The sequence below is a fragment of the Acyrthosiphon pisum genome, chromosome A1 (genome assembly GCF_005508785.2).
Source record: "Acyrthosiphon pisum isolate AL4f chromosome A1, pea_aphid_22Mar2018_4r6ur, whole genome shotgun sequence".
Classification (NCBI taxonomy): Eukaryota; Metazoa; Arthropoda; class Insecta; order Hemiptera; family Aphididae; genus Acyrthosiphon; species Acyrthosiphon pisum.
The window spans coordinates 26,012,144-26,073,672 of record NC_042494.1 but is presented as its reverse complement, the minus strand read 5'-3'; the positions used below and the strand labels follow the sequence as shown (position 1 = coordinate 26,073,672).

At 29.8% G+C, this 61,529-nt stretch overlaps 1 protein-coding gene across 3 annotated transcripts; it reads right to left on the bottom strand.

Moving 5' to 3' along the window:
• Positions 1-1,946: 1,946 nt before the first annotated feature.
• On the bottom strand, positions 1,947-34,203 carry LOC100162053 (BTB/POZ domain-containing protein 6). Of its 3 annotated transcripts, none has more exons than XM_016808148.2 (5): positions 33,452-34,203; positions 4,744-5,010; positions 4,528-4,675; positions 4,243-4,459; positions 1,947-4,170 (listed from the first exon to the last, which is right to left on the bottom strand). In XM_016808148.2, exons 1-5 carry the CDS (start codon positions 34,185-34,187, stop codon positions 3,337-3,339), a joined length of 2,202 nt encoding a protein of 733 aa, XP_016663637.1. In that variant the 5' UTR covers positions 34,188-34,203; the 3' UTR covers positions 1,947-3,336. The 3 variants fall into 3 exon arrangements, with proteins under 3 accessions (XP_016663637.1, XP_008187685.1, XP_001947196.2); XM_008189463.3 differs by lacking the exon at positions 33,452-34,203 and adding an exon at positions 5,212-5,603; XM_001947161.5 differs by lacking the exon at positions 33,452-34,203 and adding an exon at positions 5,224-5,603.
• Between the last annotated feature and the right edge of the window lie 27,326 nt (positions 34,204-61,529).

Here is a 61,529-nt window from a genome sequence, read left to right as displayed (position 1 = left end):
TTAAGTTGGTTTCAAATAACTACTTTAAAAATTAGTGAACCAGCAACCTAACCTAAACAGTGCTAACAAAAGTGAGTAAAAAAATTGAATTATGACAGGAATTGTAATTATTATCATAGTTTTCTATATTTTATTGACAACAACAATTATTTTTATAAATATTATTACGTATTCATTTATACATTTTAGTATTTTATACAACTTATATATTTTTTAACATAAAGACTTATATTATGTAATTATTATCATTATTTATTTGTAACCTACTACTATATTTAAAAATAACTAACAAAAATAATTTTTTCTACATAAAGGCTTATAATTATTTTTTAATAATAACTTTTTGGTCGAAAAATGAATCGGCCGAAAAGGGAAGGGTACGTTTTTGGTCGAAAAATGTCTCGCTCATCTTAATATTGTCATTATCTCGACCGACTCGATCGGACAACGGAGAAAAAACCGATTACGTTATAATCGTTCAATTTCGCGTGAACGACAATATACGGTGAAAAAGATTCTATTTTTATAGCAGTATCGTAAATGACCATGTTAAACATTTTCATAATATTATGAAATTTTCATTCATTCTGTTCTATTCTGCCCAGGGGTGGATAGGCATACGGGGAAAAAGGGATTTTCCCCGTCTATGTTTATGTTGGGGGGGCCAACTCGGGTATATTAATTATTATTTCTGTTATTTTTAACAATATAATAATACCACAAGTCAAGAATTTGCTTACGGATCTTTAACATAGTATTTAAAATTTTATCGTTAATCTAAGACCGAAATATCCTCGTATGTTTCCCTAACAAATATTGAGTTTTTGCAAATTTTTTTTGGCCGATATTTAGTACGGAATTTATACAAATTTGTACAAATTCAGAAGCGCACTCAGGAATTCTTTTTTTTTTGGCGCAACGGGGGTTGTGTATATAACAATCGCCAATTGGTAGGTATAAAAAAAATGTAAGACTTGGTTAAAATCATTTTTTTTGAAGAAATTGCAGGGAGGTGGTTATAGTACAGCATTATGTGATAACAGCGAACTACTTAATGACCTACACTCCAAACCTACTAAGTACAATAGTAAGATCCCAACTATTTTTATTTGTAAAATTATAGTTTTTTATCTCACAAAAATTATAAGTTCACAAAGTGGCCAAACATATTAAACAATATTATAGGTACATGATTATATGAATAAATACACAACCAGAAATATGTTTACAAAATTTGTTTTATTTAAAAATATGAAATACACAAAATAAAAATAAACCCCTATCACAGCCTACCAAAAAAATATACTATAAATACCTAGACAAGTTAAAATAAAAAAAACTAATTAGCTGTGGAAATAAAATACTAAACAAAATGATCAATTGGTGTTCAAGGAATATAATATATAAGTACATTTATAATTTTTAACTTAAAAATAAAGTTATTTAACTATACAATGATTTTTTCATTTTAAAGCGATTCTTAAAGACAATTGGTTTTGAAAACACTAGAATGAATTGAGAAAATAAAAATTTGTTCAAAAATATGTTGCATCAAAAAAAAGGGTATAAGAATAAAAACCATTAAATTACATGAGAAAGTTGCATATTAACTTAAACAATCATAATATTATTTTAATATCATTGCTAAAGCTCAAAATACAGTCAATTAATGGTAACCTAGTATCAAGTTTGAAGTAATTAAGAGATTAATATAATACATTTTTAAATTATTAAGTAGTTTACGTCCACAAAGTTATGTATAGAGAAAATAATTATCATTTTGTGTAATCAATTATCAATCAACTATTAGAAACACACTAACAAAACAAAATGAAAACAATCCATACTGAAGTATGGTATATATATGTACCATTGATTTAATATATATATAAAATATATTATTTAATCAATTTAATCTATATAATATATTTATTATTAAACAATAATTATATGCAGAAACATATTGAGCATGTTAAGAATATATTTAAAATAATACAAGATAAGGCGACAAAGTTATGTTAGTAAAATTTGATCAAATAGTAACTTGTTTGATCTCAATTCATAATAATATGTTAAACATAACACTTCCATCACTTAATAAAACACAAAATAGAAAAAAAAAATAAAGCACTATAGCAAGGAATTTAAAACATGTAAATTAATACAGTTGGTAAACAATTTAGAAGATATGCCCTATTTTAATCATTAGCCTTAACAATGTTATAAAATAAAAATAATAATATCTAATAAGTCGAGCATGTCTGTTCTGTCATAAAAAATTTAGATTTAACAAATAATATCAGTTCATAATTCTATACTCTATTTCAAAAGAGAATAACGGCTGATGGCTGGGGCATTGCCGAGGTCAAATGTCCCCACCTTGCTAACCGTTGTTTCCCAAAGACCACCAAAAAACCTTTACTATTATCGAAAATGTGAACCACCCATTAGCAAAGGTTGTTGGTGCACATTGACATGAAAAAATAAGTTGGCTGAATTCATTATTTTCTATTGCAATAGAGTATAGGTCAAAATATCCAAACCAAAATAAGTAATAACTAATTAAAAAAAAATAGAAAAATCCTTTAAGTATAATTTAATTTGATAGTATATAAACAATAATTCAAATGAGAAACAGACATTTTGAAATATTTATAAAGTCAATATAGACTAAACTTTTCTAATAAAATTGAAACATGTGATGAAGCAAAAATAGCGGCTAGCAGAAGTATTAATGAAACATTGCATTTTAAATAATATATTAACTGGGATGTTACAGTTAAGTAGTTTTAATAAAATGTAATGATAGGGCTTGGACTATCAATACAAACACATTTTTATCGAACTAGATTTTAAATATACTAATATCTTATAAATAAGGATTACATAAAGTTCCAAGCCCTAGACTAGTACTATTACATACATAATGCATAGTATACACTGTGAACCGAGTTTGGTGAGAGATTTTATTATATTATAATTTATAATAAACTTATAAAACAATAACGAAAAAAAATATTTTAGTTTGAATAATTTGACCAAATACCGTTTATAATTACCAACATAAAAAAAAAAAAAAATATAACATACATATTATTAATTATTATATTATATTACATCTAAAAATACATATAATTTACTTGGCGAGAATATGTAATCATACTCTAATGATTTAGTTGAGTTATCATAATATGAGATGTGGTTTAGTGATTGGGTATAATAGAGATCCAAAATATCATACAGGAGCAACATTTTTTGAACAAAATATTTTCAATTGAGTTTAGTAGTTTTATATACTTGGGTATTTAATTCGGATTGGAAATGATTTAAAATGTATTAATGGTTTTCACTAATTGGACCATAAAATATAAGTTCTGGAATTTGCCCCCCTTGAACTCCAGTACCATTAGTACTTTCTGAAGAACACTGGAATTGAAACGTCACACAACCAGCATTTATTTCACTAAGTCCTTCTTGGCCAAAATAACTTAATTCTGCACCATCTAATATAGCTGAAGCAGTATAAAACAATTCGGGATCTACTTGTACAGGATGTGCAAAATAAACATGAAAAGTGTTACTTGAACCATCTGAAAAGAATTTTGTATTGTTTTCAGCTAAAATACGGCCTAGACGTTTGAGTTCAATTTTAACAGTGTAATCGGAAGCTCCAGTTGACGAACCATACAAGCCGAAACCTACTATGAACACACGGCGATCAACACTAAACTGAATGCTATCGCAACGACCTCGATACCGCCACTGATTGCTACGATAAGCACAGGACTGAAATCGATGGCACGTCTGAGGTTTTAGTCCTATACGTGGCTTAGTTGGATAAGTTAAGCGAGGTTTGTTGGATGCGGTGTAGTGGAGAAATAAATCGACAGTTTCTTCTAATGTTAACATGCCCATTTGAGCAGGTCCATTAGCGAATTCTTCTAGGGACATTGCTGGCAACCTGAGTAAATACAGAGCAGAATCTAATACTTGTCGTTTATTAGATGGGGTTGGTTCTATTTCACGTCTGCTACATTCAGCTGAGGCCCAATTCATGGCTGCTTCCCATAGTATGGTTTCTTTGCAATTAATGGTTTCACGTCCTAATACACTCTGCAACGTATCAGCATCAATGTCAACAAATCCATCTGAATGTAATGCAATTTCTGCCTGTATTACAAAATAAAAAGGATAATATTATAATTTAATATTGAAAATTTGGTTGGCGAAAAAAATAGTTACTTGTGCATCAATCACTTCCCAACATCTCTGCATCAATTCTGGCTCCTCGAATAACCGTGATTGGCTGAGGAGCAGACACGCGTTTTTTGCAGTTAGGCTAGTCTCCAAGTAATTAACGCAAGCCCTGGCCAAATGTGGTACGATATATTTTTTAGCCACATACAATGTAGCTAGAACTGTATCTGGCTCCAATTGGATTTCATCACAATATAAATACCTAGAAAAACGGAATTTTAGAATAACAATACAAACAAATAAGCGAGAGCCGAGAATAGTTGAACAAACCTTAGTAAAGTGAGAAATGCTGTTGGCTCAACATCGGGCACCTCAATTTCTTCTTTAGTGTCCGCTAATCCACCATAGAACATGGCATAGAAAACAGAACTTCCAGTCGCTAAAATATACTTATGTGATGGTATACGTTGGGTGTGTCCTGAAACAATAACAATAATAGATATATAACGCGGTTATTTGAACGTATGTCGTTGATGAGACGCTAACCTGGATTGCCCACGACAAAGTATATATCAGCCATGAGGTCGTTATTGAACATGGCAGCATTACGTTCACGTACAGTAGACTTGATGGCCTGCCAGTTGGGATCTAGAGTGATGTTGGAGAGATCAGATAACAGCTGCGAGACTGGAGAACCGACTGGCGATGTTGGAGCACTGGCCGGCTGAGTGACAGGCAAGAAGCTGGAATTCTCTCTCTGGGACACAGTGGAACCAGACTGAGGCATTCCATACGAGTTGACGCTCAGCGTATCTGCAACGAGGAATACAACAATATAATACTGTACAGACAGTGGTGGTTTTTAACAGCCATAGAGACGACCGTAAACAGTACGAGTCGGACATGGGAAAAGCACCGAATGGACCAGAGCACCGCGTTCATTCAATAGAATATACACACTACCTATAGGTACATTATAATATTTTATTAGCCGTTGTCGTTGTCGATCATTACCATTAATCTCACCATTAATCCACTGGCTGGCTTGGGATATCTCTTGCAATGTCATGCGTTTGTTCATGGGTTTGGTGTAAGCTAAGCTTACTTTATTGTAGAAATTCGACATCGTACAACCCCCAGGCACGAATAATAATGATAGAACGTCAATGGGGCGAGGGCGGACGAGCAGCTCACTCGCACGATTCGAACGGGGAGAAACGACGCGATTCGTTACTCGAGTGATCTACATCATAAATCGTATTTCTCCGGACCCGGTGACGAAGATATTATTATTATTGTAACGACGGCGGCCGTCAATCGTTACGACAGACACACCACACACGGACCGCACCGCGCAGAGTACACGTACGGCGGCGACGAAAACAACAACAACACTGGTCGTCGGGTGGGCGGCGGCGGCTGACTTGGCCATGGTCGACTGGAGGAGCGGTGGCGGCGGCGCCGTCGGTCGGCGGGCAGTAGGTAACGCGAACCGCCGTCATCGAACGGGCACGACGACGGCGCCGGTTCTGTGACGTCACGACAGACCATCCGCCCGCCGGAGTAGTCGGTCGGCGCGACGCGCGATGACGTCGTCGCGGCCGGCCGCGCGAGTCGCGCGCTCACCCGTCTCATTTCAACCGAAATGTCGTTATCCTCGTAGCCCAGTTTTGAAATAAGACATCTTTTTCGCGTTTGGTGTTTCCCAATCCCGCCGCCGCCCGTCTACTCGAAACCCGTCGTCGGGTGTTCTATTATAATTATTATTATTGCTACATCGTCGGTGCTCACAGTATTATATTTTGTTTGTATAATAGTAAATATTATTATGTAGCATTATTGTTATTATTATAATCCGAATGGGGGTTTTATCGAAAGAACACTCGTTATTTCAATAACTATTAAAATGTTTGTACATTTATATTTAAAATTATTTTTTAATTTCGGTGTATGAAAATTAAATTTCGGATCAGTAGTCAACTATCTAAGTAGAGTGTAGACAGCAGTAGTTATAAATATGTAAAATTTTTATGAGCGTACCAACATAATACCAAAATATAGTTTTTGAAACAATGAATATTTTAGTGTCTTACTTTAAATGGATCACCTGGTGGTATGAATATGATGCGCGTGTAAAAAACAGCCGATGTGCCGTCCACTGTCCTCGTTTCGACGAGAGACCCAAACCACCGACTAAATTTTATTCTGTGCCCGTATCGCGTGAAACCTGATATTATGTAAACTTATATTGTACCTATTTTAATTTTAGATTCTGTACGGAGCGATGAAATATTGATTTCACAATAATATGTGTTTTTTTGTGTCTGAAGAGAATTTTTTTAGTAGAAACAATGCTAAGGTAACTTTGAGAGTGCTCTCTGTAAGCAAATTCGATTTTGTTGGTCCTCATTTTGGGTATCAAAAGTAAAACATTCACAGTATTTTTCAAAATAATCGGGAAAAATAGAAAAAATTAAGGAAAATCTGGAATTTTTACGCAAAACTAGTTTTCAAGCAAATCTTGTTTTTTGGTTTAACTTAAAAATAACCGCAGAAATGTTCACGAAATATTAATAATATAATTTTATATCCGCATGCAGGTATAACTTTGGATCTAATATAGACATTTGACATTTCTGATTAAAAAATATTCACTCAATTAAAAACATTGAAAATGTAATACAAGGTTTCTCCTAAGTTGTATTTATGTGTTTTTAAAAATATTAAAGGTATATGGCCAGAATTTTTTTTGTATACATTTGAAGTTTAAAGTCTTACAGAATCACGAAAATTTACAAACTACTTACTTTGGGGTCAAAAATGTATAAAAGTTTTATATTAGTTAAGACTTACAAATTCGATACAAAGTTCCTAATAAATAGTTCATACTGAAATCAAAAAATCTCAGCGTTATATCAATTATAATTTAGGTAAAGGTTATTCACAGTTGTCGCTGTCAGAATTATGTTCTACAAATGAAGTATCTACAGGTGAGATAATTATCCTCCAAAAAAAGGAAGGTACCTAGGTACTTTCTATTTTCTCCCGCAATTTATATGGACCAGAATCATGTCTATTAACTATTTTATAAATATTATTTTCTATTACAATATTCTAAGCCAGGAAATGATAGATAGGTACCTATTCAAATTAATACGTGAGAGACAATTTCATATTTTAATATTGGAGGAACGTGGTCAATATTTGTTTTGGAAGAATATGCAGGTATCTCATTTTAAGAGGAAAATGACCATAATAATATTATCACATTTTTTGATTCTTTGACTAAGCTGATGATTGCTTACAACTATATGTTCGATCCGCACCGTTCGCATTTTTGGTTCGTAAACTATATTTGCTGTTTACACGATACGGATATCAGTTATTATTATTTCGTTTTTTTCCATCCTCAGAAACAAATTCTCGTAAAAAACAAAATATCTAAAAATATAGGTAGGTACCTAGATGACAAATTAGAGATATTTACCTTAATTTAGAGCAATTTATAGTAATATTTTGCTATATTTGTACCATCTATAGACTATATTTCTTGTAACTAGAATAAATAAATATTATATAAATATAATTTAAAAAAAATAGGTATGTTATATTACTTATTACACATATAAAACAAGTACTAGTATACCGTATACGTATTTGATATGTTGTATACATATTTTATAAAATGTCAAAACAAATATATTAACTGAATAAATTTAAATAAGAAATAAGAATTGAAACACAGAGTCAATCGCGTTTATTATAATATGGTCTGTCCAGCGAGAGAACGCGCCGCGCACCGACCAAAACTGGTTCCCCACCCAACATCCTGCCATAGGGGAACCAGTTTCAATAGAAAGGTGACGCGGGAAAATGCGCAGAATTGGCGCGTTCTCTCGCTGGACAGAGTATAGATATACTTATTAATCCTTTTTAATATATATATTAATTTATACTTTTCGTGAAAATGAAAGTTGTCAGGAAAATTATACGATCTTGAACCATGCGACTTATTGTCATTATGCAATGTGACTGTTAATAATGTGCTCATGTGCACTGCCCATATAATACATCATATTATATTGTTGGCCGGCGTTCCTATACTATATACCTACATACACTCTAAGGTATATGAGTAAATTATGTACTTTATATATATACGATTGATGCAAAAAACTATCAACGTTCCAATACTATTCCAATGCCATTCAGGATAATGACGCCGAATCAAGATTCAAGACAAAGTTTTATTTAATTTTTTCCCAATATGTTTTGTAACACAAATATCAATCTAGGTGCCTACTTTATATAAGGAACTCTTCATAATACTTTAAACGGACAATATTGGGAAAATTATTCACATTCGTAGGTACTTGGTCTTCTACGAAAGCGTTGTGCACTAAGCATTTATTAATTGATATAGCTGCGATATATTAAATTGGCCGTATGTTCTATATTGAAATATTATACATATATCGTTAGTTCGTTAATACCCGTGTTCGATAATAATTTGGACAATTTACGATATAGGTACTGCATAGATTATGACACAACTAGGTGAACTACATAAACTATTCATTTTTTCTTTATAATTTTGATGGTACGCAATAACAGATATTTTTTAATTTTGCATATTATATCTCTTAGAAAAGATTAACGCTGTTTAAGGATGTGAAGGATGATGACATTAAAATTCGTTCTTTCTATCATAAACATTGTTGTAAAATCGTATAAATTAACATTAGGTATCTTACTGAATAAATTATGCAATTATATTACGTTTTAGGTACGCGTATTAGACATTTGGATCCGACTACATCTAAGTATGGTACCACGTTTTTAGGGTAGTTAAATAAGTAATAATATAGCTTATAATATCTCGTGTCTGGTCTAATATTATGTGACAGAAGTTTTTTACTAAAAAAATTTTATTTGAAATTTGTGAATTTATTGTCAAGAGATGAATATTATGATGGCAATTAGTTTTTTTTAACTAGGTATAAATCTTATCCAAAAAACAAACAATATAGTGTCATGGGATTTTCTAAAAAACACGAAACGCATACGTTGAATATCGAATATTATTGTAGTAATAAATTACATCGTATAATATATACATATATAGGTATAGTGCCAATGTGCTTTATTAGTTATTTGTTTATGGCTTTTAGCCATAACTCTTAAATGTTTAACACGTCCGATATATATCGAGTATTTAAACGTGTTTTATAGTCGCATGATTTATTGCCTGTAAATTTTTTGAAATTCGTCGCATTATGAATTAAAACAATACATATTATACATGTATTTTTATCATCCGTTTTTATTCGTTAATTTAAATGATAGTAGTTTGGCGAACGGAGTTGAAGAAATGTGAGTACCTATATGCAGGTATACTGAATAGAACTATTTTGTACTTAAAAGTGTCATGATTAATTAATAACACGATTAATTTAGGGAGGTAGGGAAGAACAACGGGTAAGAAAGTAAGAAAATAAATTGTTTTATTGTATATAGTGTTACGCGTGTATACCATTTAAATGGTCAACTATAATTAGTCAACTACGCTACCTATACTTAAGTGTGCCTACCTATAATTATTAATTACATAATATATATTTTTTATTGAGATTTTAACATAAACATTATTATATATTGATGCTTAACTTATATAACATTTTAACATTTTGGTACAGACAGTAAAAAACATTTGTAAAGCTCACACCTCTAAATTTTTAAACCCTATTCTAGTATAAACTTACGTTTACCTTTGATAGTGATTATATTGTTAGCTGAAAATGCATTAGTAGAGAAAAGTTAATACCAAGAGTTTAAAAAAGTATCTTTAATTGTTTACTTTGCTGATAGAGTGATGGACGATTAACAGTAGTAGATGTTGAAAATCGCAGTAAGATCCACTACAGTAGGGAAGGGAGCAATACGTACTATTTTTAAGTCCCAATTTGAACGAACGGTGTGGTAAGATATTGCAGTGCGCAGTGCTTAATCTGGTATGTATTTGATTATGACAACATGACTAATTTTTAGTGATTGAAACCATGGTCGGGTAGGGATGATTGTTGATATAGCTCTATATCCAGATGTGTTATGTAGGTAGCACTCTGGAAGGTTATCCCATTTCTGCTTCCACATTTTCTAGATAAATTTGTGGTGTTGAGGGACTAAGTCCGTACAAGGGTACAGTTGAAGACCAGTATGAGTGTGGTTGACAGTGAAGTCAGCTATATGCCTATATGGTCGGCGTGCTCGTTGCCATTGATACCTATGGGTCTGGGAGCCCATGAGAAAGATATGGCGTAAGACTGAGGTTGAGAGACAACAGATAGGCGTAAACGCTTAAGATGGCGGGAGAGCACTTGGCAAGGAAGGGGTTATTAGAAAATGCTTGAGAATCCGAGACAATTAATTATATATTCTATGGTAAATTAATAATTTAAATAAATAATTATCTTGCAATAATTCGTTGTTCGTTTCGTATAGGTAATTATGTGTATACTGTATTTATTGTGTACTGATATCTGGTAACGGTATGGTGAACGCATTGTTTCACAAAAAATACATTTTTCTAAAACCGAATCTTAATGTTTTTTTTTTTTGTAAATAATTCCGTTTGTGGGCTAAAATAAAACTTTGGTTATAGAAATTAGTCAGGTATAACTGATATGAAGTAATATATTATATAATATATAATATATTGATATGTATATTTTATTAGTTTTTGTAATTAGTATATATATTGTAATTTGCAGATTTAGGTAGAAGTGCATAAATACATAATAATGAACTATAGTATTTTGCATTTAGGTCTCAAATTCAGTCCAAATTGTTTATTTCAAAAATGTAAAATCAGAAATTACTTATTGAATATGCTATAAGTTAGAAATATATCAAAATGTTATAACACAATAAACCCATGTCGATTAAACCCATAACGTATAACTTCCATATTTCATCATTGAGAGGGCACCAGACCATCGCATATTATTACACTATATACACTGGCATATTATGGTATTATATTACAGTGTAAACGTTAGACTTCAGTTTGGTAATAAGTTGACGATAGAGTTAACGTATTTTTTTTAATCCGTACGCATAATAGTTATGATAATATTATTGTATACATTATAATATTTAATTATAACATAATTACATAATTGTGCTTTTAAAATTAAATATAAAAATAAGAAGGATTTTTTATTGCAATAACATTTATTTGTATATCCATTCATTTATTTTGATTTCTGAACTCATACCCGTAATTTCAGAGAATGCAGAGTATGTTGTGGTGTACAATATATACCATTATTACGGGACTTTAAAATAACTAGTTTATCTATACTTTTTTACTGGCATAAAAAAAAATTGAATAACTTTTAAAATAAATTAGAACAATACATTCAATATAGCTGGTACAATGTCAGGACTTTGGGAAAATAAATCACTTTCAGTTGAAATTAAAACTTATAAAGTTAATTCATGTTATAAATGTTTAGTCGCAATAGATATATATTTTATGTTTAAAAATTTAAAATATAAAATGTACAAAAATATTTCTCTTGAGGTTAATGTACCTACGTCAAATGAAGATAAAACTGATAGCCGATAGGTTAGATATAAATATATAATAATATTAAAATAACATTTAGTCGCGGTAAACAACAACTATTTAAACTGCAATGATGATAAATGACTCCAATGATGGACACATCATGTACCTACAACACAGAAATACATAATCGAGTACCTATATTATATTATTGTCCTACTTATACTTACAATAATCACTTTTTGTACAATTAAATTTATGAGATATGACTATATTTAGGATTGGTTTTATTAAAATATACACATATACTTATTAATAATTTACTAGGTAAAATATACTACCTAACCTAAGCGCTACCTAGATTTGGGGCGTGTTCATATTTCTTATACAAGTTTTCTTATTTATTACCTAAGTGATTATATGAGTTCATATTAAAATGTGTTTATTGAATTGTGCAGTGACAATACAACTGTTAAGTTTAATTACTTAATTTAAGATTCTGAGTAGAGAGATGTCGGATGAACGTGGTTTTACATTCCACAATTACTAAATTATTATTTTATATAGGTACTCAATGACATTTTCAAATTTAATCGAAAAAGTGTTGATAAATATTTTAGGTTTGGTAGAAAGTTTTTAAAATGCAATATAATATCCCGCGAATATATTTGCGAATTACTTTGTAATAAAATGTACATTTTTATTTTTAGATTCTGAGTGGAATGATTAATGTATTGATTTTACAATGATGTGTGTTTTATTATTTTTTTATTTTTGTGTCTGTCATCACGGTTTGGGGCAGTAAAAATGCTTCAATTTTCTTCAACAGTATCTTGTTTGATGGGAAAGTGAATCTAGTTGGTGCATTCGGGAGGTCAAAATTTGAAATTTCCAATTCGTAAAAATTTTTCTTTTTAAATCTAAGATTTGAAAATGTAATACAAGATTCCTCATAATATTGTCTACCTTTATCAACAAAAAAAAATGTCTACAAGAAAGTCAAATTAAATTTTTATGAGCGTTTGAAATTCATATTTTTACAACATTTGATATTCGCTCGATTTCTCATGCGACAATATTCTTATTTTATTGTTATTCAAAAACAAATGACTGTAGATATTTGAAAATTTCACTGAATGTTTATAATAGCAATTTCTATACATGATAACATTTTGAAAATAGGTTGACTCTTTTTGAGCTGTTTACGGACATTCTCAGTTATATATTCAATTTTTTTAGTTTTTTTTCTATAAATATCAATTAAGTTTTATCTGTTGGGTCAAAAAATGTAAAAATTTAATGCAAGGCTCCTGATATATTTTTACAATAGCAGTTGAAAAATATTAAAAATACATAGGCACAATTTTTTTTTATAAGCATTTGAAGTTCAAATTTTGACAAAATTTATCAAATTTAAAATTGAATAATTATTTTGTAATTAAAAATTCATAAAATGTTCAACTTTTATATCTAAGGATTGAAAATTTAAATCAAGATTCCACGTAAGTAGTTAATTCTGTTACCAAAGAATCTAAAAAATACATAAGCACAGTTTATTTTTACACTAATTTTAAGTTGAAATTTGGACGAAAATACATATAAAAAAACCTAGAATAACTATTTTAGTTATTTTGTTGTGATTATATAATATTATTCGTGGGTACTTGAAACTTCTAAAGTATACTATCATATATCTATGATAGTATCATGGTTTGTTGATGATGTATAACGCGTTATAAGTACCTAATATAGATATTGTGATATGATTAATTTGGAATTTATTATAGGTACCTAATATAATATTATGTCTTATACCTAGACTAACATACCGTCTCCGCTCAGAATCGTTTTTCTTATACAATGATATTATATCATTGAATTAAAATTTAATACCATCCATTATACAGTGACCCACTTGTAATTTACTGTACAGTAGAGCGACATCCACTTACCCACCCTTTTTTAGCTTAGGCTTTAAAATTTAATACAAGATTCCTCAAAATAGTAATATTAACTAAAACTTAAAAATTTAAAAAAAATATCTAAACACCATTTTTTAAATTGATATTTAAGCTCAAATGTTGATTTGAAAATTGGAATTTTATAAAAATGTATATTGAAAAAAAAAAACAAATGATTATTTAACAGTGCTAGTATCTTCTGTAGGTACTTCGGATAACATAGCGAAATCTATTGTTATGTAAAGTGCGAAGGTGGTTAGTTTTGACATTTAGGTGTTGGTCGAGAACTCTCAAATGTCATTAGGGTCCTTGTAGGTCAAAAAGCACACTATTATATTGTTAATTTGATGCTGTGATTATTCGAGACAACATGTAGGTGGGCACTACCAACTACATGGACCACTTAATAGTACCTATATATTATATTTTCTTTCAGTGGGCGATGGTTAAGTTAGTAATTATTTGTTAGTTGTTACACATTTTTAATCTGTGAGCAGCTGAAAGTAATAACTGATAAATATTAGATCCTATTTGAAATTAAATATGTGTAAAATAGTCAACACTTGACACATTTTGTTCATATAAGTTATGACTAGGAGTTAAACGATATAACAGGGAATTTTTCAATCAATTTTCACAACACTGCCAGGGCACAATTCAATACTACATTTTCACTTTTAAGTTGTAACACTAAAATACTATATGCCATTAACTATTGAAACTCTCAGACAATGACGACGGTCGGTGAAGTCATCATAAAGAATATTTATGTTTAGATTAGTTCTAGAATTATCAATATATTGTGTACCTATATCACACTATGAAATAAATTAATAAGGTCACTCAGTAAGTATCTACCAAGTACTACACAATTCGTTATAATAATAATATCGTCATACCGAGTAGGCGACATACATAATATATTATATATATACTTATAAAACTTCACATGCCTAACAAATTTAACATATACCTACGGTGATGTACCTACTACCCACCTATGTAAGTTTTTTTGTTATGTAAATGATGAACTTAGACAACTGGTTGACATTGAGAGAGAAGAAAGTAAAATTACCTAAATAATGAAAAAATAACTAATGAAAATAATAATTAAGGTAGGGCAGTGAATTTAATATAGCTGTTTTAAATTTTTTGTTTATGTTATATTACATGATTTGACGGGGATATTATGGATTTGGTCAAATTCGATAGCTATCTACTTAATAATTAAATATGATATTTTATTTTGTATAAACCTACAAAGGTGTCGATGGTAAACATTTTAACATTTATAGATATTTTTATCACACATAGATACATAATTGAAGTTTATCAGTAGATTCACTTTGAATTTACAATGGATAAAAAATATATTTAATATTGTCAATCAATATTTCATACAAATTACATATAAAAAAAGCTTTAAATGTGATTTATTTGATGTTTAAAAATTAATGATTCGAACAATAGGACTTTAAGGATTTGACTATATTATGAAAAGTTATATATTAAACCTTGTACCCATATTTATTTCACCCAAACAATTTATTATAAATTTACAAGTTCTGGTCATTATTATGGATTTTTTTTTTAAGAATTATTTATTTTTAAATCAGTCACACCTATTATTTTCTATTGACTTTGTTAATTGAAACTCGTAACTATATATGCATATTATTACTATATTTAATATAAGATACTTGTGCTTTAAACAAAATGGAAGTTATTCAATTATATGCAATTTATTAATATTAATAACTATTAACTAGGTGCCTACTTTAAAAATTGTATAAAAATTTATGAATAGTATGCAGTTTTCTATATTTTAATGTACCAGCTATAAATAGTTTTTAACCATGTTTTTACAGATAGACAAGTACAACATTATAGTACACTATTTTTTTTTATATGCTCAAAGTTTATTCGCAATCGATTCAGAGAAGGTCAATTAATATTATTATCTATGTAAGCATTTAGGTACCTATTTATAATTATACTTTTTATTGTAATATTTAAGAATGAGTGTTAGTGTGTTACCGCTTATTTTTGACAATTATATACTATTAAGTATTAATTATAGTAATATATCATCTCTATAAATTATAAATTGTAATATAGCACACTATAAGTACCTGTGTTGGAAGATGTGTAATTTTTTATAATTTTTTATTTTAAATAAAATTACTACCTACTCATATACTTACTATAATTTCCCAGCTTGCTATTTATATTTAAATATCATAGTTCATAAATTAAATAATTTTTAATATTTATATATTACCCAATTATAGTATTATAATAAATAATTTATTTGTATTTATTTAAATTTGTGATCGATCCCAATTAGTTCAGAGCGAAGGTCGCCGAAAACGAAAAAAAATATCAAGATAAATTATCGTGATATTATAGTCACTAATAATACTCTATTGGTATATAGATTTCGAATGTGTGCGCTCTTTTTATCAGAGGTTCGAAAATCATAAAATAAAATTGATAAATATATAATATTATGTACGCGTTATTATCACGTATTTTATTATATTTTAATAATTTAAAATAATATTTTTCGGTATATTATTGTATAATTGTTTTTATCATGGTCGTATTTTACCCATACCTGGCTATGGTTAATGAGGGTTATTTAAATTTTCTGGACATAACCCAATTCCCGTGCAATTTGCATTCATAAAGAAAATACAGCAATAGGTAGGTATAATTTTATTTAATTAATTATCCAAATAGAGTATGAAATATATGCGCATACAATATAATATATTATGCATGTTAGGACCACGGATCATATATTAAAAAAAGATAATTTAATTACGATATTAACACTATTATAGGCCCATGGACGAATAAACATGTTACGATTTATGGTGTAAGTATCTACTACTATACTGTGTACCAGGTTCCTATTATTACAGATTCTAGTATTATTTTCATGCATTTATTTGCTGGTGCGTTCGTTTTGCCAGTGGCGTATTGAGGCTGGGACCCTCAAGGCATGTCCAACTCGGGGGAGCCACAGAATCTTTATCATTAGGTACATTAAAAAAAAATACTGAACATTTTTTTTTTATTTAAATTATACTTATGTTGAATATAATTTGTTTGAAACACGAAAAAAAGTGTAGATCGGTGGAGCTTAGTATCTAGTACCTATATATTATTTAATTATATACATCACTGGTTTTTCAATTATAAAAATAAATTAGGTTCCTATATTAAAAAATCAATGCTTGTACGTAGTAATTGTAGCACAGCTCCAAGAATATTATTTCTAAGGCAGCCAGTCATGTAGGCTTCCAAGGGCCACCAAGTTTTTTGCAAAGCCACTGCGTTTTGTCAATGGTTATAACAATGTAATATAATATATAATATTATAATGTACTTGTATTATATTATTATCATAAGTATTTTGTTTAGAAAAATTTTCCTTGTCTACAAATAAAGGATGCGATCTTCAGCATTTATCTGATATATTATATAATTTCACGTCACGTATATAAACAGTCATCGAAAACAAACACGCACGTCAACAGTTATAGATGATATTATTATGTTGTAATACATTTTAAATCGGATATATCTCAAGGGTTTACTTGACAATGTACGCATTTTTTGGGATTCTGGAAACGATATTACGTGAACATTTTTTATAAGTATTTTCTTCTCTAAGGTCAATATCGTATATTTTTTACAAACGTAATTTTGATCGTATTTTATTTTATTTTAATTTATTTAATTTGTTGTATCGAATTTCGACATTTTGGTTTACAGATTAAGCTACATGAAACAAACTTATATATATCGCAATTCGTACTATGTCGTATTCGTATACGAATACAGTAGCGCGCGTACTTACGGAAAACACTGCGCTGCTAAAATGTTGGTTAACCTCATACTACTACTATTACTATTACTACAACTAGTTAGTAACTATACTACTACTACTATTACTATAACTGTACTACTACTACTATAATAATAATAATAATAATAATAACAATAATAATAAATGTTTAATAATATTATAAAGTTTTACTGTGACCTGGTTACTGCGATTTACTAGTTTGGCGTGGAGTTTATTTCATATTTATAAACGAATGCAATTTTTCCTTGATTTATCATTACTTATAATTACTTATACATCGTATAGGCACCTACCTATATTGAATTATTTATATTAGCGTCTAATATTTTAATTTGTAGTATAACTATAACATTGAGTAAAATATATATATTAATATGTAGATGGCAAACTATATTCATTTCTTGGATATACATACCTAATATAGGTTTCATGAGCGTTTTATATAAATATAAAATAAATTAATTTGAATAATTTACCGAAACAGTTTATATATTATATTATTATGTAACATACCTCAACGCAATAGTGGGTACCTATTATTATTGTCATTATGTACAATTACCTACTTTTTTTTTTTATCAGTTTCTGGCTTCGAGAGACAATTTTTTTATCACGCGCCGTAGGTAGTTCAATTTTTTTTCTTGACAAAGTGATATTTTGAGTTGGGCCTATTCGTACAGACTTGCTGGCACGTACTTGTAATATTATATAAATACCTAGTGTTTGCGAAATACGTCGATAATATAGCGTATTGTTATTATATTATACAACATACCCTACTGTCCTATTATGAGGATAATAATATAATTTCGTCGGTCGCGTCGAATATTTCGGAGGAAGCGTGTCGGATCGTAACACAATGCGAGCGGAAGAAAATTTTTAGCCGATTATGCCGCGTATCGAACACGGCCAGTGTGGCGATTGCGGAATGTGTTCCGTCCCGATCCAACGCACAGGCGCCTATGGCCTATATTATGTCGACTAAACGGTCGGGCTGCGATTTATTAAAAATCACATAATCTCGATGTCGATGGTTTTGATTTACAAATCTGAAGGCGCTGTTCCGAGATTAAATAACATATTATTTACCCTGATTTTCAGGTGCACACGCAAAGTTAGGTAACTACATAGGCTATAATAGTGTAATATAACATCATCATCATACCCCTATCTATAATGCGATTTCGATATAAATTGCGATATGAGTTATTTTGATATGGGCATGCGGTACACCGCACCGACGTACAACAATAATATTATATTACCTATAAATCATTTTTATTAATCGAAAAGTTCGACCCGTTTCATTTTCTATATCGAAATATATTTAATACATCATCATATTATAAGTTATTATTTTTCCTTACACCGTCGTCGGTCGGTGTATATATATCGGCGGGCCCCGTGGAAATGTCCTATCTGCAGCCAGTGCGTAAACAAACATCGGCCCGCAGCTTCCTATCGTATTTATTTATCCGAGAATTCCGCATAGGTATACGCATGTCCGTGTGTATATATATATTTATATACACGAAATGTGCGTTGTTGGAAATAATGTTTGTTCATATTTTTGTTTATGTACCATACTCAAATACCTATACCGACTTTCAATCACCGCTGTCGAGCTGAAAAGAAATCACGAGCGCTGAGAGCACGCCCACACGCATAAATATTATAATATTTTCTGGCTTAGCCGCGATGTAGGAGTAATATGCTGCAATGTTGCCATAGCAATATACCTATTAATGGTAATATTAGATATTATATATTATATATATTATATTTTTTTTATCGTATAACAGTCAATAAAAGTTATATTTCATGTTCACGCGATTAAATAATATCTACAGAATGTCTGCGGGAGATGAAACCAAAGTGATACTAAAACATCCCTGTGCACATCCACTACTGCAGCAGTGCTTATACCATACTCCGCGAATCGGCAATCGCAAAAGCGGATAACTATGTAATAATAATCTGATTATGATACACAAAATCAAAGGTGTAAACGTCTCCTTTACGTGTGGGACGTATTTAATTTAAAAAAAATAATTAACACAGTTTAATTTTAATGGCTTTTTTAAGATTCAATTTTCAGCGAATTTAATCCAAATAGTGTGTAACTTTTTACGATTTTCCACTCTATAGCAATTCACAGTATCTAAACGCGTTCCTGTATCTTCCATTCCGTTCACAAGGCGTAAAGTTGTATTTTTACTATTTTTTAGTCTGGTATTGCTACATGTATTTGATATTGGAACTACATCGAGATGCTATAACTGCTTATATTTTACTGTATAATATATACCTATATAATATATATATACTTATCCATTTTCATATTACTCATTACTACATATTATATTGCACCCTATATGGCTATATTACGCCTTTAGAGTCGACTTTTGACGACTCCTCGTATGATAGAGAGAAATGGAGAGGTTTTGCGATGGCAGCAATGGCACTTAATGGACCGCGATAAGCTGAAGAAGAAGAAGAAGATATTATGCCTTTAATTTATTTATTTTCGATAAGTCTTTAGAAAAACCGTTTCACATATTAAAAAAAGATTGCACTGCATAAAGTAATAAATGTAATACACATCATCAATCTAACACATTGAGAAATATTTGTTCAGGTAAACAAATTGCATATAAATTGATATAATTATATAATATAGTAATTATAATAATGCACATACAGAAAATTATAAATACTAATTGCATATTCACAATTACGTTACAAACTTAATTTGAATGTATAATTTAGTCTTTGTTAGCTACAAATAGAAATAATGACGGTAAGCCAATAAATTAATAATGATATTAATATTTTGGTATTAGGGATAAAATATAGGGGTTGACTAATTTTCATAGATCAATGGCAAATAATAATGGTTTTCTACTAAAATTTAAGTTATTACATTACTATTTGTAAATGTGTATAATATAACCAACTACAGTATAGACATATGGCTATGAATATTATGATACTTATTGTAGTCTTATAAATGTATAAGCAACATTGTGTAAATGTAAGCAGTGACAAACATTAATAACTTCATCATTAAGTATTTTAGCACTAAATAGTTATATAAGCTTTAAACTTTAAGTAACGTGCAATACTTCTCTCTCGTAAACTCTAATATCAATTAATAATAATTAAGGAAATAACTGAACGAATTTGATGAAATGCCAAATTATATATTTTTTTTACTGAAAATGGCTGAAGCCTGGAGGAAACTTATCGTGACGCATACCAATAAATATATATTAATGTTGACTTATCTAATTATAAGTATTTTAGAAGTTTAATGGTTCTTATATTTTAATGTACCACATTTAAAATCAAGTAATCAAGTTTATTTTTCAAATATAGGTAGGATCCATCTATCGTGCGGTGTATCCAACAGTATAATTATTTTTAATAGTACAAATATAAATATATTTTTGATGATTTTGCCCGCCCGAAAGAGTTATATATTTTTATAATCAGATCTGTATCTGCTTACATAGTATACGTCATAATGTACAACCTTCGAGAACTACGATAAATTATATGGGAAATCGATTCTAAAATGGGACGTACACAATTATAGGTGGCAAAAAAAACAACACTATGGGTTATTTTAATATCGCAAAATTTATATTGGTGTTTGCATTGTAATTTGTTGTGCACACGACACATTAGGCATATTATAATAGTATAACATAATGATTATCGTCAGGTACTTATAGGTATACAACGCGCTATGACGTCAGCATCCCGCAGACATTTACTATTTATATACTCTAACCTACATTTTTTTTAAACATTTTTTATCTGTTCATAATTTTATTATTATTACTGAGACATAAATCCCAGGTCAATGTTTGCGAACGCCATGCTTATTGCTACCACTTACCGGCAATGAGTGGGTAGGTACGAGTGCATAAAATTGCGTAATGTTTGCAATTGTAGCACGCGATTCGGGTATACCATGTGTATACATATATAAATTACCTATACAACTATTGCTTCACATATCTCTGTAAATACTTGTAATATGTGGGTACAGCATATTATTTATTTGATTTTTATTCAGACATTTGTCCCGAAAGAAAGGAGTTATCCTCTATAGTCTGAAAGTCGGTATGAAACACGCGCGCGTTGGCCGATTTGACCACGAAAACGTAGGAACAGGTTTGGTATAATAATGGTATCGTGTGAGGAGGGTAAGCGGTGTAACCTAATTACGGCATCGATTTGACAAGCGTATGGTTAACGGCAACCAGCCATCGTTTTTTATTCCGATAATCGCGACTCTGCGCACTGTCAGTTTTGCACGTCTACACGTATTTTACGCGGTCTGCGGGTATATATTTTATATTAAATTACGCATACGTATATACTGTACCTATATAGGTACGATGACCAACAGGCACGTGAAAATGTTGTGTGAAGGGTGGGAGGTTGAAGTCTCCGCGATTTTAGCTCAACGCAATAGTTAATAAATATACGTTATACCTACACTTAGAGTTTCAACGAAATTGCGAAATTTCCTGACGATTTTCATCGAATTTAGTCATGTTTCACAGTCATAGGCATGTGTTTTATTGAGACGTTATTGCAACGTGTGCAACAAACGTAGGTATATACAAAATAATATTATAATAAGTATATTATTGCGTCTGCGGTATATACGTTGCATGCCATATAATACCATATAATATATATTATGTACCGCAATGCTAATCGAAGACAATAATGCCACCGAAAAAAAATGAGATCGAAATCACCGAATTCCTACATAGACTGTGGACGGTGACATAATGCCAGACGAGACTTCGATAGTTTTTATGTGAATACGTTTAATTCGATTTCATCACCGGTCAGTTATTGACCAACGCGCTCAACGTCCATTTTTATAATACTTTGTCCTTGTAAATAGGTACCTACCTCTACCTAATGACGACGAGCTGATTTTCTAGTGGAATGTTATTTTAAGTGGACACCGAACGCGGTCCTAAAATCGCAGCAAATTTGCGCTCAGCAGCACCAATTATATAATATGTTATTGCCAGTTGGTTTTTATGTGAGAATTAATTCACCTATTATCAGACTTCGAGGTATAGGAATATATTATCTTGGACACCTCATAGGATCTTATCGATATTTAGTTTTTAACCTAATGAGTTACAACTCCTTTTAAGAGTTATGACTATTTATAAATATTTACATTTTATTAGGTACTACAGGTATGTAAAATTATTACAAGCTTAAAATTCTCATAACTGGATTTAAAATTCAAATAATATAAATAAAAGCATACAAGATATTGTCATAGACAATATTCTTATCTTTAAATTTGAACATTTAAAGCTTACAATACAGATGCCGAACTTATATTTGCAACTATTATATTTTGTAATGTGATTTGTATAATGTGCTTCACGAATTCATACATTGATGATTGATACATATACGTCTCTACATTCTACATGTTTAAAATAGTATGTATAAAATGTAAGTACGTGTGAGCACCTACAGAACCAATATTATATTGATAATATTGATTGAATTTTTTAAAATGTTTTTACAATTATAGTTATTAATGATTATACCATAATATATAAAATATTTAAACAAATACCAAATATGAAATAATAATAATAATCTATTGTAACAATGTATGAATATGAAACATGTCAAACTATACAACAGGTTATTATGAAATTAAGAGTTGACTGAAGAATGTTGTTTATTTGTATAACTCGTATAATTGCACACAATGTTAACCAATTAATAATTCATGCTAAAAAATTAAACAGACAAGATTTATCGAATGGACCGTTCAAAATGTCGAGTCCACTGTATGGCCTTCGCATATAACAATGACGATAGCGGTAATAAATACTTTTGCTCTCATTTTTGAGAGTTCACTATAACTGTCACAGCAATAATTAATTTTATAACCTACTTATGCTCTAAAAGTTTATAATATAGTGCATTCGAGTTTTAGATTTCGGGAGATCAGAGTAAATTCGAGTAATCATTGTACGTAAAAAACGAATTTGACTGTTCAAAACAGTGTTAGTATTTGCGTATATTATGTTCACATATACTATACTACACATATATGAAATAGACTGTTAACAATAATATAAAATAAAGTGTTTAAAAATATAACAATAAAATATAGACACACAATATTTGCAAATAACAATCATATTACGAAAACAAAAAAAAAAAACAACCTAACTGAATAATACAGCTGAACACTAACTCTCATTTCGACCATAAGTATATACATATATATAGTAGCGTAAAGTATATTTTTTATTATATACATTTGAACTATTCATCATTATCGTATTAAAAAAACGATTTTGATGCAGTTTAAAGTTTAAATTCAGTGAAATGCTGTTAACCTATTTAGTATTTTTCATAGTTTGTCTTTATACTTTTTCCTTACGCTCAGACTCGATGTATAATATATTATATCGACAGGGTTGGACAAATGTATTTTACTAACAGAAAAAAGTAAAAAGAAGATCAATGTATGTTTTGTTTATCTATAATATTCTAAAAATGAATTCATCAAAATCAAAACACTGTACTCGCTCCAGCAATTCAACTTGTATAATCGTAGTCAAAATTTCCCAGTTTTCCAAAAAGATGTAATATCCAAAAACTGTATAAACAATATGAACATTTTTATTAATTTATAGTTTTCTACGTTCAGTTTTATAATTCAACCCCACTTAAACGATATTGATATCTCCGTCAAAGATTATTGACACCATATTTAAATATTTATTAAGGTTCAAGGTAGACTGTAGAGTAAGCATGTCGGTCGTTATGTAATGTATAATTTATTTCATAGAGCTCGAAACCACATATCTTTTTCATCATCTCAGCATCGAAATTGCAATTTGCTGTGCAGTTTTATTTTGTTGAATTTCTAATAACTAGAAATCACATATTCATTTTGAAATAACCACTTTATTGAACGAACTATAATCAAAAGTAACAGTGAAAGATTTAATAGCTTATAATGATTTTTGCTCGTAGAATAACAATTTTAAAACGTAGACAATTTTTTAAAATTTACGCTATAAAACGATTATTCAAATTGATTTATAATGTGTGTGATATTTTGAATATATTATAAAGTATATTAGAGGAAAATTGATAACTATATAAATAAAAATATTACGTATTTATATTTATGTTTTATATGTGTATTATATTTCTATACCTATTTACTTTTAAACGTTTACAGTGAAATAATTCTTACGTTTTACTCATCACTATAGTCACTATAGTATACTGAGTGGTGTTGTTTGCGGGGTTGTAGTTGTTCAAGACTGGCAAGGTAACTATTTATTTTAACTGACTGAAGTTAATTTAAAGTTAAAAGTTACCATTTAGCTTTTGTTTACTTCTACAATTTTAAAGTTAATATTACAAAAGAACATTATTTAATTTAAAACGTTATAGTTGACCAATAGGAACAAGTTTAATTAGAAGTGTATTCGGTGAAATCATATTTGAAAGCCTTAAGTTGTGAAGATACAGATAGTATACAATAATAATAACAATACGTTAAAGTAACATCGTAAAAACAAACATTTGTATAAAAGATAAGAATCTTGTGAGAAGAAGGGTTCAAAATAACTTCCTAGGGGTGTCAGTTTATTTTAATGGATAAACGTAGAAACTAAATAGATTAAGCATAACCATTCAAATATTGATCGACACTTATTAGTTATAATAGGATACTAAAATTACCATGCCGGATAATTAAAAATACGGACAAGACGTAGGCACAAAGATAGAATTGTTCGTGCAGTTTAATGCCACATAATTGTTATAAATCAAACTCTTTTAAAAAAAAGTATAAAACGAAATATTTGAAGTTGAATTGTTCTTCTGAAGAGTTAATATTAATTCAACCCGTTAAAATCCAGCTTTTATATTATTGTCATTAGAACCTTGTTTTTAATTACACTGTTTAAGCGAGAGAGAGAGAGAGTCTCAACGATCATTGAAGTTACTGGTTTGCTTTAATGCTGTTTACTCTAATACGATAGCTGGTGACAATGAACTGAATATTATAATATTTTACGATCGGAGAATAACCTGAAAAATATCCAAGTGGGTCAGTGGTTGTATATTCAGGCCCTACCGTATAATAAGGCAGTCAAATCAATATATGATCTGCGTATATTGTTCACTGGTTTTATTCACGAATCATAAATAAGGTTCATAAGCAACCGAGTTTACAATAACAATCAAACAACACATTATATGCGTGAAAATGATAAATTAATGTCATAATATTAAATTGAACAATAATAATACTATTTAATAAAAATAATAATTATGTGATCAAATACCGACGATTGATATTTGCAAACTCAAAAACGTTGGATCTTATTTTCGAATTTATTTCCAAATACTTTCAATATCACATTGGTGAATGACCCAATATGTCAATTGATAATAACTGATTGTACGTATATCGTATTTCTATGCGATTCGTTCTATTGAAACCAACAGCTGACGATCTAAATATTATAGGGAGTAGGTACTTATATTATTATATGCTGTTTATGGTATACAAAATGGAATACATAATAATGCATAGGATTTAAATTTAATGCATACCGAAATTTTACCTCTAGTATTTGAGTGACGTTTAATATTTGACTTGGCGAGTCAATGCATTATTTGCCTTTGGTAAATACGTGTATTGATTGATAATAGGTACCTACAGCATAATATTCTATCCATATTTACGAATGGGTCAACAACGCAAAACTATATAGGTAGTAGACTGCAGTAAATTCATTAAACGAGTTTTTAACGTCTTATTAAATATAACTCGTTCAAGAGTTCTCGAAACGTATATTTATATATGATTTGTATTTGAATAATCGATTCCCGAGAACATCATACGAAAACGAATCAAGTGCTCTGCAATGATGTTGATATATTTGAATACCTACAGAACAACACACAGTATCCAAACGACTGAGATTTTGCCGGAAAATCCATAATATTATGTAACCAACGATTTGTGCAGTTCACTAAACTGAAACTAATTTAATCTTCATATTTGGCTATGCACAATGCGTTGAAATTCAAAAATTAATGGTACTATCCTAATAATAAAAATATATTATAATATTATATTATATAGTTTGTGTTACTTTAATTCGATTTTGCAATATAATAATATTATATTGTGATTTTTTGGATTAATACATTTTTGTCCGTTTTGTGCTGACATATTAAAAAAGGTGGGCAAGTGGATGTCGCTCTGCTGTATAGTAGGTTACAAGTGGGTCACTGTATAATGGATAAACTCAACATAATTAGGTAATTTTCGTGATTTTTCCATATTTTGTCAATTTTTGAACTTTAAATGCTAATAAAAAAAAACTGTGACTAAGGATTTTTAATATTTTTCAAATGCCATTGTTATAATATAGTAGGAGCCTTGTATTAAATTTTCAAGTATTTTTACTCAACAAATAAAGTTTTATTGACTTTTCATAGAAAAAAAAACTAATTAAATTGGAAACTGAAATTGTCCGTAAACAGCTCAAAACAAATAAAAATATTTTGAAAATTTTTTCATGTATAGAAAATGGAAATATAAACAACCATCGAAAATTTCATGTATCTACAGTCATTCGTTTTAAAGTTACACCAAAAACCAAAATCAATTTTCTCGAAAACAGATTTTGCGTAAAAATTCCCGTTTTTCCTTAATTTTTCTTTTGTTTTTCACAGCGCTTTTGAAAACTATTGGAAATTTCAAATTTTGACCTCCCGAATGCACCAACTAGATTCACTTTCCCATCAAACAAGATACTGTTGAAGAAAATTGAAGCAGTTTTACTGCACCAAACCGTGATGACAGACACAAAAATAAAAAAATTAAAAAATTAAAAAATAAATAAAAAATAAAAATAAAAAAACACACATCATTGTAAAATCAATACATTCATCGTTCCACTCAGAATCTAATAATTAATTAAGCTTGAAAGTAATACACGATGCCTAGTTAAAATGACCTAGAGGCTTTGGTGTATTTCATTGAGTTTTAGTTGAATAAATAAGCATTTTTGTATTAATATGAGATGGTGTTTAATTTAACGGCAAATAACAGTAGATCATTTTGAGTTATACTATTATAATAATGTATCGATAGTGATTATGATTTATGACTAATTATTAAATTATGTAAAATAGTGTCGTGGGTTCTTATTTACATTTAGCAAACTGAACTAATTATCAACATGGATTGTATTACCAACTTTCGTAATATTTTGCTGGATAAGAACATTTAAAACTCAAAATAATAATCCTGATTTGGTATGCGTATTCGACAGGGTAAACATCATAAATTGTCAATATATTAAAAATTATGTTACTTAATAACCAAAAATAATTATTGAAAATTGAAATCCATCACTCTTATACATTTATGATAAATTATAGGTATAGGAATTTATTGGTATCAAATATAATATACCCACTTGACTAAACATCGTATTTTTTTTTATTATTTCAACATATTTTATACAGTTCCCCGTTAGGTTAATTAGAAAATGTGATAATTAACAATTGTAATTTTTAGACTTCATGGTAGGTACACTGCAATCATTTTGATGATCACACTATGACATTATCTATAGTGAAATGTTAGCTAACAAATAAGACACTATAAAGGACAAAGAAATCCATGCATCCAAATAATTCATGTAATTATGCTGTTTAAATTTTTTTAAATCAAACAGTCTAAGTAATTAATTCTACACGATAAACTTAACTGCATTTTAAGGTGTTTACCTATGTAAAATGTTAAAATATTGCACTTGATTGACATGATTAAAAAAATTCTCCCGGAGACGGCACTTTGAAATTCAAATGTATCATATTATACTAGGTATGCAGTGTAACGTAAGGTCCTTTTTTTTTTAAATTTAAAAAATGATAAACACTTAATTAAAAATAGATACTTACAAATTATTTAGTGATACATAATGTAACACTGGTGTAGCCAGGATTTTTCTTTGGGGTGGGGAAGAGGCTGATAACGGTAACTATGGGGTCTCCCATAAGTTAAACATATTGATGCCGAGGTTTCATTATAGGTTCCAGTTGGCAGTAACTGTAGGTACTGTAACTTTCATAAACCATAGAAATAATTTTTAATTTTCTTAAACTCTTTTATATCTCCCCCAAGCCACTGTAATATACGGTCTTAATGAATACAATTGTAAAGAATCGGTATAAAATGTTTTTTTTATTCGGAATAATAATATTCTGTTCAATATTTACCACCCACTTGATATTGATACTGGATATAGGATATGTTAATCATAAACGTGAAAATGTTATTAAAACACAAATTAAATATATCTGTTTACGTATATAGAGTATTACTCAATACGTATACAATTACAGGAAATCAAATATTTCTAAAAATATAAATAAAAACAAGTTTAGTAGAAACATCACTACCTATAGGTACAACTAGTAAAGAAGAAATTAAAATGCATATTAAATATAAATATATAAATATACATTATTTTTTGTGCTTCAATCTTTAACTTTGTGTGTGGTTTATGGTAAGAAACTCTAAGTAATTTTTTAAAAAAATTAGAAAAACATACAAAAAACCGCGGTAAAATGGAAATATTTACGCATCACCAGTTTTAGTCCGAATTTATTTTGTTTTTTTTTTTTTGTTGTAAGTAATTCAAAAAATATGATAATTGCATAATATATAATTTTTTTTTAAGCACAATGTTAAAATTTTGACGACTGAATATTTTAAAATAACGTATTTTCCTTATTTAAAATTAATTACTTTGTAAAGATCTTAAAGACCTGACTTTTCGCCATCACGTATATTATTATATCCCATTCATAGTGCAATTTTTAAAATACTTAAAAGTACACAAAATAACCACAGACCTACTCAAACTATTTTGCGGTACAACGGTTTTGACATTATATATTAGACACAACGTATTTGTGAAAAAATTACTACAACCTACCAAGTTAAGAAAATAATAATAATATAAACAGGTATAGTGTAACACTGTAACATAATTTATTCTTAGAAATAGACACTGATTCACCCGTTCCTCACGCACAGAATTGTTTTTCTTACAGATACCAACAATAATTTATTGTTGAATTTAAATTTAACTAGTTCATTACAGCGACGTGACCTATTCAATAACGTCCACAAGATATCTACTATACAGAAATTTGAGCGAGTTCTCTGTTTTCCAAATATGTAGTTGTCATATCTAGTTGTTCATAATTATTAACATTAAATTAAAAAAAGCATAGTAGCTAGTACTTATATTTTTATTAAAACCCAAATCGACTAATCTGTAAATTGATTAAAAATGTATGCTTAATGTGTCTAAAATTGCGTACATCGTCAGTCAACACCAATTAAATTAGTTGGTAGGAACTACCTACCTAAGTAATTATACTTTCCATTAAAACAAAATTATATTTTTATATTTTGCAATGTGTCTACTAATTTATTTATTTTATTGCACTACACTTTATTTAGACTGTGGTTTTGAATATGATTTTCAGTTTTAAATATTTTAGATTTGAATTTTGTACAAAATCAAATACAATATTTTATTTTGTTTTATTAGTACCTACAACTTATGTTTGATTGAAAATGGATTGAATTCTGAATTTGGGTACAAATGGTATGAGTTATCAAGTTAAACTTATATTTTTTTTAACTAGTATAGGATATTATATTTATTTATTCAGTTATTGTTTATTTTTAATTTTCAAAACAGCAAACCTTACATTGGTGTTTTAGAAATTTTTTGTTGACAATTTTTAGGTTGATAAAAAGGTACAAAAAGTTTTAAGTGTTTAGCACTTTTATTATAAATAAAAAAATTATTATTTAGATGGTACCTTTGAATAAGTTATTTTTAACGTATTCAATAGTTTCCTTAACCGTAAAGAAAACTACGAAATGGTGAAAACTGTGATAACTATTGAATAAATCTAAGCAAGCTTAAATTTTCAACTAAGCTTGAATATAATCATTTTATAATTCAGTGGCTTATACATATTTGAATTTATATAATAATTCATAATAATACGCCACTGTAATTGGGCTTCGAAGTGTGCAAACATTCTGATGTCTTGTGCTCTTTTTTAACACCACGCGAATTATTTTATTTTATAACTTATCGTATAAAAACTATAAAGGTTTTAAGTATTTCTTCGTATGCAATATTAAAATATCTATTTTAATAACCTTTGTTTAATATTCTGTGCTTAGTCGTACTATTATTTATTATACTATAATATGCCTTAGAAGTACTCTGACCTTTCTGACTATAATTTTTACGATGAAAATATCATATATTAATAAGAACCACAGTTCACACAACAATATTATGCAAATTAATTTATTAAATAATAATCAATTCGTTTAATCTTTATACCTATTGTATTGATCAAATAATGCATGTTTTTTTTGTTTTACATATAAGTAATTAATGCTTATTTTGTAGCGTATTGACTAAATTACTCCTTGATCAAGATTTTTCTTGAATCTAATGTAAATGAGGTGTCGACTTTTTTAACATTAAAATGATTGTCAATGAATATTTATAATATAAAGTTGCGTACATTCAATTTTTTTATGACGGGTGGGGGAGGGGGGGTAAAATTATATACGTATGCTTATCGAAGTGCTTCACGCAACACAATGAGTTCTTTCATAGTTAAAATATTCAGAGTTTTGTATATATTAATCATAATGATGTTTATATTTTTCATTCTAACCATTTCAGAACTGAGTTTTATTTTATTTTTTGTCCTTGAAGGGGGGGGGGAGATTTATCCCAACCCCATCACCATACATTTGTACGCTACTGATATTATAGGTATATCCTCTATATTCCTTTATTAATGAAATATTTTAATGTAAATATTGGTAAGTTTAGTAAAAAAAATCATTTGTATTATGTAAACATATAGCTTATTATTTATTGTTAATATATGTATACTATTCTTAACTGTTTGCACTTCATAGTAATTTGTTTTTTCACAGTAGACGGTCAAAACGAACCATGACAAATGTCAATAGATAAATAGAAAATGATTCCAATATGCATTTTATATATCGTAACCATGAATGCGTAGTCCGTAGACGAACGATAGACTTAAAAAAATATATAAATCATATACCATATACCAACACGTAGTTTACTATAACTGCACAACGCTTCACAAACAATATTAAACGGTGTAGTCTACTCTGGCAATAATTTAAAATTCGTCATATTATTAGCGCTTACATTATTATTATTATATATACGACAAAAGACGGTCGGAAAAAAATCGTTTAGTTTTTTTTTTACACAATATAATAATAATATTATAATATCGCGTGTGACCTACTGGTCTGTTTTCGGGTCTTTGAAAATATGATGGTCGTCGATAGATTATTGTTTATCGATAGTCGCACACGCGTTACATACGAATATTATGTGTGCGCCGAGAATAATAACATGGCAATAATACTAAAGTATAACGGACCAACTACAATAATAGGGTCGACGATATGGTGGAATTTGTTCGCTTCTATATATTATACCGCAGTGATGTTTTATCGACAGCGGCTCACCAGAGGTAACCAGGTAACCAATTAATATTTTTAGAAGGCCACATAAGGAATCTTTAAATTATTCACTGGCTATCAAAATAGCAGAAGTCTGTTGAAAACAATGAACGAAAATTAAAAATTTATACCTAACTCTAGAACGTATAATATAATCGGATTTTCCTTTTTTTTCCTTGTGCGAGCCAGATGAAATTTATCCGTGGGCTGCCATTTTGTGACAACTTTACCATAATATATTATTATACAATATTGGAGGTCACCAATTAATATTTTTGAAGAGCCACATTAGGAATCTTTAAAATCGTTTAGCGGACCATCAAAATTGCTGACATCAGTAAAAACAAATGAAAAAAAAATGATATATTATTTTAACTCTAGAACGTACTTATAATATTACATATTTAATATTTTTTACATATTTTTCGGTGGGCCGGTATTTGGTGACCCCTGTAGCCCTAATATAATACGCAACGAGAGTAATACTCAATAAACGCTATGGATTCGGAGCTAACGCATATGCCAGGGCGCGTCAAACCTTGTAAAAGGTTAAGTACAGTTTTAGACAAAAAGAATAGCAAGACTACTAACCAAACGGTTTGGTTGTTGCATAATAATATTAATAAGTGAATTTCCGACGACGATTACCTATAATGAGCAGATTTTCCAGTTTCGCAATCTACACAGTACCTACATACACGCCAACCCCGACATAATCAGTTTGGATTTTAATCATCGTTATGCAAAATTCATTGCCAATAGCCAGTGCAATAATTAGTGGTGCTTGATTATTATTTAAACAACATTACATCATCTCAATGATTATAATATAATGGTTTTTTACATAGATAGATGTACTCATTGCGAAAAGATTAAAAAATTAAAAACCAATTAGCAGTTGGAAATTCTGAAGATTATTCGAGAGAATTAATATTTAAGTATATCTACTCGTAATATCGACAGTTTAAAAACCGAAGACTTTTGTCATTAAAAAATGTGTTTAAAATGATCATCAAAACTTAATTGTTTGCGTCGTAAAACGTTTGTCAATAACAAAATATCTACGAAACACAAAGTGCATCGACGGGACGGAGTAAATGCACGTACTGCAGCTTGCACAGTTGCACCCGGAAAACGACGACCTCGCGAGAACTATCGCAACGTACCTCTGCAACTGCCGGTGTCGTCGGCCACTTCGGCGATGTCGGTGCAGCTGTTGCGTCGGCGGCCGGTCACGCTGCTCCAGGGGCTGTTGGCGCCGCTGTTGTAACAGCTACCACCGCTGTTGTAACTGCTACCGCAGCCGGAACTGCTGCGACGGCTCCGTGGTTCGCCGGTGGACGGGGTGCGCGAGAACCGGCGGCCGGTCATGTAGGCGAACGGTTCGTCGTCCGACTCGCTGTACCCGTCGTCCGTGTCGTCCTCGTCCATGCCGCGGAACTGGTCGTTGTCCGGCGACAACGACGACACCGACGCGGGGGACACCGAGTCGGGCGACGCGGACGATGACGAAGACGAAGACGACGACGACGACGCGACACACAGCGCCCGGTTTGACAGTCGGCCGTCGGTCGGCGACCGCGGCGACGACGGCAGAGATCCTATGGTCACTGGTCGGACTGCACGCTCTCGGTCCCGTGGTTCGCGCCGTTCCCGCTGCAGCTGGTCCGGTTCCGGCGGAAATCCCTGCTGCGCCTGGAACAGTTCGTCCAGGATGCCCACGCTGCGCGCCACGGGTTCGTGCAGGTTGACCGCCACCAGCTGACCGCACTTGTACAAGAACAGCAACCAGATGTCCGGCTGGGCCGTCAGACACCGCACAATGTACCGGCCCAGTTTCAACACGTCCCGCGATGAACGTTGCGTCGCCGGCTGCATGTCATCCGGCCGCGCGCACAACATCGACGCGATTGAACGTGCTGGCGAACACCGGCGGCCGCGGCTCACCGGGCCCGCCGCCGCCGCCGCCGCCGTCCGACCGATTTCTCAAGGTAGACCGCCTCGACGCGATATCCCCCCTCAGCCACCCGCGCACGACGGTCCGCCCGCGCCGCCGTCTATTTCGGCGGATATTATGTAAATAACAATAATCACAATAGTAACCTAACCTAACCGTATAGTGTATACCTACTATGAGTTTAATAGTATGCCCGCGCTTGAACAATCACTATTACCGGTTTTTTTTTTGTTTGGGCTGTCATTCAATGATGACGAGAACAGCGTCAATAATAATAATAATAATAATAACAATAGTAGTAGTAATAATAATAATAGTAATAATAGTAATAGTGATAATAGTAATAATAATAGTAATAATAATAATAATAATAATAAAAATAATAATAATAATAATAATAATAATAATAATAATAATAATAGGTAGGTAATACTGCAATAGGTGATAAGTACGTCACCCTGCACCTCAGTTTTGGAATCTACCGATGGTATTATGCAGGGCTCGGGACATTATTATGCGCTAAACAACAACGAAATTGTGCGTAAAAAGCGCAAATGATATGCAGTAGAATATGAAATAATTTTTTTCTAAAATACAATGTATTTATAAGTAATAAGTATAGGAATGAACTTGGAAAAAATCATAATTATTATTCAACGGCGTTAACGGCATTAATCCAGGTACCCCTACGGGTTATGATTTGTTCTGGAGGTAAAGCAGGGTATGCGGTGCGTAATTTTTGAAATTGTGTATAATACGTGAAGATGGTTTTTTAAATGTTTTTTTACATGAGCTACAATTTTATCAACAGTACTAAATCGTATTCGTACTTCCTCCGAAACTCTATGGAGACCCTGAGGTCATGGTAAAAATATATTTTTTTATTGAACAAAATAAATATGTTAAATAAGACCGGGCTAATCAAAACAAATTTACAATTGATACTTCAGGTATAATATTGAATATTTGTTAGTTGTTTGTTTATAATTAATTATAAACATAATAGGGGGGTTTCCGTTTTCCGCCAAAAAGACCTTCGTCCGTTATTACCATGACCGTTTTCCTCCAAAGGTTATATACCCATTTCCGCCAATCAAAATTAATTAATTATGTGAGATAATTTTTGAAAATCTCTGAACCTTAATCTTTTAAATACCTAGTAATGATTACGATGTACGCACCTCACCTTGTATTATAGGCGACACATATTGATCAAATTAAAATATTAAATCCATAATAATAATGTTGAATAAAATTAAATGAATAGTAGGTATAAGCATTATAAATATAAATATTAATAATTAGAAACATCACAAGTTTCTCGTGTAAATAATTGAATAATACATTAAATTAATAATTATAAAAATGTAAGCTTCATATAATAAAAGACAAAAATTCAAACATATTTTAACACATTGAATATTTATTATATGAAAAAGATATTTGTTTAACAAACTCGAACCTAGCTAAATGTCCATGAATGTGTTTTTGAATGTAGGTATATTCACCATTTCTTATTTCATATTTGTCTTGAATTATTTATATAATAATAATAATAATAATAATAATAATATGGCGGGATATAACTTAAGAGTTCACAAAAAATATTTTAAACAATTAAGTAAATTTTTTTGGCTGAAAACGGTTATGGTGATAACAGGTGAGGGTCATTTTGGCGGAAAACGGTTACGCCCATAATAGATACGCATTAATATGCAATGATTTTTTAAATATCCAAAATTGTTGTAGGTATACTTTGATTGTATGTATCATGAAACGAATTTGTATCGAATAATATTTTGAATAATATGCAGCTTCCCAAGATTTATGCAAATACATGAAGTTACCCAGTCCTGGTAATATATCATAAAAATATACGCCGGTCTAGTACGGTATCTTTTATCTACTTGTTATATTATTATCATTCATCAGTCTGAAAATAATTAGTTTAGGTACTTTTACAATAATCTCAGTCCTATTGAGGACGTCACACCCGCATATGTTGTCTGCATCTTAACACACGCCTACACGCGTACGACATATCAAATTTTCGTTCGGTAGTTTCAATAGGGTGCTGTCAGTTATGACATTAGAGTGAATAGACCTTTTATCAAACATTTAAGTTTCAACATTATATTATGTGTTCTGTCGTTGGTGTTTTACGATATTTTTAACTTTTAAGTGAGTTATGAGCATTTTAAAATATTAATATTTTACATACGCATAGTCATAACTCACTTAAAAATTAAATTGTACCTAACAAATAATTTCGTATTCCTCTGTGAATTGTATTATATTCATGATTTATAATATTATCATTATATAGTAGATACATTTAGTTAATAGTAATTCGTTTGTATTCCTATATTATAGAAGTTAATGAAAATGATTTTATTGTTGTGGCAATTAATTTTACTACAGTGCATAAGTGATAAGTAAACTAAGTATCAATATAGGTATTGTAAATTGTTATATTATTTATAACCAACACAATACTGCGAGGAATTTTTAAAACACTAATATTTTTCCCTGGTTCAAACGAGGCGTTCACAAATAAGAAACGAAGAAGTAATATACATAACGGTGAACTCAGTGAATATGCTAAAAAAAATATATATAAGGAAACGTGACTGTTATGGCGAATCGAAAGATATCTATATCTGAAATGTGCCAAATAAATGGCCAAACATATCGTTTTTGAAAAAAAATCATTTTTTTAAGTACGTCAATAAAAGTAATAACAATACAAGTTTTCTTGATTTGTAAAATAGTTGAGTCGATGTATTTTTGGATTAATCTTTTAGAAGCAGCGCAAAGTGCAAACAGTATTATTTACCGGTTGAAGTCTCCCAACAGTAATTGTTGATTGGTATAATTAGTACGAAGTGTAACGATAGCAGAATACGATAAATTGAGTAAAAATTGAAGTAGATGGGGAGGATATCTAAATTAACGAATTCTCATTCCAAGAAAAAAGGAAACACAACAGAAAGTCTTAGAGACGATAAGCCAATAAGCCTTAATTTCCAGGTCTAGCTCCAGAGTAGATGCCAAGTTAGAAACTGTAAGAAATTATGAAAAACGAGTTTAGGACCCTTGGGTTTTCTGATTATACGGAATGATTCACCTAGCAAGCTCAACCCAATATTTTCCTTTAAAAATTAATTTATTCAAATTCTGATTTTTGGAATTTTTAAATACGCTCAAAAACAATTTTTTCAACTTCTTGAAGTTTTTTGGTAATACTTAAGGAGTGTCATGTAACGATACAATCTTCTGTTTTTCAAATGATAACCTCCCTTTTTTACTGTAAATTATTTAGTGGATAATTTTTTTGAAAATGTTGATTTACTCAATTCAAAATTCGAATGAGTAGTTTCTTAGTTATAAATGTATTTACTTAGGATAATAGTCCTTAAAATGGTTAAAATGTTACACAAATATAAAATAGACGTAATATAGAAACTAGGCAATTTTTATAAATTATAAATGTTGATAAACTAATATTAATGAATACAATTTTAAAATCCACTTCATATCTTATAAGCCCATTACCATGAATATGTTATCCTTAGAACACAAAGTTAAATAACTCAAAAGCTATAGTACGAATTTTATTCCGCTACGTCAAATTTATAAGAAAAATTATCTACCGAATTTACGGTTGAAAATGGGGAGGGGTTCTCATCTGATTCATCTGAAAGCCGTGTTGCCCGCGGTTGGTTAGCAAACTATACCAACACAAATTACGGTGGGTAGCATATATTGAACGACAGCCACAATGATGTCATAATATGATTATTATAATTAAGTACGAATCGACCGAGTAATTTAAATGATTTTCAAAAAAAAACTAGGCGTTTAATAAGTGATCCAATAGTTTCGTTCCCTGTGTGGGTTTTTAACTCGTGATGAGGTGGGTTTTCGGAATTGTTCTTCAGTTTTTCCAGAATACTGCAGTAGTTTGTTTTAAAAAAACATTTAAATTATTTTTTCGTAATCGTGATTCCGTAAACATAAAATTGTTTTATCCCATTTCTGGCATTTTCGCTTACTGCACTAAATCTGGAGATTCTTATTATAGTAGTGACTAGTGAGCATAATATGCTTTATTCTTATTATCTATACTTTTAAGAATATTAATAGGGGAAGGTGGGACAGAACGGGGACCATAAGGTATCAGAAGCTATAATTCACTCAAAAATATTGTGTTTTTGATTTAAAACTTAAACTGTGTAATCTTTAGGAAATGGACATATGGTTATTAATATGTTAGCATGTTTTGAACATTCAGTTAAGTCTCATAGTGTTTAAGGTCAAAATAGGGACGTCCCTAAAATATTATTTATTTCACATAAATATTATTTCATTTTACATAAATACAATTACATTAATCAACTTAAGATTGTTGTTATTTAAATAACTTGTATAACTTGCATATACATAATGTAATATGTCATATTATATTTATAGGAATATATTATTTTAATATAATAATTGTACAATAACAAAAAATAATAAGTGCTTGTAAATTTAAACTTTTATATTTATTAAATAGGTACATTTTAATTGAATACTTATCATAGATGTAGTGCTTACCCAAGTAGGTAAATTTAAAAATTAAATAAAAAAATTAACGTCGTATCCTATTATGCCCCAATGACTTAACTTCACCCGTTGTTAAGAAACACAACAATTATTTTTTTAAATAATTAATATCATTAAAGTAATCTTAAGAATATTTGCTATAGAAGCAGCGAGAACAATTTAAGATAGTACAATAAGTAAACCATAAAAATATTTCGAAATAAAATAACAGTTTATTACATCAATCAATTGATATAAGAGGCACGTGTAAAGATTTTAATTTATTACTGATAAGATAATTGATATGTGAACATGAAATTTTTATTACATGATATTGTTAGCCCCAGGAATCTATATATTAAGTTTTTAAATCAGTATGACCATTGTAAAACATAAATATTAGAATGTCCCCATTTTGCCCCATGGCCTCGTTCTGCCCCACCTTCCCCTACATTTCGATGAGATTTACACACAATAGATACGTCATACGATTATAACATTGTATTCTCTTTAATATTTTTTATTACACTTTCAGAGAGAACAATAATTTCATACAAATGTTGACGAATAAATATCAAACGAATAGTTTTTTATACCAATAATTAGAGTGCTTATAGATGATAAGAGTCTGAGTGAAGTGTACCACTTTATAACATTGGTGGTTCATCACTCGCGGCTCATCTAAACATTAAATGCATGTACTGCAATATACACACTATTTTATGTAATCGAATTTTGTTAAATTACTAGACCAAATTTACATTTCACTTCTTACTAATGTTGTACCGATAATGGTCTCTTAATAATCGTATTTATTTACAAGCAGGTACTAAACACTATACAGACCTGTTAACCTCTTCTAGTCTTCTCTCCCAATCAAGTAGGTATACTTAGCCACAATTTCAGGAAAGACAGAGGCCATGATTTATTGTTTCTGTTGAAGCAATAATAAACATGGTGGTTAATTAAGATCTTAATTAACAAGGAAAAACGTAATAATATTTGGTTAAATGTTGGATTCTGCTATACATGTTAACTATATTAGATTGAACAGATACGGTGCAGCAGTATACTTGTATTATTGCAGATATAGAGGTAGATATAGGTAATGGCCAAAGTTCAGCCATAAATTAATAAACGCGGTTACGTTTTGAAATTAAGAAATTGAGACGGTATAACTTAATAATATATATTTTATACAGTGGTTAGCCCATAAGTTTGCACAGGCACAACATATTGATGCATACAGGTAATGTCATTCGATATGTGCTTTTAGTGCTTTTAGTGCTTCTACCAATATGTCAATATTGAAATATTATATATTTACTTTAATAATAAAATATGTACAAAAATAATTGTATTGTTTTAATGTATCGGATACGATTTACCTTGAGAATTTGTTTAAAATAGTCATTACAAAGTTATATAAAGTATAGGCCTTAAAAGAAAATTTGTTATGTTAAAACTTAAAAGCAAAGAAGTGGAAATAATAATTTAAAAAATAAAGTGGTTTTACTTTTAAGTAATGCAATTCACACAGAAATATTGTAATTAAATTATTAAACGTTAATTTCAAGGTACCTCTACCTTATTACACAGCAGTGTATGATATTATCTATACTATATCTGACCACATGCAATCTTTAATATCATGTATTTGCTTGATGTGATTCATTCACAACTAAACCGGAAGAAAAAAATCATTAAATATCAAGGAATGAATCCAATTTTGAAAACATTTAAATAATAATAAAAGTAAAGGAACATTCACTTATTACTGGGCCTTATTTGAAAACTAAATTGATTAAATTGTCTGTATAAAATATATTGAAACAATTAATTAAATAATATTTCAACATTTTAAATCACTGGGATAGTGAGGTTATACTGGTTATAGTCAAATTATATAACATTATAAAATAATATTAGATTCTGAGTGAAGTGATGAATGTACTTATTTAATTTATAATGATGCATTTTAATATTTTTATTTAACTTGTTGACTAGTTGATTAATTTATATTGTGTTGTGTTATCTATACTTAGTCTATATTATATACTTTATCTTAAAAAGTAAAAAATTATCTATTACTCCGATTTGTTAAAAAAAAAAAATAAAGAAGTAATGATGTGTGTGTGTGTGTGTGTATTTTTCGTGTGTGTCTGTCATCAATTGTTGGAAGCATAAAAATACTTCGATTATCTATATTATTATTTGAAATCAAAGGCCGCATATTTTCTGGTTGTAAAGTGAATCTATTTTGTACTTTAGGAGGGGGGAGGGAAGGGGTAAAAAATAAATAAACCACGATAGTTTTCAAAAATGCGAGAAAAATAAAAAAAAATTCTATGCAAAATCAGTTTCAAAATTAATAAGCAAATGAATCAAAAAATAACAAAACAAAATCATGATACTCAGAAACACAACACAAACATAAGAGCTGATTATTTAGCTGATAACTAGGGCTCGGATTTGTAGCAAATGCTTCTTTTGAGGGAATTGTGATAGAAAGATAATTCTTATATATAAATACGTTTTGAATCGTTCTGATTTGAATGAAGTAAACTTTTTTTTGCTTTTTTTTTCTTTTTTTTTTGCTTTTTTCCACAAAATCTGCTTTTTATTGCTTTTCCCCCTATTTGGTTATTTTTTCTTGATTTTTACATATTTTTCTTGAAAACTTAGCTTATCTCTATGTATATTATACGTCTTGGACTATATTATTATTACCAGAAATTATAAAACCAGTGAAAAAACCAGTAATAAATATATGACGTTTTAATACTTTAGTTAGCCGGTAAATATCAATCGACAATCAGTGAGGTATAAACGTATAGTGTTTTAAATAATTTCTCTCATCATCAAAATGCCAAAAGTTAAAAATTTAAATTTAAAATTAAAAAAAATCGTAAGAGGATTCGGTGAAAATGTGTTTATGACTGACGGAAATATTATATTTTGTAAATTGTGTGAAGTCAAAATAAATTCGGATAAAAAATATAACGTTTTATATGTTTAATATGAGTTTTATGAAAGTAACTTGACTAAATATATGGTTGTAAATTCATTTTTTAATATTTAATTTTATGTGTAATTGAAATTTGTGTTTTTAGAATTAAATTAATAAATGCTTTTTTTGGCTACTTAAAATGCTTTTTTAAGGATTTATTTTGCTACAAAATCCGAGCCCTACTGATAACCTAACCTAGTTAGACGAGAATAATTTAAGGGGTCCGTGCAAAAACAAGACAAATATATTTTCATCCAAATCTGGTTTCGGTATTATTTATAAAGAAAAATATTATTAGTATATTTTTGCAAGAACGAGACAAATCAAACAACCCGTTCTTATAGAAAATATAAAACGTACTTGGAGCTATCTGCAGGTTGTTTATTTTCTGGTAAAAAACTAAATAGCTCCAAAAGAGGATCATAGTGAATAAAATAAATTAATAATAAGTTCTGCAGGCATAAATAGAAAATAGCTCCAAAAATTAAAATTGTTTTTTTCTGGAAAGTTTTAAAAAATGGAATCGTCTGGTTTTCGTTCGCACTCCTTCGTTTGTACAATATTATAAATTATAATAAACTAGCTGATCCCGTGCACTTCGTTGCCCGTTAAATGTACCAACTCGGTATGACTCAAACTTTGCTCAATTCGTTGTTTAATATTCGGTGTATGGTGTTCAAAATTTATCTTAACATTTCCGTTGCCCGGAATAAAAATTCTGATTCGCAGTAGTATATTATCAGGTAGGCAATCTACTTGCGGTAGATCGTGGACCCCGTGCTGTTTGTACGTAAGTGTATGATTAAACTCTAAAGTATCAAAGTTATATCAAGTTTGTCGTATTCCACCTATGGTGGATTAATATAATCAATATTAACATACAAAATCCTAACATAACCTAACCGTACTAATATCAGATGAATAAAAAAACCAAATTTGAACATATTTAAATTAGCCTGTCTTCTTCCCAGAGGTCTAACACACAAACATTCATTGACAAAAAATAACAATACAGATTAACAAACATGCCCGATTATCCAATAGCAACCAATATAATATAACATACTGTTGTGCCGTTGTTGTATTTTTACATCCAGATTTGCTACTTTTCCGGTAGAATTTTCTAAAATTTTCTTTCGTAAAACTTTCTCCTGGCTATTAAGAACATCTTAAAAAAAATTTGAGCCAAATCAGACCAGCCGTTCTTGATTGATAAAGTAACGTACGTTTTTCACGTTCCATTTTTATATATATAGATAAACAATTTATCATAAGTTTGAATAAATATTTTTATAGTGATTTTATGGTTCAGGGATAGTTTTAAATACCTATTGACTGTTTTTACTCCATTTTAGTTATTATTCGTATACGCTTAACATTCACATATAGTATCTTAAGCTTAATCAAATATAACTGATCAGACAAACTTTATGGAGTGAGACATGATTTTTCGACGCATTTCCCATTATTATTATACTCATAATGAAGGTTAGTTTTTGTTTGGTTGGATAATACTATATAGTTAATAAATAATAAGTTCAAATTGGTTTGGTATACGCATTATAATTTTAATTTACATATTTTATACAGTACCTAATTTTATCAATTAAATTCAATTAAGTGTTGGCCTTAAACAGTTAACTCTGAATAACGTGAGTGCCATGTATTTATTGTAACTAACCAGTATATTATAATAATATATTGTTTGCATTATTCTCATAAATTAAAAATTATTTTATAAAATCAACAAAATTAAAAATTAATTTTAATTTCTATATTCTTGGTAATCAGGTAATTTAATTAGTATAAAAAAATATTCTTATTAACAGGTAGTTATTACAACAGAATAGTTGATGTAAAATCAGGAATTGTCGAACATTTTAATATAGGTAGTAAATAGGTAGTTGATAACATTATAAGATTATAAACACATTTATTAGAAATAATCTCTTGACACGTCTTCCACTCTGGTTGTTGCGTAGTTATGAAATTAGTTCAAACATGTTTTCGTGTTCACCTTAAAACAATGGTCAATGGTTTCAAACTGTCAATAGGTAGTCGAAGAGCCGAAATGTATTCACTAAAAAAATTAAAAAACTTGCGCTAAATGTCAGCACGTGCAGTCTGCTTTTATTAATATTTTTATAAATTTAAATCCATTTCGATTACACATTTGTTTTAGAAAGCTGCAAAAGAAAATTTTTAGAAAATTTAAAAGTGAATATGAATTGCTAATAACTGTAAGACTATAAGAAATCCATGAAACATTTTTTGACGCACAAATATTTCGTGAATGTTTGTTTTTGTATTTAACCTGAAGTTATAACTTTTATACTTCACCGAGATCCACTGCGAATCGTGGTTTTTGGGAATGCGGTTACGTTGTCACGTCCAAATTTAAATAAATAATAGAGGTTCCACTATAATACATATATTCTACGCCGACGGCCTAGGTGACCGAAGTGTGACTGGTGCCCCACATGGGATGTGGCATGCGGTATTTGGGATGGCTGTCCGCATTTTATATTTTGGTGTTGAAAACTTGGAAAAACATTTATTACTACATTTTATCGAGTGTGCACTGGCATTGTATATTCTCATGTATCCTTCTTATAGCACAAGTTCCAACGCAAGCCCGTCAATGTCCGAATTTCCCTAAGCTAACCTACTGAATTCCTAATATTATTATTATTATTATTATTATTACTGTAACAATAGTAAGGTTACAAACAATTTAAGTATACGATTTTTTTTTCAAGGCACCACGAACATAGTCAAATACCTGATTACGTACCTAACTAATATGCATAAGAAGAAATTAACGGTAATGGAAGGCGGCTTAAACATAAAACCCTCGGACTCTCCCCTGTGTACGGAGTACTAGTAAACTAAAATATCATCACTATTATTTTCTGCTCGTACACTTTCTAAAAATATAATACATCTTTAGTTGATTAAATTAAAACTTTTTTATTTTTTATTTTGAAATGCGGTAATTGAAATGTATTACTAAAATGTATTTGTCTGACAGAGAATATATTTCTAAATTAGTGTACACTATAGAGACAGACAACGATATTATATTTATTTTTCTATTATTATTAATAAAATAATAATAATAACTAATTTTCTTTTTTGACTTTCGAAGTAGCGTTATATAAATACGTTTTATTATTATTGGTAGTTTTCTTTCGTTTCGACTTTATTGGTATCAGTGTATCACAAATAATATTAAAAATGTTTGGACAAATCGTTGTATAGTTGTGATATAAAAAGTAAATTTATTGATGAGATTTCGTCTGCGAGTTAAATGTATTGTTCGAGAAAGGATTTGATAAAAATGATAATGTTTTATTGGTAAAATTATCACAATGCGCATAATATGTATATTATATAAAATAGTATGATTTCTACTGTTAAATTTTTTAAAGATAAAAATTTAGTCTTAGGTTAGACCACATGTAATTATTATTGTTTTTAATGAAATTAAAATGTCATGTTAACACATTGCAAATTATTAATAATTATATTCTTCAGACATCAAAAGACTATGTAGCTAAATATTTCTAATGAATTTGTAAGTATTCAAAGGTAAATAACTTAAGTTCTTCATTTACGTGAACGAACGTATGTTGACGTGTAGAGTACACGGTGAGCTTTATACTGAGATGCTTGAACTCTGAAATATATAAATATTTCTTAAGCCTTTACTATGCACGAAATACACCTTTCTATATATCATATTATCATGTAATGCATATTACTAGTTAATATTTACCTAGTTACTATCACTAGCTACTAACGACTTACCTATACGTCAACTAAAGTATATACCTACTATATAGAGAAAATATAGAAACATACATTTTAGTCATGTGCACAATATTCAAGATGATAAACAAAATATGTTGGTTGTCAATAAACTGAAATGACTATTTTTAAGTATAAAAATATTTATTGAAATTTAAAAATTGTGTTTTTGATTTATTTTTATCTAATTTTACCTTATTATCTGGTTGAGATATGGAACATCTATTTAAATAAGTACATAAGAATTTTATATTTTGAATTACTTTAACTTTTAATTATTTTAACTCGTAAGCCAACACGTTTTACCGTAATACGGCGTAATAGGTTCGTGGTATAAATATTTTAAAATTAATCCAAATGTACCATCCGTAATCAAAGTATCATTGAATTCAAATTTAATGCATCCATTACTTAACCTACCTATACTTAATGACAATTGACGAGGTACACTCGAGTACTCGACACATACCATATAGTAGAGTGACTTCCCCGTTTTTATTTAAACATGCGTAATAAATAATAATATTATATCACAAAAATACATTTTACTTTTAAATAGTTTACATAATTATAGGTAACATCATTATAAAATAAGTGAAATTATATATTATTACATACCTACAATATATTTAATATAAATTATATTATTACATAAAATCAGTGAAATACGTTTGTTTTATTCTTTATCTTCTATATAAAGACTCAAAAACTGTACTATTTCCAATAAAAGTTATATCTTTAGATACTTTCGACTCGAGGAGGGTTAGGTGAGGTCATCGTTTTTAAATCTATATTGATAGGTCGCTATAGGGCGGATAACACATGAGTTGTGTTTCGGCTTACAAAAATTGAATATTTTTGCGTTTAAATTCTAGGGTTGCCATTGGTTACAGATAATAAAAGATTTATTATGATTTCAATCATATCCATGGATATAATTTTCTGTATTTTGTTACTTAGTCTAATCATAAGCTATTCTACGCATATATAATATATATGAATGTAAAATTGAGCAACAGCTATTATATTAAAGACAAAGTATATTAGCTAGTGTATGACTTAGGTTTATGTAATAAAAAATATTCGTTCAATTTTGACAAAATACAATTATTTTGAATATTTTGACTGAAGTAAAACGCGGCTTCGACAAATATATAGATTATAATAGATATAGTTGGTAAATACAGATACCTACACTATTGGTCGGGTTATAATATCTAAATTACGCACATGCAAATCCTAAAGTTTTTGACCGATTCTCTGCACCAAATTTTGCTCACATATTGTGATGGACAATTCATAACAGTATTAGAATATAAAAACCCACGGGCAACAGCTATTACATTATATTATATTGTAAAAGGAAGAGCGGCAAAAGTTTTGCCAAAGCCATTATCTATCATTACTTATGAAAATAAATAAGCTGATGTTCTATAAAATATATTTACATAGGTATCTAGCCACACAAAAAAAAATATAAAAATTATCATTGCAATTGTTAATATTACGCAAATCGCAATAGTATAGTCTGTATTGATAGAATAATACATAGTAAACATGACTCTAAAATATCGGCCCAGAATTATTTAAATGTACGTATAAAAGATAACTGATTAATATGATATAAATACATTTATGAAAATGTTTTTTTTTTTTTTATAAAACCGAAAAATGTATAGGATTAATCTATTTTACTACCTATACCTATTTAATACGTTTTATAGATAGTTGAATGCTTTTTATGAAAAAGAATTTCGTCGGAATTTTCAAAGCAGGGATTGTATATTAGACTGGTGTTAAGCGTATTTCTCGTATTTTTTTTAAATTTTCCATAAATAATGCGATTCTGTTGAAGGAATCCTGTAAAACGTTAATTTAAAAAAAAAAAATAGTTTTTCGGCATTTTTTCTCTTATTGAAACATTGTAGAGCATATAATTGATAGTCTTTACGGTCATAATATGAATAAAAAATGAAAAATGTATAGAATACAGCACATTAATCGAGAAGTGGATTTGATAAAACTTCAAGGATGGGGAGAATTTAGTACCATGGTTCATGACGCAAATAGTTTTCATCCCCTTGCCGAAGTAGGTATACTTTATTCTTGTTATATATTAAAACTTTTGTAATATTTACTGTTGATAATTGTCATAAACTATTATTTTTTTATATTATATATTACAAGGAATTTATCAAGACCTCGAGAGGCTCTATGCGATTTTTGTGGGGTGATTAGTCACCACACTCTCAAAACCACCACCGCAGCTTTGATCATAGAATAATATCAAATTATTATCAAATAATTAGAGGTTTATGGCATAAAAATATACAATAAATTAATACTTAAATATTGCATTAGGTACACATTACATAATAATAGCAAAGGCTTCATGTAAGTATTAATTTTTAATGAATAATAATAATTATTAGTTAATTTTATAATGTAAATTATGCACAATATTTGTACAGGTAAAAAAAATGATTGTCATCCGTAATTTTTCTAATTTAACAATTTTATGCTTTTGTGATTAAATTATTATAATATTAAAATTACATTTTATTGGAATTCAACGACGATAAAAGAATAATAAAATTAAGTGAACGTTATTCAAAACGTACATAGATTTTAACCATTTTTAACAAAAGATTATCGAAGACGAAAAAACGATTTTCTGATGGAATGTTAATAGAAAAATAAATTGTAATTTTATCAAATTTATTTGAAATATTGTGATTTTAAATTAAATTCTACAGCTAGCCTTGTTACGAAGAAGAACATATTAAATTAAAATATAATTAATATTGTTATTTATTATGAAATATTTTATCACTTTATGTAGAATTTTAAAATGGACTATTGCGTGGTTGCGTTTTTCACTTTATTGTAAATCGTTATACTAGGTATTAGATTACCGAATGAAAATTGTTTTAGTATATTATTATATTATATCGTATTATACACATTTTAAGTAGGATCACAAATTCACACAACCATAATATACGCAATATGTTTTAAATAATTTTATTCCCTTTACGTTCCTATGTTTATTTTTTGAAATTACAGATTTACACTCTAATAAAGCCATTTATACATGTGTACAATAGCTAGGGAATATAGAAAACCTAGCTAAAAGTAGTTAAACGTATAATAAAGTTTTGGTTAATATAAATATATAAATTATCAATAAAAAAATTTAGAACCGTAAATATCATTAACCGAAGAACAAACCTGACCAACAGAACTATTCAAATAGTATTTTTTATTTTTTTAATGATCTTAAGCATCGGCAACTATGGCCATTAGCATTTTGTAGGAGAGTTACAGTTAGTTGAGGAACACATGTATGTGGGGTGAGGATTTGTCACTAAAAACCCAGGTGGTCACCTATCCGAGAATTAGCGACGTCGGATAATGCTTGACTTCAGAACACGTTAGTGACCGAGGCCGACCACCGAGCCACACTAGGCCCCCTGATAAGTTATTACAAGGGCTAGGATTTATATGCAATAAAAAATTGTAAAATATACATTTTATATATCAAAATATGCAAAAAAATGCATTTAATTTTTTATAAGATAAACACTAAAATATAATTACAAAAAAAATATTTATTTATTAAAATACATCAATGATAGGCTGTTTGTCTTAAAATAATATAATTTAGAAATAAAATGTATAATTCACATTAACTACGTGCGTGTTACATGAAATAAAATTTATATTTGACAAAAAAACCAAGTTTTACGAAATATACTATAAAACGTGCATTTTTTACATTCTTATAATCGAAATATGCAATAATATTAATTTTTTTCAATATATGCAATAACATGGATTTTATCCAAAATATGCAAAAACATGCAAAATAAAAATACCACCATTTATCTCATCATGAGGTGATTCGTGGACATGACTGACAAAATCAATAATCAGAAGTAACAAAAAAAACATGCTGTTGCATATAAATCCTAGCCCTGGTTATTACTATGATAGCGAGGTATACGGTAGGTATACCTAACAATGAACAATGGTTATGGGAGGGGGGTTATTCTCGAATAAAAAAGATTAATTGAAAAGATTAAGTCAAAAACTAGAAGTCTATAGATTTCAATGGTTTAAGCCGTTCAAAGCTTAGAAAGAAAGTAACTTCGCCACACAAATCAATTGGCTTAATGGCGCATATTAACATAAAAATATAAAATCACAAAAACGCAGGAATCTTATCTGAATGTTTTCAAGCTTATAAATTATAACACAATGTCCGATAAACAAAAACACATTGTACTACGCCGTCATAATATTATATACAACATAATATTTTTTTAACAGCAAAAAATCCAAAATGTGTTAACTTTTAAATTGTTATTGAATACCTTTAATAAAACTAAATATTTTTATTTCCACGATTAAACGGGTCGGCCAGAAATTAAAATTAGGACCAAAAAAAAAAAATACACCAATATTCCAATATATAGGTAGGTATAAATAATATTTGGGAGGCAGGTATGGAAATCCATAATTCTTTCCCTGCCCACGATACCGCATATAAAAAAAGTATAAATAATAATAAACCGTTTCAATATTATATATTTATATAATAATAATACCTATAGTATAATATGCTATAAAATATTTAAATAATAATATTCATCAAACGTGAAAAAATTTCAATTTTTCAGAAACTTCAAAATTGTTTCCACTCCCCTGCAAACTCCATTTATATTCATAGGTTGACTTATATCTAGGTTTTGAATTTTACAGGACTCGTACAATTTTTAAGCATTACCTGTTGGCTGTCGTGAATGTTGACTATATATTGAATTATAAGAGATGTTTAACTAGAAAAAAATCGCTTCACCCAAAGCCGATAAGAATGGCTAATTTAAGTAAGCAGGCTTCGTATCCACACCTTCAACTGGTGTGAACAATGTACAGTAAACGTACATCCACTTGAGCGCATATAACTATATTACAATAAAAGTGAGTTAAGGGCGTCGTAGCCGGCGCGTTTTTTTGGTAACATGTCTTACAGAAAAAACTTTCACGCCCTGTAGAATAGTAGGATTTCATTAATTTCATTTTATTTAAGAGAGGAGAACATTTTGCAGGTTGGACTAAAGCCCGAATTTAAAAATTATAATTATATAGGTAAGCTAAAATATGCATTTGAGTAATGCTCAATATTTGTTCTTTTTCAAACATATTTTTTTACCACTGTTTAAAGTAAAATGAAAATTTAGCCTTTATTGATGCGATCTTATTTTAAATAAAAAAAAAAAATTAACAAAATTTGACCGTTCCACAGGGCGTGAAAGTTTTTTCTGTGAAGTAATTTTCGTTGATATAATACACCGTACCAAGGGGGGCTCTAAATAGATATCGAGCTATAGATTGGTGGGGAACTGGGGAAGTATTATAATTGAGGTAGTAACTAAAATATAAAATATAATTTTCAAGTTTGATAGAATTTCAGATAATTGGAAAAACCAGCATTGACGCACCCAAATCGCGGGATATTATAATATTTTATTGTTTTGCGCACGTATAATATTCAATAATAACCTGCAGAATTATGGAAATATGATCAGTGGCGTGGATGTGATTTTTTCTTGAAAGGGGGAGGGGGAATTAATTCCCATTTAATTCAGAGCTCATAAATATTTGAAAATGTATATTTATAAATAAATATTTTATTAATAAATAAAGATGATTTCTGGATTTTCAATTAGGTATTTGATATTCCCTTGCTCGTTAAACTTATAACACTAACGTACGGCATTCGTATGGCTTATTTATATTATCGACCATGACTTATTAATTTGTTTGATCCTGAGGAGGGGGGTGGTTAAGCCAGGTAACCGTGCTCCCACCGAACATGATGTAACATATAATATTCTAACATATTTTGTGAGTAATATGGATACAATTTAAATATGGTGTACGTTTACCTATATAATTGCGTGCGAGAATCGACGGTGTGCGCTGCAGGCGAGCTGTTGGTCGTGCGACGAATTTAATAAGTTTTGGAAACGAAAAAAAAAAAATTATCAGAACCGCAACTCGGTATAATGTTACAGCTGCGGTGCACGACGAAACGGTCGCGTACGCGTACTAAAATTTCGTTGCGATTCCATTGCAATAATTATTGTGATATTATTTTGATGCTGTATAATATCACATAAAATAATGCGACGGCGGTATCACATAGGCGTAACCAACACATCGACTGACGCGCGACACAGGCCTTGGGTGATATTTTAATATTCTAAACTCCGTCGTCGTCGTCGTCGTCATCATCATTATACGACGGCGGCGGCGGCGGCGACGACGACGATAATAGTCCGTTCGCAATGTGTTATTTTTCATATACGTTTTAATATTCGGACACACAGTGGCCATACGCTGTGAAACATTATTATTATTGTAATACATATTTTTAACACAATATCTCACAGTGTACGGGGCGAGCGGTCTTCGCGACGGACGGCGACCCGTCGCAAATGGCCGGTCGCGACGCGCACCGCTCTGTATGATTGCGTAGAGATTTTTTATAGCTCCAAGTGTGACCCGACACGGTCAACGTTATTATTGCGACCGATTCGCGCCCATTGTCTCGCGCATTTGTATATGCATATATATAGGTGTTATATAAACGGCTACTTAAAACGGTATATTATAATATGGACGCATACCGACTCGGGACAACGATTACAATATGAAATTATGGTGATTTATTGTTCCACACGATGAATTATTATTACGAATAACTATGTACGTCCATACAATATTGGTCTGAAAGAAAGCCGCCGCTGCCGTTTCCGATCGAAAATTCGTGGATATTATGCGAACAAGACTATATTATATTTTATTGTACAGTTACTGATCCTCGATAAACGTTATCGTTTGGAACACACGTTATAATAACAAATACTACATTGTCATAGAACATAAATGCATAATAATACTATAATAATTTACTAATATGTATATCTTTATCTAAACTATTATATAAAGGGGAGTTGTTAGTTACCGTTGTCGAGGGTAATCTCTGAAACTACTGAACCGATTTTGAAAATTATTTCACCAATAGAAAACCACATTCTTCGTGAGTGTCATAGGTTAATTTAAAAATGAAATTGATCACCCCCGGTAGGGGCTCAAACAGGAATTTTGAGATTTAATATAGAAATTTTTGTTTATTAATGGTTGCCATGGATTATAGGAGCTGAGAATTATATTAATTTATTATTATTTTTTTTTTAATTTGAATATTAAGGGAGCATCTCAATCTCATTATTTTCAACCAGTCGAAGTTACGATCAGACGAGTACATCCACTTGCGTAACGCCATCGCTACCGAAGTAGACGCTGCCAACATTGATCGTTAGACCATTCTCTCAGCTACCCATGTTGGAAGCCCACGCATGATGCATTCAACAGGGAGCAAGACTATGATCGAGATGAGCTGGCTGAAAGAGTCGAACAAATGTGCCGAAAAAAAAAGCCAAACACCATCTTTATCTTTTGTTTAACATAATCACAAATCAGTGGAAAACTATACCAATAATGATACAACTAAATAGTTATGGTGAAACTTATTTACTCGATGATGGTCACATGTTTGATATTGTTGGTATTAAGAGTAATTCTCAATACTTTCTTAAGACTTAAATCCGGTATTTTTGACTAAAACCATCATCGAGTAAATAAGTTTCATCATAACTATTTAGTGATATAATTATTGGTATAGTTTTCCACTGATTTTTGGTTATGTTAAACAAAAGAAGAAGATGGTGTTTGGCTCTTTTGTTCATAATTAAAACATTCTGCAACAAGTAAAATGTAGTGCTTCTAACTCAGTACCATATTATGGACTATATGAATAGCATAAGCTTCATCTAAATATTTTCTACCTACCAATATAATATATTTTGAAAAAAATAAGAAAATTAAATATAAAAATATTATATATTATATAATAGTTACAATTGTTATTTAACTTCAAAAGTGGTTCTTTATCAACAGTATGCTCAAAAAATTCATGGGAAACATTTGGTAACCGAAAGTATATCATTAATAGTCTGGTAAATGTTTATTCCGATTTTTTCTATCATACTTGATCCATTTCATTAGAGATTTATACACCCATTAATAATTAGAACATTAGGTAGTTTCGGTAAAGACGTTTCGGAGGAGTTCAATAACAAACACTGTGGCGCGAATGTACTTGATATGCTGTCGCGCAATGTCCGCGATCCGACATAGTCGGATTGCCTACCCCCTGGCTGAATTACACTAGCTGCTGCGAGTTACATCCAAAAGGAATTGAACAATCACAATTTTTTAAAGGGTTGTCATTTTTTAAAGGAAACTAAGTGCACAGGGTCAGCTAGTAATTTAATAATACTGCAGTCGTTGCTCGACGCAGAACGTTTTGGGAATTTTTTTAATTGTCAGATGATATTTATTAATTTAAATTTCGACGTCATCGCTGTTATATTATACGTTATTATTGCGACCGATTCGCGCCCATTATCTCGTCTATTTGTATATATATATATATATAGAGGTGTTATATACATGGCTACTCATAACATTATATATTTATATCATATATAGGCATACCGACTCGGGACAACGAATATAATATCATATTATGGTGATTTATTATTCCACATGAATTATTATTATGAATAATTATATGTAGAACATCCGCTGCGATATAATATTGGTCTGAAAGAAAGCCACCGCCGTCGTTTTCGATCGAAATTTCGTAGGTATTATGAAACGAAGTCCTATATTATATTTTATTGTCAGTCACATCCTCGATAATCGTTATACCTATCGTTTGGAACACATATTATAATCATCGACCTCATACCTACTAGTATATTATTAAGGTCTATGGTTACAATACATCGTCACAATAACAAAAAGTATACATTGCCATGGAACATAAATGCATAATATTACGATAATATCTATATAATATATTAATACGGCAGTCGTCTCGATGCACATCGTCGGCAGAACCTTATATCATATATCTACCATGGATGTAGCCGCGACGTATGATTTTGTTGCCGATATAGCGACGAGTCACCGAATTAGGTGATCGATGTGTGAAAGCGTTTAATTATCATAGGTACAATATAGGCATCTGTGGATAAATATGCGAGAAGTCACGTTGCGCATGCGCATATCGACCACCTAATTCGGTGACTCGTCGCTGATATCGGCAAAGTTGTTTGTATTGATTTAATACGCTGTGGCTCCATCCATAGTATAATATGATCTATTGGATATATTTTTTTGATTGGCAGATGATATTTATTTATTTTAATTTCGACGTTATCCTTGTTATATTATACGCGGATATGGGTAGGTTAGCCCCATATAATAGTTATTATCATTATTACTTGTGCAATTACGCGGTGTAGGCTACACACGAGTGCGCACATATGTCTGCAGGCTATACAGAACTTTACAGCCAACATTTCATTGAAGTTTATCACACGTCATGAATAAAAATGTCACGACACGATAATTCTTGTTACACAAGTTTTAATATGTTACTCTGTATGCGGTATACCTATATATATAGGTACTACTATTTGCCTAGACGTCGTCAATTTGTTACACGTGAGGGTTTTCGATCGAAATGTTTTGTCGCGCGGTAGGTAAGTACATGGTATTTATAATATTATTATCGCGTTCCTATACCTATACCTAGGTATCATTATGTTGTGGTGTAGAATTGTCGTGGATTATAGTCTGCGCAGCCTACGGTAGAAAACAATAATGCGTATTTGTTTGTAAACGATAATGTAGGTACCAAATTAATGAATTAATATATCCGGTGTAGTTTTCGTAATAATCAATCAAATTTATCATCAGCGAAAACAACAGGTTTTCTTTTGAAATAATGTGATATATTAATATCTTATAGTTTATACCTATAATAAGTACCTACCATGAGTACGAAACATAATAATTATTGCGTTCAGTCGATAATGCGTCAATATTGTAAATTATTGAGTACAGAACACTGTATTGTTCAAACACAGTATTTTTAATGCCAAAAAAAAATATACTTAATTACGTTACATAACTTTTTGTTATAGGTACTTTGTGTATTTACTACTGTGTCAATATGTGAACGTTCAGTATCTTGATTTGTATTAACTTTATTTTGAAAGGAAAACTGGACCATTCCTAACAGATATGCAGTTAAATTTATAATGATGAAACAAATTAATCTTATAATAATATATACCTTATTGATATCATGTACAATTATATGTACCTACATGTGTATAAATAAACAAAGGACACTGGAAAACACTAATCAAATTTCACGATAAAATTGAGAAATTTACAATTTGTATTTAGCTTGTATAGTATACCTAAACGTATAGTATACGTAACGTATAGTATAGTATACCTAAACTTGTATTAGCTACCTAAACGTATTCTAAGTATACTGTATAATATACTAGATTTACGTTACACTTTAATTTTAAATCAGTGCTACGATAACATTTGAGTAAAAATAACGCTCAAAAGCATCGGGGAGTTTTAAAATCCTCTTGGGGCGTGTTATCTCGTTAACCAAAGTAAATTGTAAAATAATCAGGACAGGATGAGATGTAGAACCAAAAAATGTCATACATATTATATACACGGTGGCATATATAATATTCATGAATCATGATGATTTGACAACTCTATAAACCAGAATTAAATTACAGCTAAAAAACTGCTACTACTCTTGATGCTGATCGTAAAGCAGTACGTATATAATATACATTACAAATGAACTTTATTTAAAAATTCTTATCAGAACTCAGAAATGTCAACGTTTTAAAAATAAACATACTTACCCAGTATAGTTTAAGTAGGTAATTATAATTTCGATTATTTATTTATTTAACGAAATAATTATTATTTAACGAAAAATCTGTTTAAAATAATTACCAATATTGAATATACACGAAACTGTTAAATGGAAAACTTTAATCATATTCAATGATAAAACTATCTTGTTATTAACATCCTCCATTCATATAATTTAATATTATAAAACATGTAATACCAATAAAACTATTTTATTTGAGGAATAAAATCTACTAATTCTATAAATTTAATAAAACTTAAAAAAACCTACTTGAGTATGTTTTACATGTATGTCCAAAGAGTATTGTAATTCCTTGTTTTGTTGAAAATATTTTCAGGTACAACCGTAATACGCAATTGTAGACATGATATTATTTCTTTAGTTAAAATGTATAGGTATTATTAACTTAATAATTATAATAAGTAATAGGTAACAAAGAACGCTAAATTAAGTTAAAAATGTAGTATAGTATATATTATAGTAACTAGTAAAAATCTCCAAGGTTGTATTATGTTGGGTAAATGGTGAGGGCTGGTTAATATATTAAGTCATTAAGTTAAAAAAAAGAAAAAATAGTATTTTAGTGAAATTAAAAACACACTACAATAAAATTATAGAACTACACACGATTATTTCCTGGTTTTAAAACTTTCAACACATTCTTGATGAGATTAAAACTAATTGTATGTATGGAACCAATTATTTATGATAATTAAATCAGTGTGTTCAGGTTAGGTACCTAGTTAAAATTACTAGTGTTGAGCACATCAACATGTTAAAATAAAAATTTATGTTAGTACGTAATTGATCATAAAAATAATTATGACGTTCTTTGGCTGAGTATGAACACGGAATTATTCTGATTTTGGTTTTGGCTTTTCATACTTACCTAAAGAAACAGCATAAACGATTTGAACTTTGGACTTTGGTGTTACCTACCTACTATTTTGTAGAAAATAGAAATCTTCCACCATAAAGAGCCAATCATACTGTTACGGTGGGCGTTATAGTTGCACTCAAGCGTACCTTTTTTTTATACCAATTCCCAATTTAGTTTTTTTATAGTTGAACACTGATGTAAACATTTATAAATAGATTGACTTACTGACTATTAATGTACAATTATAAATTAAGACTATAGGTAATCGTGCTATCAATTGGTTTTAATATGTGATATACCTATAATATAATTTTAAAAAAATTCGTCAAATGTATATGATCTACTATTTCTTTGGAGAACATTTTAATTTTCGGAAACTTAAAACGAAACTTAAAATGACTTTGTTAATATTGTTCAGTTGTCTCATCGAATAAATTACTTGGTTTGTAGACTAATACAAGTTGTGTAGGAGTTTTTTTTAAATTATTTAGCCAAATATAATCTTAGTTTTATAGTTTTTCATCATTATTTTATTAAAAGTTTGGTTGAGTCACGTTAAAACTGCATCGTTATACTTTTTTTTAGAAGTTCCTTTATAATATAATTGTTTGGTTTTTTTTCTAAATAATAAGTTCTTAATTTGCATTGTTAGTGAGTGGATTTAATTTGTATTATAGGAAATATAGCTTTTTATGCTAAAATAATATTTAAGAACCTATAGGTACTTATATTTTTGAATCTTTAAATCGTCGAAAGCCCAAAATTATTGTATTAGAATAATTGTCTATGCATGATTATACAATACTAATAGGTTAGTTTAAATAAATAGGTGAGCACCTACATATTTAAGTAACATTGGATTATTATTATTACCTAATAAAATAGAAGACGATTTTATTGATTGTATGTCCAGAACAAGTTGCTGATACGGGTAAGTTTGCTCAACTTAGATCAATATTTTTTGTAAAATTTTTTCTTTTTAAAATTACATACATTTATTTTACAATTAATGAATGGTATACTATTTACAGACAATTAATTTGCAGATATGATTAATGGCGAAAGTTGGCTAACGAGTTTTCACAGGAACTTAATGTGTGTACGTGTATGCGTTGCCATGTTAGAGATAAAGTCATTATCTCGCAGTCGTACGTGTATGGTTATGTTGTTCCATCGTCCATAAAATCGTACATCGGTTGAATTATATCTTTTATTTTTATATCTGCAAGAATATGGATTATTCTTTATTTATTAAATAAATCCAGGAAATAACTGTATAGTGTGTACGATTGTATAACTTTTAGCATATTATTGTATTGATCGTTAAAACGTTAGTACTTATTTTGTAAGACCACTAACCAGTAAACCACATACAACACTGCTCCAAGGTTAAAATAATTCGGCACTACATCGTCTAGGAAGAAATATTCTAAATAATGTTATTACCAGTGAAGATATAAGGGAAAGGTGGCTATTCGACTTTAAAGGTTCAATATTGTTGTTTAATGTCACTAAGTATTTAAATTAGATTATTTTACCTAACTAGTAAGTTTGATACTAATCGATGAAAATACGAGTTTATTATTCTTATCCACGAGTAAATAATCGTCGAAAAACCACACGTTTTATACGAAATCTTTCATCTCCACTCGCCAGTCTTAACCATATATTGTGATGTAAATTAAAGGTTTTTTGCACACCAGACACAATAGTAAGGAGATTTTACAGCCTTTCCAGAACTTTGGAAAAGTTCTATTGATGGGCTAAAATCGAATTTCAAACGAAGGATTATATATTATACTAGGTAGGTATATAAGTTGTTAAAACTACTGGTAGCCGGTAAGTACCTAATGAATATAGTTTGTTGTTCACCCGAATCAGCTAAAGATTTATAAAATGATAAGATATTTATAAGATTTATGTATCAAATCTATTTTATCAAAAACTAATTGAAGTATAGACTTTTGTTTTAAAATAATAAGTTACAGTACGATTGATTGATCCGTCTAGCTTGCAGTGACAAATATTCTTTATTCTTCATCTCTGGCGGGTGTGGCTGCCTTATAGACCATTGCAGTGCACGTGAACATTTCAGTCACCGAAATCTAATTAAAAACTCCGCAGGTCGTGTGAAAGACACGAGAACAAAAATGTTTATAATATATATATATACACACAGTGCGTGTATAATATATAGGTATATTATATAATATACACATAGTGCGTGTGATCATATCATGTTTTGTAAACAAGTAATAAGTATATAATATAATATAATTTATACTTACCTCTAATTCTCCTACCTACCTTCTTCCACTGTAGATGATATAATATTATTTTTGTTATTATTATTATTATTATTATTATTATTATTAATTATTAACATTAGGGCATTACGACATTGTATTGTTGGCGCTATATAACCGGCTTCAAACACGCTAATCTACAACCATAACCGCCGCGACGTGGTTTATTTACACGCTGGCTGTTCATGGTGGGATGGATCAATGCAGTGGAATGGAATTGCAGAAAATCTTCCCAATACGACCAACTTCTGCCTCGTCTCGTCCTTCACCAGCAAAATAGGAGGTCGAAACGTGGCCAACTTGAAATAAACTCGGGGAGTGGCTCGCGTAAATACAGGGCGAAGACACCTGCACACCGTGAATCATCTCAGAGATAAATATGTAAAATATAATATTTTATACGACAAATGACAATAAGTGGCGTATACATACATTTTGTATGGTGGGGGAGGGGGGTCAGAAAAAAATGTAAGCCTAGGTACCTGCACGTTAAAAGAATAAATAACAAAATATAGGTAATATATAATTAATAATAGCGTGTCTATAAATATTAAAATTTGAGTTTAAATAATTTAAGTTCAAAGTTAGTATTATTATAGGTAGGTATACTATATTCTGCTAACTTTATGAGGGTCTATATTCATAATATATTATATTATTACATGGAAAATATAAAGATTCTCTTTTTGTTAATTTTAAGTAATAATTATTGTATTACATTAATATTATATTGATCTGCTGAATTTTGTTTTGGAAATTTAGTTGTTGGCATACCGTTAAAAAAGTTGATATAACGCCCCTGATTTAAACAATCGTTGTACACAATTAATTTAGTTTTTTTTTATATTTCTTTGTAACGCGCTGGCACTAAGAACACTATTTTATAAAATTTAAAAAAAAGGCCTATGGGGGATCTGACCCCTTACATCACCCCTTGTATACGACCCGGACAATGCGGTATCATTATATTATTTTCCGAACGTTTGAATCCTGTATAGTGGGCACCTACCTTATACCTATAACCTATATACCCTAAACGTACTTAGTAGTTACTGATGTATGTCTACAGTATAAATAGTATAATAATATATTGTTCACTGTACGTCTGAACTTAACGCTGCGAGTGGAAAGTCTGACAGGGTGTATACTTATATATTATTATAAATAACGTCTTTGGTCGCGTATTATGTTTAATATGTGTAATGTATGTTACGTCGGGTACACATGATGGGCACTTGGTAGTTAACACTTAAGGTTAAATTATATTAAAACGCGTTTCTACACTTTCCCGACACGCACCCTGTATAATACCTACGTGCTTGAAATTTACGCATCTCGTCGTACGCGTTGGCTATAGTCCAATATAATATAATATTATAGGTATTATAACATTATACAATACCTATGGAGACTGCAGAGCTTTAGTTATGCAAACGAAAGTGTGTGCCTCCGGTGAAAAATATATTTCGTTTTAAACGTTGTAGATTACACATATTGCTCCATACTCTAAAGTATAGGTATATAATAATAAGAGGGTATAGGTCGATCGTTTTCCGTTCCACCACCGTCGTTATGAATTTATTGCGATGGCTCGTCGCCAGTGGGTGGCTCGAACGTTTTCAAATCGCTGGGCACAGGTATGCAATTATGTTTCATTTTGACATGTACAATAACTTTAATTTCATCACAGTCGACGGAGGATTTAAGAATAGTTTTTGTTTCTTTGCATCTTATTCTGAAAGCACTAATATTTTGCGAATATACCTAGGTAAAAATATCCAATAAATGTTCAAA

What these genes read in the sequence shown, in the direction of transcription:
- LOC100162053 (XM_016808148.2), bottom strand. Translation starts at nt 34,187, where the DNA reads ATGTTGTGCGCGCGGCCGGATGACATGCAGCCGGCGACGCAACGTTCA. An exon ending in CGACACCGGCAGTTGCAGAG is followed by an intron (nt 5,011 to 33,451) that starts GTACGTTGCGAT and finishes TCCTCGTTGCAG; the next exon opens with ATACGCTGAGCGTCAACTCG. An exon ending in GCATTTCTCACTTTACTAAG is followed by an intron (nt 4,460 to 4,527) that starts GTTTGTTCAACT and finishes CCGTTTTTCTAG; the next exon opens with GTATTTATATTGTGATGAAA.